General features: G+C 34.4%; 1 protein-coding gene and 1 long non-coding RNA gene across 3 annotated transcripts; both read left to right on the top strand.

Moving 5' to 3' along the window:
- The first annotated feature begins 46,664 nt into the window (after positions 1-46,664).
- LOC114272628 (uncharacterized) lies at positions 46,665-49,765 on the top strand. 2 transcript variants are annotated; one of them, XM_082909097.1, is made up of 3 exons: positions 46,665-47,714; positions 48,416-49,340; positions 49,464-49,765. In XM_082909097.1, the coding sequence occupies exons 1-3, from the start codon at positions 47,007-47,009 to the stop codon at positions 49,574-49,576; spliced, it is 1,746 nt and encodes a 581-aa protein (XP_082765223.1). In that variant the 5' UTR covers positions 46,665-47,006; the 3' UTR covers positions 49,577-49,765. The 2 variants fall into 2 exon arrangements, with proteins under 2 accessions (XP_082765223.1, XP_082765222.1); XM_082909096.1 differs by having other exon boundaries at positions 48,416-49,765.
- A 10,878-nt stretch (positions 49,766-60,643) lies between these two features.
- LOC114317609 (uncharacterized) lies at positions 60,644-61,174 on the top strand. The gene is made up of 4 exons (XR_014356802.1): positions 60,644-60,689; positions 60,811-60,834; positions 60,916-60,993; positions 61,084-61,174. It is a non-coding gene; the product is annotated as an uncharacterized LOC114317609 (long non-coding RNA).
- The last annotated feature ends 10,915 nt before the right edge of the window (positions 61,175-72,089 follow it).

The following is a 72,089-nucleotide window of genomic DNA, read 5'->3' as shown; positions in this document are numbered from 1 at the left end:
AGCTGACGCCCTGAGTAAGAAATCTGTTGGTAACATAGCTTGTATTGTCATCCGGGAATGGGAGATGTTAGGTGCTATTGGGGAGTTCAACTTGTAACTTGGCGAGTCTATTGAGTCTGCCGCTTTGTTTTCGGTGGTTGCGCAACCCACACTTGTGAACCGAGTGATAGAAGCACAGAAGGGTGACCTTGAGATAGAATCCCTCCGGGGGAAGATCTCTAATGGCAAAGTAGAAAGAGCCTTGAATGTGTATCCTGACCTGAGTGTGAGATATCGTAACCATTTATTCGTACCGAAGCCTTTCCGAGAGGAAGTATTTCGAGAGCTTCACCATTCACGCCTTGTGGTGCACTCGCAAGGCACAAAGATGTATCATGACCTTAGTCACCAGTTTTGGTGGAGGGGTATGAAGAAAGATGTGGCGGTATTTGTATCAAGGTGCCTTACTTGTCAACAAGTGAAGGCCGAACATCAAAGGCCAGTGGATTTGCTGCAACCCTTGCTTATAGCCAAGTGGAAGTGGGAGCATGTCATGATGGATTTTGTTGTGGGACTTTTGAGGACTCAATGGGGTAGTGATACCATTTGGGTGATAGTTGACCGGTTGACCAAGTCGGTGCATTTTATACCTATGCGTGTGAGTGACTCAGTAGATTTTCTTGTCGACATGTATATTCGGGACATAGTGAGGTTGCACGGGGTCCCAGTGACGATTGTTTTGGATAGAGATCCGCGTTTCATTACTTGGTTGTGGCAGAGTTTACAGGGTGCCTTGGGCATTAAGCTGACTTTTCGCATAATGTATCATCCTCAGACTGACGGGCAGTCAGAGCGTACTATTCAGATTTTAGAGGACATGCTCAGGGGTTGTGTCCTTGATTTTAAGGGTTCGTGAGAGAGACATTTTCCCTTAGTGGAGTTCGCCTATAATAATAGTTTTCAATCGAGTATTAGCATGGCGCCATTTAAGGCCTTATATGGCCGACCGTGCAAGTCCCTTGTATGTTGGGCCAAGGTGGGTAATGCACCTTTGTTAGGCCCAGAGTTGGTTTGGGAAACGATGGAGAAAGTTACAATTATCCGTAAGAGATTAGTTACGGTCAAGAGTCGCCAAAAGAGTTATGCTGACCATAGGAGGAGACCCTTGTCTTTTGAGGTGGGGGATTATGTGTTCTTGAAAATATAACCTAGGCAGGGTTTGATACGATTTAGAAAGAGTGGGAAGTTATCCCCTCCATTTATTGGGTCTTTTGAGATCCTTAAGCGGATCGGAGAGGTTGCTTACCACTTGGCGTTGCCACCGCAGCTTTTGGGGGTTCATGACATGTTTCACATTAGTATGCTTCGGATCCATCGCACATGTTGGATTGAACCAACTTAGAGGTAGATGAGGATGCCTCGTATGAAGAGAGACCGGTGAGAGTCTTGGATGGATAGACGGGACTAAGTCTTGCGAGGCAAGATGATTCCCTTAGTAAAGGTATTGTGGAAACACCACGGGGTCAAGGAAGCGACTTAGGAGCGCGAATTGAAAGTTTGAGAGAAATATCCGAACTTATTTGTTGGTGCCTGAACATATATTGAGATTTTGATTATGTTAATAAAAAGTATAAGCATTGTATATGTTTTAAATAATGAGAATATTGTATATGTTATGGGTGTTTTGAAGACATGGATTCAATATAAGCATTGTATATGTTTTAAGAATATGAAATATTTTGTATGTTATATCACTTTTGGGAGCATTGTATATGCCGTGTAAATTTTAGGAAAAGAACTTGGGTTTTGATTAAACATTGCATATGATTTGGGAAAATATGAATTGTACATCCAGTGCTGAGACATTATTTACCTTGTTGTTGGGAATGGATGACCGGTGAATGGGTCATTGTGATGGAATTGAATGGTTATCGTTGTCATAATTAGTTTTAATTGTATTTTAAAACTTGATTTGAAATTTTGGAGACAAAATTCTTTAAGGGGGAGAGGTTATAGCGATCCCGGTTTTAACCCGACACTTATGGTAGTCCGGACTAGGGCTTATGGTTTTTAAATGTTGTTCATTGTCATTTTCCCCTTAACCCTCCTTAAATTTGGTTATTGGATTGTTGTTGTGCGTTTGGAACAGGTTGGTTGCTGGTTTTTCCAAACCTTTGTTGCCCAGATTTTTACTCTTCCGCTCGAGTGGCCATTCTTGCGCTCGAGCGGGCATTGCAATTTTGCTACTCTGCTTGAGCGACACTTCTTGCACTCGAGTGGGTTTTGCGAACTCTCAGTACTTTGCAGGTCTACAAAATTACTGGGAGAGTGTTTTCTACGCTCGAGCGGCGTTTCCTACACTCGAGCGGGTTGGTGCTCAAACGGCCTTCCTTGCTCTCAAGCGTTGGTCTGTTGTCTGCAAAACTACTGAATGTGTGTTTTCTATGCTCAAGCGGCCTTTCTTGCGCTCGAGCGGTGAGCCTTTTTTTCATTGTGTCTTGGCACTCAAGCGGCTTTTCTTGCGCTCGAGCGGAATAATTTTTTGTGTCTGACGCTCGAGCGTCAACTCTTGTGCTCGAGTGGACTGTGCGTATATCAGATCGCGAAATGACTTTTTACATCACTTTTATAGATCTTTTCTTCCAAAAACCCTAAAGTGAGACACTCTCTCTCTACATTTTCTCCTAGATCCGTTGATCTCTCTGCCCTAGTGTCTTTGGAAAAAGGGTAGAGCATCTTGAGAGCTCCGTTTTGATCCGATTGGAGTTTGGTTTCGGCGTTGTTAAAGTTTCTTCCTTGCTCCATTGATCTTCTAAACTTGAGGTAGGGACTCTCTACACCTTAATATGAGTTTTAACTTGGTTATAGGTTGTTGTGTGAAAATAGTGAGATTTGGGGATGTTTTGAGCAAACCTAGGGTTTGGGTTCAAGTTTGAAAAAAGGGATTTCCATATGGGTGTTATATAAATGATTATGGGGTTTAGATATGAAGTCATCTTGTGTTAAAATAGTTGACTTCAATCATTGGGTTAATATTTGGAAAATAAGGAACTTAGCCCAAAAATGTCTTGAATAATTATTTTGTATAAATAATGAAATTGGTATGGAAAGTTTGAAATTGAGAGAATGTATGCATGAATGGTGTTGTTGGATTTGTTTCATCACTCACCTATAAAAATTTGATGATTTATCTGTTATAGAGATTATATATCTGTTTAGAAATATCTGCTTTGGGCTATCGGTGGAGGATAGTCATGATTGTTGTAGACATCGCATGTGGATTAGGCGAATTGAAACTAATTCGTTAACCATTATCATTAAATATGATTATAAATGATATACAGTATATGTATGATATTTGGGAGGAGAAAGGGAATGTACTCTATGTTTTGAGGAGAAGAAATGGGATAGACTCTATTGAACTAAGTTGGCCTACATGGGTGCCGATTCTTGCGAACGAAATTTCCGTAAAATGGCATATAAAAGTGAATATATTTGTATGATGATTTTATCTGTTGGAAACTTGTGAGGTATAACCTCTATTGGTGGGTTAAATGTAGTGGAGGTGTCTATGAACCAAAATGAATATATTGAGATGCGAGTTTGGCATAACATGGTTTTGGAAAGAATTATAAAGATTTTGTCGTAGGACGATGAACATGTGCATCGTACTTATATCTTGTTAATTCTTATATATTGTATTAGTATATTTCTACTGGATTTTGGCTCACCCTACTTGGGAACCATTTTCAGGTGTTGGAGACATGCCTCCGCCGAGGGAGACTTGGAGCAAGAGCTTCCTTTTATATTATTTATTTTATATAGCCAAGGGCTAAGTTGTAATGAGTTAGACTTTTCCTTTTGCTGTAACCAAGCAATGTCTTGGAAATATGTAAGCCCGTAGGGTATTTATTTTGTTGATTACTAATTGGTATACAAGTTATAGATTCAGGATGAACATTTATGAATGTATATTGCATGTGTTATATTTTGTAATACGAACTCTAATTGATGAAAGCATATCAATTCTATCATACTCATTTCTCTTATGAGTTGGATTAGTTGCATTTATTTTCGAGGCGTTACATACCAACCATCATCATAAAAGTGTATCACTTTTTGGTCTTCAACCTCCTCAATCACTAAAAATACCCCCAATTAGTGCAATGAGACGTGTCTATTTATCTATTTTTGGACTAGAAATGGAAAAAAAAGAAAAAGGATTTGAAGTTTCTAGGAGCCCATTCACCCTGTTTAGTTTCACTTTTTAGAGTTAATTTTCAAAATTTTGCTTTGAAAAGTGTTTTTAGAAAATGGATCATTGTTTAGTTGTTCTAATTTTTTGAATTTTGGAACAACAATTCAAAATTCCCTCCAAAATACAATGTGACAGAGATTTTGGATTTTCGGTCTAACAAGATATAACAACCAACCGTTAAGCAATAAAGAAAATAAATAAATAAAAATAATAAGTCAGAAGTCACATCAACACTGACCAAAGTGCATCTAGAAGTCACAAACAAAGAGAAGTCACATCAACATCGACCAAAGTACATCCAAAAGTCACAAACAAAGAGCATTTAGGAAATCCAGGATTTTGGATTTTTTTTTTTTTTTTTTTTTTTGGGATAACCAAATAGAAAGTCCAAATTTTTCTAAAAATTTAATTCAAAAATCAGAACCAAACAGGTAGATTAATAGTGCGTTATGCCTAAGTGCTTATTTGCGTGTGATTCTTTGAAATATTTACTACTATATTTTTTGCAGGGATACAGAGATGGTAATGAATTGTATCAAATCATTGAGAAACATTATCATGACAAAGGACATAGTCGGGGTGGAGGGGCGCATAATGTTTTCTGTAGGGGGTGGTAGCAAAGAAGAGTTTTAAAGGGCCGGGCCAACTGATGCTCCAAAGTCATCGATGCTCAGCAAAGAAGTCAAGTCTACTACGGTGGTTGGAGCCACTATCCTCAAGGATGAAGTGGATCCCAAAATCTTGCCAGACTCTGAATATCCTACTTGGCTGTCGAACATGCTTGACAAACGCCTGGCACTGAGTGAGCTAAGAAAGAATAACACAGAAACTCTCTGTTACGACCTAAACCCGCCCTATAGGTTTAGCATCGTAACCGGCTAGTAATCCTTGGATTACCAAAGGCCTCATAACATAATAAGGTATAATGAGGGGCTGCGAAAATAATTACATAAAATATACATAGTCCATCGAGCTGTAAAGACATACGTAGGACAGATAATCTTAAACTTTTATAAACATACAAGTGACGACAAAGATACAGTATTTACACGTCACTTCATGTACATAAAAACAGAGAAATTTGTTCAGGGAGCAAAAGAACAAAATCTTATACAATCATAACAACACAGCCACTAGACTTAACTTAATTTGGAACCTCCTCAAGAGGCGCAAAGGTAGGCTAACAAAAATTGAGACGTTATGTCACGACCCTAAACCGGCCCCTATAGGTTTAGCGTCGTAACTGGCCAGTAATCCGTGATTACCGAAGGCCTGCATAACAATAATGACAATAATGCAATATAAAGGGGCTGGCGAAAGCCAATCAATAACAATATACATCGTCCAATGAGCTGTGAAGACCTAAATAGAAATAAACTTTCATGTACATAGCCATATTCACAACCACTTATGTCAAAAAATGCAAATACAAGATAGGGACATAATCCCATCATCAAAAACTGTACAATCAAAAATCTTAGACATTCTTTACACTTAGCAAAATGGTGGATAGTATCACCCAAAAAGCCTTGACTCGTGCAGGTTCGGAACCTCGATGTGAGGCACAATGGCTGGCTTGACAAAACATAAGTTTGGGTCGGCGCCTCTAGCTTTGGTCCGGTACTTGGCCACCTACATATATATAATAAATTGTGAGCTATAGCCCAGTGAATAACAAATGTGTATAGAGTTTAAGAATGATGTCCTTCAATTTTTGAAACAATCGATTAGAATTAGAACACTTGCAATCAATATCATTTGTCGAGCTATCATTCGATTTTATCAATTCAATCAATCGATACTTATATAAGTCATACATGGTACATCAGATAGCAACGATACACTTGGTCTTGAAAGACCAAACAATCAATTGATGGCCATCATACAATGACAATAGTTCTAAGATTTGGAACTGGCAGAGATCTCTGTAACAATAACGATATCAATAACAATACGCTAGGGATGCCACAAATACAATTCAAAAGAGGATCATCATTCAATCGATAAAAAGTAATCGTTTAGAAACAATATAATTTATCATTCAGAAAATAAATACAATTTGAATATATCTTTACAACATTGTTACTTACAGTGGGCTCCTCAACACACGAACGGTAAGGCCATAAGCTATGGCGTCCGACCTAACAAACAAATTCAAGCACAACAGTTCAATTACATCAATGCCAGTTTCAAACACTTCAATTCCTATTCGCTTCGTTGTTATACAGTCAATTCTTATCCATTACTCACTTATTCAGTTCTAATTTCATCCATGCATTCTAATGCACACATGCGATGTAAATGATTATGAAAACCTTTAAAAACTATACAGACGGAGGCCCAAAAAAGGAAAAAATGAAGCAAAAGACAAAACTGGAACTGCCATGTTGGCCGCACGTGCGGTTGCCTTGGCCGCACGTGCGGTGGATTTAGCCGCACGAGCGGTAGAAAGCAATGTGCATCTTTGGGTTATTGAAGCTGCGCCACTCGTGCGGGGGCCCAATCCGCTCGAGCGGTCTTGGCTGAAATGGAGTTCGAAATCTGCTCTGTTGGGCAATGTATTTCCAAGCGAATTCAGTCACAATTCATGCAGTTTAAGGCCAAAATTTTCCAAGATTGCATCCTTTTAAACATAATAAGTGCTAAACAAAATTCATGGTTCCAAATTGAGGCCCAAAACCATGCAAAAAGTTTAAAACTCTTAAATTGTAATGCAACATCCAAAACCATGCGAATTGGGTCTCAATCTTTAAGTTTTCATGGAGTTCGACCCCTTCACTCCCCAACTTCATGCAAGGAACTGAATAAATGAAGAGTGTCTTGGTGAAATATATCATGCATGTAGGATGTAGAAGCTAATTCATTCCATTCTTCTAAATTAAGTCATGCATGTTTAAAACTTTTAAATATGGGAATAAATCTTTTAATTAATCTTGAAATTCATCTAATTAGAGTTTAAACCTAAAGGATGATGAGTAAGCATGTGAATTTCATGGAATTGGTGAAGGATGCTTACCTAGAATGAACAATCCATGAAGACTTAGTCTTCAAGTTCTAGTTCCTCTCCTTTTCTTTTATTTCTTTATTTCTTCTCTTGTTTCTCTATTTCTTCTTCTGATGAACTATGCTGAGCGCTCACTCTTCAAGGCTCTCCCTTTCTCTTTCTATGTGTGGTCCTCCTAGGTGAACACCAAATACTCACTCTTCCTTAGATCATTAGGTGAGTAGGGTGCTCTAATATAATAATAATAATTCATTTCATTAAATTATATTGTAGTCAAGTAATTCAAATTCATTTAATCTCATTTTCTAGTGACCTTAATTACACTAAATTAAATTATACTAAGGTGTATCAGGCTCTAATTTCCTATCTTATTATTTAATTCCAACTCGTTACAATTAGTGAATCAAAAAGGTTTAATCCATTCCTTTACATATCTGTTCACAATAACATCACCATACCAATCAATGCAAGTATATATATCATATGGCACATAATTCACATAGCACATAATTACATAATTAACAATAAACATGTAATTAATTTAATTAATTTGCTTAATTAAGGAGGCGGTTGTCACACGCTAGGTCCTCAACCCTGAGCATGATCATGTGTCTAATCACCTATATACATAATATAAATAGTGAGCGAAAGCCCAGTGAATAACAACAGAGTAAATGGATAAATGAATGATATCCCATAATTAAATCCATACATTGAACCAATTCATATTCATGTTCTCATTCAGTGCGTATACCAAATTCAGGAACCATGCTTGATCATTCATAGTTCATCCGTTAGCGCTAACAGATCATATACAGAACATCATAAATTATACTTGTCAGTTTCATAGAGGAACCTTCGGCCGGGTACAGATAACTTGCTAGTTCCATAGAGGAACCTCCGGACTGGGTATAGATAACTTGCCAGTTCTATAAAGGAACCTTCAGCAGTGTACAGATAACTTGCCAGTTCCATTAAGGAACCTCTAGACTGGGTACAAATAACTTTCCAGTTCCATAAAGAAACCTCCAGCCGAGTACAGATAATTTGCCAGTTCCATTAAGGAACCTCCGGACTGGGTACAGATAACTTGCTAGTTACATAAAGGAACCTCTAGCCGGGTACAGATAACTTGCCAGTTCCATTAAGGAACCTCCGGTCTGGGTACAGATAGCTTACTTGAATCATAGCATTAATGTCACAAATATTTGTCAAATTTCGACAATCATTCATAGTACAAAACATAGCATTTCATAGAACAGATCTTATTGCATTTGCAGAAAATAACTTAACTTGAACATAGCTCGAGACGCCCCAAATTTTTTTTTTTTCAAACGTCATAAGATTTAAATACAATAACTTGCTAGATAAAATTTTAACTACTAATTAGGAAGTTTTAAATTCTTACATAGTCAAAGTCCAACAACAAAATAAAACAACAAGTTCACACACAACGTCACAACATTGTTAAATACTATTACAAGAGATAACAGGATTTTATTTTGATAAAATCTTGACTCTAAGTTAGCCAAGGTTCGATATTAGCAGCTGCTCCAATTTCAGCCTCAGTCCCTTCTTCGACATAATCTGGCATGAAACGCTAGGGCAACAAAATATATGCCATGAGTTTTGCAACACAGTAAGAAAACATAACCAACCTACCATTCTTTTTGAGAAAAATAATGAGATTATAAACACGAGATAATAATATAATCGTAAACATAAATTACAACCATTACAATAATTCAAATAATTTTAATAACTTAGGTGACCCTTGAAATCTCACCAAAGAGGTTTAGTTTACCAACTACTAAGTCATGGCCACGGTTAATTTGGAAACCCCCCCTTGGTCAAATATTCAAGAACTACCAAAGATACCCACGCCCGGAGTTATATACCCAAGCCGTGACATCCGTGGTCTGCCCCAAGAGAACGGTCTGCCAGGGGTATGTAACTTCCCTGCGTGCCACCCGTACATCCACCCTTATTCCAAAACCAAATACCGATAAGGGTTCAAATAAGCCCCGTGCCATCTTAGGGTTTCGCGACACAATTTACTTAAAACTTATTAAAAACCAAGGCTCACCCAGAATACCCGGTAATAACCCTTTTTCAGTAACTTTATATATACCATCAATCATTTCAGTTAATTTATATATTAAACACAAATTATTCAATTCTCAATCACCAATAATGTTATACCAACTAAAAGAAAACTCCTAACATAAAACATTATGCATGTCACACAATAATAATTAAATGTACAAAATTTAATAGACAATTAATTTAAGCCATGGTATGAACATAATAACTTAGATACAAGAAATAAACCATGATTATACACATGTACAAATTTTTGATTTACAAAATTAAACTAGCACAATATTAAATAAATCACAACACACCCATACATGGATTACTAATTTATAATAGTTGATGGATTAGACCCACACAATATTGAAGTGATGATTTTATCATGTCCAGAAAATTTCAGATTGTAACTTAGGTATTAAAAATTATAAATAAATTATCTACACAATTCTAAAATTCGTGCAATTGAACAAAATACTCAATAGGGATGTTTAGGTCACTTTTCAGAAAGAATTTCAAAAAAAGAAGGTGTAGATAATCCTGTAAAATTTCCAGCAATTTTTATGACACAGATTCGTCACATTTCCTCACATTAATTCCATGCTTAAATTTATAGACCAAATCCATAATCTAAAAATTTATCATGAAACTAGACTTCTCAAATTTCGTATTTTAGTTAGAAATTACCAGATTTGGCTTAGTATAGAATTTTAAATAAATTTTCAAATACATAGTAAAATCTGTCTCACAGTTTTGGATTTAGTTAAAAATTTGTATAAATTTGTAGAAAGCTCAAAAATTGTTTCCAAAATTTCTGGATGAATTAGACATCATGATCAACAACTTTGTAGAAGAAATCATCTCAAAATTTTGAGTATAAAATTGTCTAAAAATTCGGACAACATTGTAGCAGATTCAAAACAGATTATTTTCTACACAGTTTCAGATTTAGTTAAAATTTTGTATAAATTCGTAGAAAGCTCAAAAATTGTTGCCAAAATTCCTGGATGAACTAGACATCATTATCAACAACGTTGCAGAAGAAATCATCTCAAAATTTTGAGTATAAAATTGTCTAAAAATTCAGGCAACGTTCTGGCAGATTCAAAATAGATTACTTTCAACACAGTTTCACATTTAGTTAAAGTTTTGTATAAATTCGTAGAAAGCTCAAAAATTGTTGCCAAAATTCCTGGATGAACTAGACATCATTATCAACAACTTTGTAGAAGAAATCATCTCAAAAGTTTGAGTATAAAATTATCTAAAAATTCGGGCAACATTCTGGCAGATTCAAAACAAATTAATTATTTTCAATCTTCTCTTTAAATGTATAAACTACACATGCAAGCTTATTTCTTTACAACAATAAGATGATTTTAATACTATCAACATCTTCAAACACTTGATATACACATCACAAAATTCCTACACATATATATAAAATTTTTGTTTGAGTAGTCATTTTAATCACAAGGACATAATCTGAAAACTTCACTAATAAAAACAAATGAGAGGGTTGAGAGGGTTTTCTTACTTAATAGTAGAATTCTAATGGGTGATGAAATGGTAGAAAAATTTTGCTTCCTTAACCTTCCTCTCTTCTTTTCCTTCTACTAATTTTTTTTTTGTTAGACTCTCCTCACCCATCAAAGGCATGCATGTGTATCTATAGAAATCCTGTTGAGCCTTCATGTGTTTATATAGTAATCCTGTTGAGCCTTTTCCCCTCTCACTCCCTCTCTCTTTTTCTCTTTCTCATTATGCTATCCACTACAATTCTCCCTAACCCAAGAATCATGATGTGCTGAAATTTACCAAGCTTACATGCAAGTTAGCATGTGGCACATCCTGCCACCAAATCTGATTCTCTCTTCTTCTTTTTTATTTTTTATTTTTTTTACCAATAATTTATAACAATAATTATTGAACATCAATACATTATTATTCTTAATAAGGTCTTTGTTAGTGATAGAATTGGATTAATTTAAAACTTTTTTTTTTTTTACACTATTATATATTTTAGGTAGATTCTGAATAACATTAATTAATTAATTAATTTATTTATTTATTTATTTATTTTCTTTTAAGAATAATTTAAATATGAGTTTTCACAATCTACCCTCCTAAAAAAAAAATTTCGTCCTCGAAATTAATTCGTACCTTTAGACACGAAAAGTTGAGGGTAATTGGCACGCATCATATCTTCTCGCTCCCATGTTGACTCTTCCGTCCCACGATATCTCCAGAGAACTCGAACCAACGGTATTGTTTTACCTCGTAATTTCTTCTCGCGACGATCTAAAATTTTGACAAGCTTTCCTTCAAATGTCACATCTTCATCAAGGTTAATTTCCTCCCAATTGATGATGTGTGAAGAGTGTGGCTCGTATTTCCGTAGTATAGAGACGTGGAAAACATTATGTACTCCAGCCAGTTGAGGTGGTAGAGCCAAACGGTATGCCACTTCTCCTATTTTGTCCAAGATTTCGAAAGGCCCAATGAACCGAGGTGACAACTTTCCCCTCTTTCCGAAACGAACAACTCCTCGGCGAGGTTATATTTTCAGAAACACATAATCTCTAACTTTAAATGCTAAAGGGCTTCTCCTTTGATCTGCATAGCTTTTCTGCCTACTCTAAGCGGTCTCAAGTCTTTGCCTAATTAGTTTCACCTTCTCGGTAGTTTCTTGAACTAACTCTGGCCCTAAAAGAGGTGTTTCTCAGACTTCTATCCAACATTCTGGTGACCGGCAAGGTCATCCGTACAAAACTTCATACGGTGCCATACCAATACTTGCTTGAAAACTGTTATTGTAAGAGAATTCGACTAGTGGTAAGTGTTTCTCCCAACTACCCTTAAAGTCCATCACACAAGCTCGAAGCATGTCTTCTAAAGTCTGAATTGTTCTTTCTGATTGACCATCAGTTTGAGGGTGAAAAGCTGTACTAAAACATATCAGTGGATCCTGCTAAAGTAGAAGCAGTAATGGGGTGGAAACAACCTAAGAATACGTTTGAGATTCGTAGTTTCTTGGGATTAGCAAGTTATTATAGGAGATTCATTCAAGATTTCTCCAAATTAGCCAAGCCGATGACACGCCTAACGCAAAAAGGAGTAAAGTTTGAATGGAACGAAACGTGTGAGCAGTCATTTCAAGAACTCAAGAAGAGACTAACAAGCGCTCCTATATTAATCATACCTAAACGTGACGTTGGGTACACTGTTTATTGTGATGCCTCTAAAGAAGGGTTAGGTAGTGTGTTAATGCAAAACGGGAAGACAGTAGCTTATGGATCAAGACGATTGAAGAATCATAAGAAAAATTATCCTACTCATGATCTGGAGTTGGTGGCTGTGGTCTATGCACTTAAGACTTGGCTACATTACCTTTATGACAAAAAATTTGAGATATTTACCGATCACAAAAGCTTAAAGTACTTGTTCACACAAAGAGATTTGAACATGAGGCAGCGACGCTGGATAGAGTACCTTGAAGATTACCAATTCACCTTGTCTTATCATCCCGAGAAGGCTAATGTTGTAGCAGATGCACTAAGTCGAAAGACAAGAGAGATTGTAGCCAACATATCAATCAAAGAATGGGAAATGGTAAGCACTGTGAATGGGTTTAAGTTACAACCAGAGACTCAGAATGAGAAGGGTAAGTTATTTACAATAGTTACAACACCCCAACTTCTTACCAAAGTGTTGGAAGCCCAAAGATTTGATCAGGAGGCGGACTTTATCAAGGCTCGATTAGTGTCCGGGGAATCTTTACCGGATTGGACGCTCCATCAAGATGGTAGTTTAAGGTATTTAGGTAGAATTTTTGTGCCAAACATCAAACAATTAAGAGGGGAAGTACTTAAAGAATTTCACCATTCGGTTTTTGCGGTTCATCCGGGAGGAAACAAGATGTACCAGGATCTTGAGCGATAGTATTGGTGGAGTGGAATGAAGAAGGACGTTGCTCAATTCGTATCTAAGTGCTTGACGTGTCAGCAAGTGAATGCAGAACATCAAAAGCCGGCAGGGAAACTCCAACCTTTACCAATACCTAAGTAAAAATGGGAACACATAACAATAGATTTTGTAACGGGATTACCCCGGTCGCCGCAAGGCCATGATGCCATTTGGGTGGTGGTTGATCGATTAACTAAGACGGCACATTTCCTACCAATAGGGCCAGCAGGCACACTCGAGTCTTTAAGTCGATTATTTATTCGAGAAATCATTAGATTGCACGGAGTATCAGTCTTGATAGTGTCAGATCATGATTCTCGTTTTACGTCACAATTCTGGCAAAGCCTGCATGTAACAACCCAGATTTTTAATTATTCTGTAGAATTTATACTAATATTATTTAATTATAGTTGGAAAAATATATGATTTATTTTGTATTATTATGTGTAATTTTGTGAAATAATATAATTATTATGAATTTAATACTCAAAGTATAAATAAATAATAATAATAGGTGTGGTAGTAAAATAAATAATTAATTTTATATTAATATATGATAAAGTGTAATTTAATTAGGAATTAATTCATATATATAATTATATTAAAAGTTGGGTCAAAATGTAATTATATTAAATATTTATATAAGATAAGAGCGAATCTATATAATTAATTATCGAATCTGTGATTGAATCTAGTGAGGGATACGGCCTGGCCACGTGTTGGCCAGGTGATGGTTTCACCTCCCTATATAAGAGCATCTCTAACCACATCCTCTTCTCAAGAGGATGAAAATAATATTTTTTATTCAAAAAGTAAATATAGAGGAGGTCACTATTCATTCAAATTCCAACCACAAACCTTCATTTCATTCATTCAAACTTCAATCAAAAAGTAATTTTTATTCATTAATAAATATTTAATTTTAAAATTTTTGTAAAACATATTTAATATTATACTCATTTTAAAGGTATGATTTCATACTTTTTATTGATGTCATTTTTATAAAAATTAAATTTATACATTAAAAGTTATTTCGAATATAATTAAGAAATATAGAGTGAATAGTATTTTAGAGTCTCCTCCATTTTTTCATCCTCCCTCTATATTTGGAGGATCAATTCATCCTCCTCCCAAAATGAGGAGGATATAGAGGATGGGTTGGAGTTGTTTTTGGGAGAGAATCCTCCATATCTAGATATGGGGGATGGGTTGGAGATACTCTAAGGAGGAGGTGCCCGGAAAGAAGGAAAGAAAGAAAGAAGAAAGAAAAGAAAAGAAGAAAGAAAGGAAAGAAAGAAAAGAGATGAGAGGATGGAAAAAATGATGGAAGTTAAAAAGGTCTTTGATAGTAGAAAAAAAAGAGTAAAGTATTAAAGTTAAGGTGAGTTATATTATACCTTGAGTTATCAAAATGTATTTTACATATGTTTTGACTTATCAAAATCTGTTTTACACAAGTTATGTTTTATTAGTATATTAATAAAAGTTATATTTTATAAATGTTTCTGTTACGTGGTTTTTTTTCTGAACCTTATTTGCTTAAAAAGAAACTCATAGATATATTTGTTTATATTTTAAAGAATGTTTGCTTATATTGATAATAAAAATAGTACCTTTTGTTTATAAGGTTATAGTCAAATATTCTTTAAAATATAAGCAAACATATCCATGGGTTTCCTTTTAAGCAAATAAGGTTCAGAAAAAAAACCACGCAACAGAAACCTTTATAAAACATAACTTTTATTAATATACTAATAAAACATAACTTGTGTAAAACAGATTTTGATAAGTTAAAACATACGTAAAATACATTTTAATAACTCAAGATATAATATAACTCACCTTAATTTTAATACTTTACTCTTTTTTTCTACTATCAAAAATCCTTTTAGCATCCACCATTTTCCTCTCTCCTTTTCTTTCTTTCCTTTTCTTTTCTTTCTTTCCTCTTTTCCTTTCTTTCTTCCCAGGCACCTCCTCCTTATATAGAGAGGTGAAACCATCACCTGGCCAACACGTGGCCAGGCCGAATCTCTCGCCAGATTCAATCACAGATTCAATAATTAATTATTCCTTCTTATCTCATATAAATATTTAAGATGATTACATTTTGATCTAATATTTTAATATAATTATATAAATTAATTAATTATTAATTAAATATATATAATTAAGATGATTATATTTTGATTTAATATTTTAATATAATTATATAAATTAATTAATTTTTAATTAAATTACACTTTATCTTATATTAACAGAAAATTAATTATTTATTTTAGTACCACACCTATTATTATTATTATTTATTTATACTTTAACCCTTAAATTCATAATAATTATATTATTTTACAAAATTATACATAATAATATATAATAAATTATATATTTTCCGAACTAAGATTAAATAATATTAGTATAAATTCTACAGAATAATTAAAAATCTGAGTTGTTACAATCTTCCCTCCTTTTAAAATTTCATCCTCGAAATTTTTCATATGTAAGCTATCCGCTGGGCACTCTGATAAATACATATTAGATGATTAATCTGATAAAAAATAGTACCTAAAAAAAAATTTACCAAAAATAACTCACTGTTAAGTTGTCAAAAATTATTTTGGGCCACAATAAGGAATAAGGAGCGACTTTAAAAACTTTTCACTCATTTTGTTTACGATAAAAATAGATAAAAATGAGAACACAATGACAGAATTATATACAAGAATTGAAAAATTTGAGATGAACTTTTCATTGATGGGAAATAGTTTCAAAATTAGTATCTTTATAATTGGAACCCACTATAAAAAACATCAAAATAAATTATTTTTTTTTAATATTGAACTGAAAATTAAATGTATTTAATTATATTATAATTTTGGTGGGTGTTAGAGCCCGACATCTTTCTTTTCTTGTCCTCCTTTTGCCATAACAAATATAAATTATAGCGAATATCCTTCACAAATTAGGCACACTAAAAAAAAATTATTATTATATATATAATCATATAAAATTATAATATAATTAAATCGATAAACAAAATATAATAATTCGGTATTAATTACCCGCTATCCTGCTTCTTAAACATGCATGTGTCCTATGCTCCAATGATTTTTTATTTTTTTATTTTTTAAAAGAAACCATTGCTCTGATACCATTTGTCACGACTCACTCCCCGTACTCAAGGGTTAAGCATCGTGATGGCCTGTAACTGAAATTACCTCCGGCTAATTCATAAACAAATCAATAAATGCGAGCGGAAGTAATATTTAAATAAGGGTACCAAAATAATCATCGGAGTTTCTATTTTTATTACAAAATTTACTGACCAAAAAGGTCGATATTTACATAGAAAAATATCAATAAAAGTGTTGTGTGTGTCTATTCCGCAGCCCCGCGTCTAACACTTTCCAAAAGTTATTTCTAAATTGCATGTTTCCTGAAAATTGGTAAACAACTATAAGCACATGGCAGAGTGAGAAATATTATACTAAGAGTATAATGGACACGAAATAACCATGGATAGTTATTTAGGCCAAAACATTTACAGATAACTTAGGCAAAACTGAGATTATTTTCATAAATCATTTAAATGACAGAACTGAAATACAGAAACTATGTAAATATATCACCATAACCACGGTACTGAACAGAACAGAACAGAGGTCATAGAAGTGACTGTCAGTACAGAGGTACGGATTCAAGAAGTGGCTCGTACGGATTCTAGAGGTGGCTCCCACAATAGTGTAGCACTTAGCTCCGCATAGCACTTTGGTCCGCACAGAACAGAGATACAGATTCAAGAGATGGCTCGTACGGATTCTAGAGGTGGCTCCCACAATAGTGTAGCACTTAGTTCCGCACAGAACAGAGGTCAACGGATCAGAGGGCCACAAAGTGGTCAAACAGAGGCCAATAGTTATTTAAGTCCCCCAAGACGTAGGACTCCCGTGGTGGTACTTACAAAACATAATTATTTATAAAGTTATAATCAAATATTCTTTAAAATATAAGCAAACATATCCATAGATTTCCTTTTAAGCAAATACGGTTCAGAAAAAAAACCACGTAACAGAAACCTTTATAAAACATAACTTTTATTAATATACTAATAAAACATAACTTGTGTAAAATAGATTTTGGTAAGTCAAAATATATGTAAAATACATTTTAATAATTCAAGGTCTAATATAACTCACCTTAACTTTAATACCTTACTCTTTCTCTCCACTACCAAAAACATTTTTAACTTCCAACATTCTTTCCTTCTTCCTCTCTTTTCTTTCTTTCCTTTCTCTCTTCCTTTTCTTTTCTTTCTTCCTTTCTTTTTTTCCTTCCAGCCGAATAACCTCCTATTTATAAGGAGGTGAAACCATTGCTTGGCCAACACGTGGCCCGTCCCTTTCTCCCAAATTCGATAATAATTATAAAAATTTATTCTTATCTTTAAGAGATATTTAAGATAATTACCTTTTGATCTAATATTTTAATATAATTATATAAATAATTTAATTTTTAATTAAATTACACTTTATCAGATATCAATAGAAAAATAATTATTTATTTTAGTACCACACCTATTATTATTATTATTTATATTATCTATATTATTATTATTTATATTTCGACCCTAAACTTTTAATGATTATATTATTTTACAAAATTATGTATAATAATATATAATAAATTATATATTTTCTGAATTGAGATTAAATAATATTAGTATAAATTCTACAGAATAATTAAAAATTTGAGTTGTTACAATCTTCCCTCCTTTTAAAATTTCGTCTTCGAAATTTTTCATATGTAAGCTATCCGCTGCGCACTCTGATAAATATATGTTAGGTGATTAATCTGATAAAAAATATTACCTCAAAAAAATTTTTACCAAAAATAACTCACTGTCTACTTGTCAAAAATTGATTTGGGCCAAAATGAGAAATAATGGGCGACTTTAAAAATTTTTCACTCGTTTTGTTTACAATAAGAATAAATAAAAATGAGAACAAAATAACAAAATTATATTTAAGAATTGAAAATTTTGAAATGAACTTTTCATTGATGGGATATAGTTTCAAAATTAGTATCTTTGTAATCGGAACTCACTTTTGAAAAAAACATCAAAATAATTTTTTTTTTTTAATATTGAACTGAAAATCATATGTATTTAATTATATTATAATTTTGGTGAGTGCTTGAACCCGATATCCTTCTTTTCTTGTCCTTCTTTTACTATAACAAATATAAATTATATCTAATATCCTTCACAAATTAGGCACACTAAAAAAAAAATTATTATATATATATAATCATATAAAATTATAATATAATTAAATCGATTAGCAAAATATAATATTTAGGTACTAATTACCCGCTATCCTACTTCTTAAATGTGCGTGTGTCTTATGCTCCAATGATGATTTTTTTTTTTTTTTAAAAAAAAGAAACCATTGCTCTGATACCATTTATCACGACCCGCTCCCCGTACCCAAGGGTTAAGCATCGTGATGGCCAGTAACTGAAGTTACCTCCGGCCAATTCATAAACAAATCAATAAATGAGAGCGGAAGTAATATTTAAATAAGGGTACCAAAATAATTATCGGAGCTTCTATTTTTATTACAAAATTTACTGACCAAAAAGATCAATATTTACATAGAAAAATATCAATAAAAGTGCTATGTGTGTCTATTTCGCAGCCCCGCGTCTAACACTTTCCAAAAGTTATTTCTGAATTGCATGTTTCCTGAAAATTGGTAAACAACTATAAGCATATGGCAGAGTGAGAAATATTATACTAAGAGTATAAGGGACACGAAATAATCATGGATAGTTATTTAGGCAAAAATATTTACAGATAACTGAGTTGGAACAAATAATCATTTAAGTAGCAAAACTGAGATTATTTTCATAAATCATTTAAATGACAGAAACTAAAATACAGAAACTATGTAAATGTATCACCATAACCACGGTACTAAATAGAACAGAACAGAAGTCATAGAAGTGACAGTCAGAACAGAAGTACGAATTCAATAGGTGACTCGTACGAATTCTAGAGGTGACTCCCACAATAGTATAGCACTTAGCTTCGCACAGCACTTTGGTCCACACAGAACAGAGATACGGATTCAAGAGGTGGCTCATACGGATTCTAGAGGTGGCTCCCACAATAGTGTAGCACATAGCTCCGCACAGCACTTTGGTCTGCACAAAACAGAGATCAATGGATCAGAGGGCCACAAAGTGATCAAACAGAGGCCAATAGTTATTTAAATCCCCCAAAGCGTGGAACTCCCGTGGTGACACTTACAAAACATAATTGTATATAAGATCATAGCCAAATATTCTTTAAAATATAAACAAACATATCCATGAATTTCCTTTAAGCAAATAGGGTTCAAAAATAGAACCACGTAACAGAAATCTTTATAAAACATAACTTTTATTAATATACTAATAAAACATAACTTGTATAAAACAAATTTTGATAAGTCAAACTATATGTAAAATACATTTTAGTGACTCAAAATATAATATAACTCACCTTAACTTTAATACCTTATTCTTTATTTCTACTAACAAAAACTCTTTTAGCTTCCGCCATTCTTTCTTCTTCCTCTCTTTTCTTTCTTTCCTTTCTCTTTTTCTTTTCTTTTCTTTCTTCCTTTCTTTTTTTCCTTCCAGCCGAATCACCTCCTATTTATCAGGAGGTGAGACCATTGCCAACACGTGGCCGGACTGTCCCTTTCTCCCAAATTCGATAATAATTATAACGATTTATCCTTATCTTTAATAGATATTTAAAATAATTACTTTTTGATCCAATATTTTAATATAATTATATAAATAATTTAATTTTTAATTAAATTACACTTTATCAGATATTAATAGAAAAATAATTATTTATTTTAATACCACACCCATTATTATTGTTATTTATATTATCTATATTATTATTATTTATATTTTGACCCTAAACTTTTAATAATTATATTAATTTATAAAATTACGCATAATAATATATAATAAATTATATATTTTTCGATCCGCTCCCCGTACTAAAGGGTCAAGTATCGTGATGGCCAGTAATTAAGGTTACTTCCGGCTAATTCATAAACAAATTAATAAACGCTAGCGGAAGAAATATTTAAGTAAAGGTACCAAAATAATCATCGGAACTTCTATATTTATTATTACAAAATGTATTGACCAAGAAGACCAATATTTACATAGAAAAATATCAAAAAGTGTTGTGTGTGTCTATTCCGCAGCCCCGCATCTAAGACTTTCCAAAGACTATTTCCTGAAAATTGGTAAACAACTATAAGCACATGGCAGAGTGAGAAATATTATACCAAGAGTATAAGGGACACGAAATAACCATGGATAGTTAGTTAGGCCAAAACATTTAAGATTACTTAGTCGGAACAAATAATCATTTAAGTAGCAGGACTGAGATTATGTAAATAAACAACCACGGTACAGAACAGAACAGAACAGAACAGAGGTCACAAAAGTGACAGTCATAACAGAGGTACGGATTCAAGAGGTGACTCGTACGGATTCTAGAGGTGGCTCCCACAATAGTGTAGCACTTAACTCCACACAACACTTTGGTCCGTACAGAACAGAGGTACGGATTCAAGAGGTGGCTCGTACGGATTCTAGAGGTGGCTCCCACAATAGTGTAGCACTTAGCTCCGCACAACAATTTGATCCGCACAGAACAGAGGTCAATGGATCCATGACAGACAGAGGACCACAAAGTGGTTAAACAGAGGCCAATGGTTATTTAAGTCCCCCAAGGCACGGGACTCCCGTGGTGGTACTTACAAAACATAATTGTTCATAAGGTTATAGTCAAATATTTTTTAAAATATAAACAAACATATCCATGAGTTTTCTTTTAAGCAAATAAGGTTCAGAAATAAAATCACGTAACTGAAACCTTTATAAAACATAACTTTTATTAATATACTAATAAAACATAATTTGCGTAAAACAGATTTTGGTAAGTCAAAACATACGTAAAATACATTTTGATAACTCAAGATATAATATAACTCACCTTAACTTTAATACCTTAACCTTTTTTTCCACTATCAAAAACTCTTTCGACTTCCATCATTTTTTCCTTGTTCCTCTCTCTTTTCTTTCTTTTCTTTCCTTCCCTCTTTCTTTCTTCTTTCTTTTCTTTCCTTTCTTTGTCTTCTCAGGTTGATCACTCTCCCTATGCCATAATATATAAAATAATTACATTTTAATCCAATATTTTAATATAATTATATAAATTAATTAATTCTTAATTAAATTACACTTTATCTTATACTAACAGAAAATTAATTATTTATTTTAGTACCACACCTATTATTATTATTATTTATTTATACTTTAATCCCTAAATTCATAATAATTATATTATTTTACAAAATTATACATAATAATATATAATAAATTATATATTTTCCGAACTGAGATTAAATAATATTAGTATAAATTCTACAGAATAATTAAAAATCTGGGTTATTACAATCTTCCCTCCTTTTAAAATTTCGTCCTCGAAATTTATCATATGTGTAAGCTATCCGCTGTGCACTCTGATAAATATGTATATTAGATGATTAATCTGATAGAAAATAATACCTCAAAAATTTTTTTACCAAAAATAACTCACTGTCTAGTTGTCAAAAATTGTTTTGGGCCAAAATAAGAAATAAGGAGCGACTTTAAAAACTTTTCACTCGTTTTGTTTATGATAAAAATAAATAAAAATGAGAACACAATGACATAATTATATGCAAGAATTGAAAATTTTGAGATGAACTTTTCATTGATGAGAAATAGTTTCAAAATAAGTATCTTTATAATTTGAACCCACTTTTAAAAAAATACATCAAAATAAATTTTTTTTTGAATACTGAACTGAAAATTATATGTATTTAATTATATTATAATTTTAGTGGGTACTTGAGCCCGGCATCCTTATTTTCTTGTCTTTCTTTTACTATAACAAATATAAATTATATCTAATATCCTTCACAAATTAGGCACACTAAAAAAAAAAAATTATTATATATATATATAATCATATAAAATTATAATATAATTAAATCGATTAGCAAAATATAATATTTAGGTACTAATTACCCGCTATCCTACTTCTTAAATGTGCGTGTGTCTTATGCTCCAATGATGATTTTTTTTTTTTTTTTTAAAAAAAGGAAACCATTGCTTTGATACCATTTGTCACGACCCACTCCCTGTACCCAAGGGTTAAGCATCGTGATGGCCAGTAACTGAAGATACCTCCGGCCAATTCATAAACAAATCAATAAATGCGAGTGAAAGTAATATTTAAATAAGGATACCAAAATAATCATCGGAGCTTATATTTTTATTACAAAATTTACTGACCAAAAAGGTCGATATTTACATAGAAAAATATCAATAAAAGTGCTGTGCGTGTCTATTCCGCAGCCCCGCATCTAACACTTTCCAAAAGTTATTTCTGAATTGCATGTTTCCTGAAAATTGGTAAACAACTATAAGCACATGGCAGAGTGAGAAATATTATACCAAGAGTACAAGGGACACGAAATAGCCATGGATAGTTAATTAGGCCAAACCATTTATATAACTCAGTTTGGTACATAAATCATTTGAGTAGCAGAAACTGAAATATAGAAATTATGTGAGTATATATAGCCACAACCACGGTACTGAACAGAACGGAACAGAACAAAGGTCACAGCAGTGACAGTCAGAACAGAGGTACGGATTCAAGAGGTGGCACGCACAGATTCTAGAGGTGGCTCCCACAATAGTGTAGTACTTAGTTCCGTACAGCACTTTGGTCCGCACAAAATAGAGGTACGGACTCAAGAGGTGGCTCGTACGGATTCTAGAGGTAACTCCCACAATAATGTAGCACTTACCTCCGCACAACACTTTGGTTCGCACAGAACAGAGGTCAATGGATGAGAGGGCCACAAAGTAACCAAACAGAGGCCAATAATTATTTAAGTTCCCCAAGGCATGGGACTCCCGTAGCGGTACTTACAAAACATAATTGTTTATAAGGTTATAGTCAAATATTCTTTAAAATATAAACAAATATATCCATGGGTTTCACTTTAGCAAATAGGGTTTAGAATTTAAACCACGTAACAGAAATTTTTATAAAACATAATTTTTATTAATATACTAATAAAACATAATTTGTGTAAAACAGATTTTGGTAAGTCAAAACATACGTAAAATACATTTTAGTGACTCAAGATATAATATAACTCACCTTAACTTTAATACCTTACTCTTTATTTTCACTATCAAAAATCCTTTTAGCTTCCACCATTTTCCTCTCTCCTTTTCTTTCTTTCCTCTTTTCCTTTCTTTCTTCCCAGGCACCTCCTCCTTATATAGAGAGGTGAAACTATCACCTGGCCAACACGTGGCCAGGCCGAATCCCTCGCCAGATTCAATCACAGATTCAATTTTTTTAATTATTTTGTAGAATTTATATTAATATTATTTAATTATAATTGAAAAAATATATAATTTATTTTATATTATTATATGTAATTTTGTGAAATAATATAATTATTATAAATTTAAGACTCAAAGTATAAATAAATAATAATAATTAGTGTGGTAGTAAAATAAATAATTAATTTTATATTAATATATGACAAAATATAATTTAATTAAGAATTAATTTATATATATAATTATATTAAAAATTAGGTAAAAATATAATTATATTAAATATTTATATAAGATAAGAGCGAATCAATATAATTAATTATCCAATCTGTGATTGAATCTGGTGAGGAATACGGCCTGGCCACGTGTTGGCCAGGTGATGGTTTCACCTCCCTATATAAGGAGGAGGTGCCTGGAAAGAAAGAAAGAAAGAAAAGTAAAGAAAAGAAAAGAAGAAAGAAAGGAAAGAAAGAAAAGAGAGGAGAGAAAAGGAAAAAATGGTGGGAATTAAAAAGGTCTTTGATAGTGGAAAAAAAAAGTAAAGTATTAAAGTTAAGGTGAATTATATTATATCTTAAGTTACTAAAATGTATTTTACATATGTTTTGACTTACCAAAATCTGTTTTACACAAGTTATGTTTTATTAGTATATTAATAAAAGTTATGTTTTATAAAGGTTTCTGTTACGTGGTTTTTTTCTGAACCTTATTTGCTTGAAAGGAAAACTATGGATATGTTTGTTTATATTTTAAAGAATATTTGACTCTAACCTTACAAGCAATTATGTTTTGTAAGTACCACCACGGGAGTCCTACGCCTTGGGGGACTTAAATAACTATTGACCTCTGTTTGACCACTTTGTGGCCCTCTGATCCATTGACCTCTGTTCTGTGCGGACCAAAGTGCTGTGCAGAGTTAAGTACTGCACTATTATGGGAGCCACTTCTAGAATCCGTACGAGCCACCTCTTGAATTCGTATCTCTGTTCTGTGCGGACCAAAGTGTTGTACGGAGTTAACTGCTACACTATTGTGGAAGCCACCTCTAGAATCCGTACGAGCCACCTCTTGAATCCGTACCTTTGTTCTGACTGTCACTTCTGTGACCTCTGTTTTATTCTGTTCAGTACTGTGGTTATGGTGATATATTTACATAGTTTCTGTATTTCAGTTTCTGTCATTTAAATGATTCATGAAAATAATCTCAGTTTTGCTACTTAAAGGATTATTTGTTCCGACTAAGTTATCTGTAAATGTTTTGGCCTAAATAACTATCCATGGTTATTTCGTGTCCCTTATACTCTTGGTATAATATTTCTCACTCTGCCATGTGCTTATAGTTGTTTACCAATTTTCAGGAAACATACAATTCATAAATAACTTTTGGAAAGTGTTAGACGTGGGGCTGCGGAATAGACACACATAACACTTTTATTGATATTTTTCTATGTAAATATTGACATTTTTGGTCAGTAAATTTTGTAATAAAAATAGAAGCTCCGATGATTATTTTGGTACCCTTATTTAAATATTACTTCCGCTCGCATTTATTGATTTGTTTATGAATTGGCCGAAGGTAACTTCAGTTACTGGCCATCACGATGCTTAACCCTTGGGTGCGGGGAGCGGGTCGTGACACTGCAAAAAGCCTTGGGTACAGAGTTGTTCCTGATTCAGACACAACATGACCTAAGAATTTTACTTCCTTCAACCAAAATTCACATTTGCTAGCTTTAGCATACAATTGGTTCTCTCTTAGAATTTGCAAAAAGGTTCTCAGATGTTGCTCGTGGTCTTCCTCCGATCGTGAGTATATCAAAATATCGTCAATGAATACTACCACAAATTGGTCCAAATAGGGTGTAAAAATTTTGTTCATTAAACTCATGAATACCCCAGGCGCATTCGTAGAGCGAAATGGCATTACCACAAACTCATAGTGGCCATAACGGGTTCGAAACGTAGTTTTGGGTATATCTTCTCCTTTGACACAAAGTTGGTTGTAATAACCCGACCCTCGTATGTGATTCCGATATATTGTCAGTCTCTTACTCTGTGTTTTCAAATGCTTACTGAGAAATTTTATGAGGAACTAAGGTTAATTGAGTGAAACCTATGATTATGGATACATATCTGTGTAATAAGAATAGTATCTGTCACGATTAGAATGTTTGAATCAGAAATTGAGGGCCTTAGAGACTTGATAATCCGAAATTGATTTTATATTTGAAATCAGCGTAATTTTTAAGTATTAATAAGCATTGCTATGAAATTTCAATTTAGGATGATTAAACGATTGATTTTTATCCTATTCAACTTTGTTTTTCTTTTATATTATGTATATGTATGCTTCCTTGATCATGGACATGGAAACAACCTAAGTATCTCTTGATTGGAATTTGGAAGGGGAGAGTTAGAGAGGTAGAAGGGAAATCTAGCAAGAGTAGAAGATTGGGTGAATTAAGAGGATCTATTGAGATTTTAAACTCAAGGTATGTATTCTTTATTTTGCTAAGCCTCTTGGCAATTGATTGAGGAGTTCTCTACAATATTCAAGCTGAGAGGATAATGGAAATCAAGAGTATGTATGTATGTTCTTGTCTAATTGTGGTTGTGGTTGTAGTGGTAGACCCAAACTTGTGATATTGTTCCTCCCCTCTTGATTTTATTTGTTGTGTAGGGTTATTTACACACCTAGATGATGATCTATATGTCTAAGTGGGTAATGGAGATCAAGTATGATTTAATTATGAAAAGAATGGGCTGGGCATGTGTAATTAAAAATGGTGATCTTGATTACATTTTTGATGCATAACACACTAAATTAGCTTAGTTTGAACCTTATCATAAGCATATCAAGTGAGGGTTTGTGCAGAATTTCGGGCAAAATTTTGCAGAATCGCCGCATGTGCGGGAGTCACGGCCACACGTACGGGAAATGGTGCAATTTTGTGCTGAGGCTACTGTCTAAAAAGCACGTGCGGGGCTCACAGCTGCACGTGCAGCCCATGCTAAAAAAAACAATTTGCTCCGTTTTGCGTGCTTAACCCTCGGATATTTTTAGAATTTGTATTTTATGCCTACTGATGTTTGAAAAATTCATTTGAAGTGAAATGATTTAGGAAATAATTCAACAAGGAGAAATGAACTAATTTGCAAGTATGAATGTGTGCAGGACACACTCCGGGAGGAACTAACACGTCGTCACAACACTGTGAGTAGTAGTACTGGCATAGCACACTTTATTTACAGCTAATGATTACCATTAGCATTCTGTTATTGCATGTTAATTATGTAACTATGTGAATGATACAAAGAATGTGTATGAATAATGGAAAGGATACGAATACTTTCATATGACTCTGGAACTTTGTAAGATTCTGAAACTAGCCTGCTCTGATGTTATCTGGGCCTATTGCCAATCTGTATTCACTGGTATGAAACAAAGTGTTGCGCGGAACTAAGTACTACAATGTGAGTCACCTCTAGAATCCGTGCGAGATGCCGCTTGAGTTCATACATGCATGAGAAAGGCTCAATGCCATTCTGTTAAAGGGCTTAATGCCAATCCGTTCAAGGGCTTAAAGCCATTATGTTTAAAAGCTGGTCCTAAGGCCGTTCCGAAATTAGTACAGAATCAGATTAACCCCATGATCGCTGCATTTACGTACGCATTGATATGTATTACAATTTGAATTGAGCATCGACTTGTTTTTAAGTACTATTATTCACTGAGCTTGGCTCACTCTGTGTTATGTCTGTTTCTGTAGCTAACCAACCGGGAGGTCAATCCTAACCCATGACGCCCGTTCTCTTTTGTCAACCTCTGTATATCCAAGCCCTAGATGAAGCCACTTATATTTTTGTGAAATTTGTTAAGATATTGGCTCGTACTTTAATTTTCTGTCCAAGGTTGAATGTATGTAACTTCCTTAGCTCCAATGTTTTTGCTGTACGCCCAATCATAGGGCTGGGTCTGTATATGTGTGTGTATATAACTGAGGCTCAGGAGCATGTTTCTGTATATTAATTACCTATTATGATGTTTGAGATCCTGGTATAATAGTGATAGCTCAATGGAGATTGTTTTCTGTTATTTTATTGTATTTGATGCTTCCGTTCAAGCCCCGTATGTTATATATATATATCAGGTTAATGTCCGTTTCTGAATAGGTCACGTCCAAACTTTTGGGGGCGAGTTTGGGGCGTGACATTGGTGATATCCCGACCTAAGGTCAATTTTGGAGAAACATTTTGAACCTCTTAATTGATCAAACAAGTCATCAATTCTGGGTAGGGGATATCGATTTTTAATGGTGACTCGATTTAGTTGGCGATAATCGATGCACAATCTTAAGGTTCCATCCTTTTTCTTCACGAATAATGCTGGCGCTCCCCAAGGAGACATACTTGGTCTGATGAACTTTTTATTCAATAGTTCTTGCAACTGCTCCTTCAATTGTCGAAGTTCAGCAGACGCCATACGATGTGGTGCTATTGAAATCGGTGAAGTCCCAGGTTGAAGCTCAATCGTGAAATCTACGTCTCGTTTTGGGGGTAATCCCGAATTCATCAGGAAAAACGTCAGCGTACTCGCACACCACATGGGGTAATCCCGGATCCTTTCGATTTTCGTCTTCCAAAATTAAGCTTGCCAACCATCCAGTTAGTTGATCATGCCATCGTGACTTGCGATACGTTGGAGTCAGAGAATCTTGTCTATCTCTTTTAAATCGAACTTTCATGGCGTTAAGGGAGGATGCTGTCACTGTCTTATGGTAACAATCAATAATGGCTCGATGAACTGACAACCAGTCCATTCCTAGGATGACGTCAAAATCAGACATACCCATAACTCTTAGATCACAGATCAAATATGAACCAGAGATTACTAGCTCACAAGATTTACATACTAGATTTACTCGGGTTTGGCCTCCTAAGGGTGAAGCGACACTCATAGCTATCTCTAGCGTCTCTGGCTCTAAACCCAAACTTGTCACACATGCAGTGGATATAAAAGAATGCGAAGCTCCAGAATCAAACAATACTTTAACCCAAGAATTCATAAGGACTAACATACCTTGAATTACTGATGGGTTATCAACATCTTCTTCTTCTTGGAGAGCATACATTCTCCCTACTGCCTGTTGGTTAGTCCCTTCTGGTTTATTTCCATTTCCAGCTCCTTGTGGTTGTGCTCTTGGTCGGCTTGCATTCCTAGAGGCTTGTGGCTGCCCCTTGTTGGTCTAAGTATTTTGAGTAGGCTTAGAAACTTGCCCTGGTTGGCATTTGTTGTATTGTTATGCCCCTCGCTGATCCATAAAATACTCTCCACCTTACGGACACTCACTTCGACGATGCCCCTGTTGACCACATCTGAAACATCTTCCTTTCCACTCATTTACAAAGTTTCCTCCTTGCTGGTTTTCTCGATTTTGCCTTTGTTGCTGCTGCATCCCTCCAGCATAAGGTGCTGGTGCATGATGGTTTCTGGTGTCGCGGACTGGACCTCCTCCGCGTGGTTGGTTGTTGTTCCTTGATCGTTGATTTCGAGTGCATTCGGAATCTGCTAATTCTCGCTCCACAATTAAAGCTCGATCCATCATTTGAGCATAGGTGGAAAGTTGCACTGCGATCAATCTTCCTCTAATGTCTGTGTCCAAACCTCATTCAAATCGCCTAACCTTATCCTCTTCATTTGCTACTATGGTTGAAGCGTACCGTGAGAGAGCTTCAAAACGGTTCGCATATTGAGCGACTGACATCTTTCCTTGTTTCTGTTAGAGGAACTCTTGAATCATTTCTTGTCTTAGCGAGTTAGGAAAATACTTTTCCATGAACAGATCTTCGAACTGTCTCCAAGTTAATGTCTCTACTTGTCGAGTACTTTTGATCATTTCTCACCAATGATCTGATTCCCCTTCTATTTGAAATGCCGCCATGGTCACTCTATCTTGTTCATTTCAGATGTCGGAAGTTTCTAGCAACTTCTTAATTTGTCTTAACCAAGCTTCAGCTTCATGGCGGTTTGATCCACCAAGGAATTTGTGGGGACATAGCTTTTCAAATTTTGCTATCATTTCCGATTTGTTTTTATCTTGGTTTCGGGGTGGTATATTGCCTACTCTATCAGCAATCGCACGTATAATTCAAGCGACATCGCCATCAGACACTCCATCACCATTACCGTTGTTATTATTTCTTATTCATCCAGCCATTCTGCATGATGGGATTTTTTTTTTTTAGTAATTCGTGATCTGTTCATTTATTTATTATCATTATTTTTATTATTATATTTATGTGCAAGGATAGTTAAAAAGAAAGGAAACTTCATTAATTAGATTAGGTAAGCTACAATTAGCAAAATACAAGTAACACAAAGGAAAAGATTAAATAACATACTACGGGCAAAAGATAGCCCCTTAACTCCTACACTCACAATTCTAAACTAGGCAATTTTACATGTAAGCATACAAAACAATCGGCTAGCCTAGTTTATAATTCCCTTAAGGCCTCTTAAAATAGCCAAGGAAAGTCTCTCCACACAAGGGCTTCCGGCTCCCATGTGGCTTGGAAAAGCCCCATGACTTGCCACAACACCCTCACGAAGATAGCAGTTTCGCACACACAATGCCCTAGCAGTTGCACCGGCTCCTCCCGATAGGTCCTCCAGTCTCTGAAGTCCACTAACCCATCTCTCCTCACAATTCTGCTTGGGTCGGGCATAATATACTGAAGGCTCCAAAAGACAAAAAGGTCGCCCACCCTATCGGTGAAACCATCCGGGAAGGGGCCTAATTGATATACCTAGGGAGTCTCTTGTCTTAGAATCTAGACAGGTCCGATATAGGTACCCACCCAACTCTCAGCTTTCCAAGCACAACCTCCTAGGGGATAAAGTCTAACATATACAAAAGAGCCAATCTGCAACCCGTTTCGCACATCCCAACCCTCAAACGTGGCTCCTACATCTTTAGTGCTATCCTCGGTATTGCCTTCTATAGACTCATCTTCAGTGTCTGACTCAATCACAATAAGCTCCAGGGGGTTGTATATTGGTACAACTTCTTTAGACTCAGGTTCAAGCTCAAGTTCAGGATCAGGGTCAAGCTCAGGCTCAGGGTCAAGCTCAGGCTCAGATTCATAGTCTTCCATAGGCATCTCCACTTCTTCACTTGGGTCAGACTCTATGTCATAGTTTTCTACCAAATTTTCCTCGTTAGAGTTAATGTCTAATGACCCTGGCATCCTACAATTAAAAGGTTCTAACTTAGTTAAGTCACCGAAAATTACAAATTAACGTAAAGTTTTCTTAAATGTAAAAATAATGAATTACTACCCATGGCCCAAAGGTTCAAACCTAGGCTCTGATACCAAACTGAGACGCCCCAATTTTTTTTTTTTTTGAAACTTCATAAGATTTAAATAACAATAACTTGCTAGATAAAATTTTAACTACTAATTAGGAAGTTTTAAATTCTTACATAGTCAAAGTCCAACAACAAAATAAAACTACAAGTTCACACACAACGTCACAATATTGTTAAATACTATTACAAGAGATAACAGGATTTTATTTTGATAAAATCTTGACTCTAAGTTAACCAAGGTTCGATATTAGCAGGTGCTCTAATTTCAGCCTCAGTCCCTCTTTCGACATAATCTGGCATGAAACGCCAAGGCAACAAAATATATGTCACGAGTTTTGCAACACAGTAAGAAAACATAACCAACCTACCATTCTTTTTGAGAAAAATAATGAGATTATAAACACGAGATAATAATATAATCATAAACATAAATTACAACAATTAAAATAATTCAAATAATTTTAATAACTTAGGTGACCCTTGAAATCTCACCAAAGAGGTTTAGCTTACCAACCACTAAGTCATGGCCACGGTTAATTTGGAAACCCCCCCCCTTGGTCAAATATTCAAGAACTACCAAAGATGCCCACGCCCGAAGTTATATACCCAAGCTGTGACATCCGTGGTCTGCCCCAAGGGAACGGTTTGCCAGGGGTACGTAACTTCCCTGCGTGCCACCCGCACATCTACCCTTATTCCAAAACCAAATACCGATAAGGGTTCAAATAAGCCCCGTGCCATCTTAGGGTTTCGCGACACAATTTACTTAAAACTTATTAAAAACCAGGGCTCACCCTGTATACCCGGTAATAACCCTTTTTCAGTAACTTTATATATACCATCAATCATTTCAGTTAATTTATATATTAAACACAAATTATTTAATTCTCAATCACCAATAATGTTATACCAACTAAAAAAAAACTTCCAACATAAAACATTATGCATGTCACACAATAATAATTAAATGTACAAAATTTAATAGACAATTAATTTAAGCCATTGTATGAACATAATAACTTAGACACAAGAAATAAACCATAATTATACACATGCACAAATTTTTGATTTACAAAATTAGACTAGCACAATATTAAATAAATCAAAACACACCCATACATGGATTACTAATTTATAATAGTTGATGGATTAGATCCACACAATATTGAAGTGATGAATTTATCATGTCCAGAAAATTTCAGATTGTAACTTAGGTATTAAATATTATAAATAAATTATTTACACAATTCTAAAATTCGTGCAATTGAACAGAATAGTCAATAGGGATGTTTAGGTCACTTTTCAGAAAGAATTTCAGAAAAAGAAGGTGTAAATAATCCTGTAAAATTTCCAGCAATTTTTATGACACAGATTCGTCACATTTCCTTACATTAATTCCATGTTTAAATTTATAGATCAAATCCATAATCTAAAAATTTATCATGAAACTAGACTTCTCAAATTTCATATTTTAGTTAGAAATTACCAGATTTGGCTTAGTATAGAATTTTAAATAAATTTTCAAATACATAGTAAAATCTGTCTCACAGTTTCGGATTTAGTTAAAAATTTGTATAAATTCATATAAAGCTCAAATATTGTTTCCAAAATTCCTGGATAAATTAGACATCATTATCAACAACTTTGTAGAAGAAATTATCTTGAAATTCTGAGTATAAAAGTTTCTAAAAATTCGGGCAACATTCTGGCAGATTCAAAACAGATTATTTTCAACACAGTTTCAGATTTAGTTAAAATTTTTTATAAATTTGTATAAAGCCCAAAAATTGTTACCAAAATTCTTGGATGAACTAGACATCATTATCAACAACTTTGTAGAAGAAATCATCTCGAAATTTTGAGTATAAAATTGTCTAAAAACTCGGGCAACATTCTGGCAGATTCATAACAGAATATTTTCAGCACAGTTTCAGATTTAGTTAAAATTTTGTATAAATTCGTAGAAAGCTCAAAAATTGTTTCCAAAATTCCTGGATAAACTAGATATCATTATCAACAACTTCGTAGAAGAAATTATCTCGAAATTTTAAGTATAAAATTGTCAAAAATTCGGGCAACATTCTGACAGATTCAAAACAAATTAATTATTTTCAATCTTCTCTTTAAATGTATAAACTACACATGCAAGCTTATTTCTTTACAATAATAAGATGATTTTAAGACTATCAACATCTTCAAACACTTGATATACACATCACAAAATTCCTACACATATATATAAAATTTCTATTTGAGTAGTCATTTTAATCACAAGGACATAATCTGAAAACTTCACTAATAAAAAGAAATGAGAGGGTTGAGAGGGTTTTCTTACTTAATAGTAGGATTCAAATGGGTGACGAAATAGTAAAAAAATTTTGCTTCCTTAACCTTCCTCTCTTCTTTTCCTTCTACTAATTTTTTTTTTTTTTTTTGCTAGACTCTCCTCACCCGTCAAAGGCATGCATGTGTATCTATAGAAATCCTGTTGAGCCTTCATGTGCTTATATAGTAATCCTGTTGAGCCTTTTCCCCTCTCACTCCCTCTCTCTTTTTCTTTTTCTCATTATGCTATCCACTACAATTCTCTCTAACCCAAGAATCATGATGTGCTGAAATTTACCAAGCTTACATGCAAATTAGCATGTGGCACATCCTGCTACCGAATCTGATTCTCTCTTCTTCTTTTTTTTTTTAATTTTTTTTTACTAATAATTTATAACAATAATTATTGAACATCAATACCTTATTATTCTTAATAAGGTATTTGTTAGTGATAGAATTGGGTTAGTTTAAAACTAATTTTTTTTTTTACACTATTATATATTTTAGGTAGATTCTGAATAACATTAATTAATTAATTAATTTATTTATTTTCTTTTAAGAATAATTTAAATATGGGTTTTCACATAGCTTTACTAAGTTATTACTCACAAATAACCGGTGGCTCCAAATAGACGAGTAGAGTAGGAAATTCACTTAACTTGAGGAACGTGACCTATATAACATGATAGACACATACATTGGAACACACGCTCGGATTGTACATAACTTATTTCATTTATTCTTAATATGTTTCTAGCCTTTGTCCTCATCATAGTGTCTTGATCTTTGCCTAGGAATGCCTATGATGGAATAAGGATGCAAAAATGTACTTGAAAACATTTTTCAAAACTTACTGTAAGCAGGGTCTACCCTCAAGCGTGGCTTTCCTTGCTCGAGCGTACATATAAAATGTGAGGGTCCATTCGAGCACAATTTCCTTCGCTTGAGTGGTCTGCAAACTTTGAAAAAGTACTGGTTGCTTGGTTTTTAAGCTCAACGGACGCTCAATCCCTGCTCGAGCGTAAAACTCAGACTTTCGCTCAAGCGTGACTTTTGTCACTCGAGTGATCTATAAAAACACATGAACTTCTGAGAGCATGCATTTCACGCTCGAGCTGACTTCTGGTTGCTCGAGCGGAAGTGCAAAATCTAGAATTTCCAGATTGCACTCCCAACTCTAAGCCCAAATTCTATATCCCAAAACTCATCTTCTTGGGCCAAAATTCTGGAGAACATCTAGGAACTTGTAAAATATTATGGTTTGAAGGTTATTTCATGAAATCAAGGCCCAAAAGTATGTCAAACATGCAACAATTCAACTTGAAATGTACAAACATGGTATGAACATGACATGTACGTGTTCACTTGAGTTTATGGCTTCTAAAACATGATCAAATGTGATCCATCGATGAGAAATGTTATGAATTCTTCAACTTATGCTAGAATTACAACATGCATGGAGAAAATCTTTGAAAACAACTTCAAAATGCTATAAATATGCATGCATGTATGGGATGACTTATCTTTCATCAATTCTAGTTCAATCCTTACATGAATTCATCTAATCCACTTGAATTCTTGTAAAATCTAACTCAATTACACAACTAAGAGTTTGATTCCTTACCTAGAATCCACAAATCCCTTAGATTCTAGCTAGGCTCAACAAATTATCACTAATCCCTTCCAATTCTTGATCACTCTTAGCAAATCTCTCTTTTCCTCCTTGAATTGAGCTCAAGTTTCCTCTTCTCCTCTCTCACCCATTGGTTGCTCAAGATGATGGTAGGAAATCAGTTCTCTCAATTATGAGCGGTCTATTTATATGTTTGATTAGCTAGGCTAATTAAGTGGGCATTGATTTAATCTAATTTAATCGTTCCAAATCGAATCTTGATTAAACCTACCATAATATTCTAAAAATTCCAAATAGCACATAAATCAAATCAATTTCTGAATTGGATGCCGATAAGACCTTCAATTCACAAACCGAATAAAAACATAAACAGATCTTTTTACGTTAAACAGATATAAACACAAAATAATACAATGCACATATAATTAACTCAGGATTTCTTCTTAATTACTTGTTAGGCATACTTAAGCATGAATTAGCACCAGTCGTGGGTCGGGGTTATTACAGTCTTCCTCCCTTAAAGAGTTTGGTCCTCCAAACTCAAATTACCTTCATTCTGGAAGAACATTGAATTCAAGGGAAATAACTCTGGGTATCTTCTTATCATGTCTTCTTCTACCTCCCAAGTTGCATAAGTTCCTCCATGATTTTGCCAATCAACCTTCACTAACGGAATTTCCTTGTTTCTCAATCTTTTGATTCGACGGTTCACAATTTGCATCGGCCTCTTCTCGTATGTATAATCATCTTTTAGAAGTACATGAGTCGGCTCAATCACATGTAACGGATCTCTTAAATAATCCCGAAGCATAAAGATATGAAAGACATTGTGCATGTTTTCTATCACCGGAGGTAAGGCTACATGGTATGTTACTGAATTAATCTTCTCGAGAATCTCATATGACCCGACATATCTTGGCACCAACTTGCCCATAATGCCAAACCGGGTTTGCTCTTTCATAGGAGTCACTTTTACGAACACATGATCACCAACTTCATACTTCCTATCTCTTCTCCGGACATTTGCATAACTCTTTTGTCAGCTCTGTGCAGTTCTTATGCATTGTTGAATCAGTTTCACTTTCTTAGTTGTTTCTTGTACCAGTTTTGGTCCCAATAATGGTCTGTCACCTACCTCAGCCCAACAGATAGGAGAACGACATTTCCTTCCATATAGGGCTTCATATGGAGCCATCCCAATACTAAAATGATAGCTATTGTTATACACAAATTTGGCGAGAGGAAGGTAAGTTTGCCAATTACCTTGAAAGTCTAACACTCACATCCGTAACATGTCCTTTATTGTTTGAATGGTTCGTTCCGATTAGGCATCTGTCTGTGGGTGATAAGCATTGCTTAGTCTTAGCTCAGTCCCCAAAGCTTGTTGCAAACTCTGCCAGAATCTCGAAGTAAACTTGGGATCTCTGTTAGATACTATGGACACTAGAACTCCATGTAATTTCACAATCTCATTAATATACAAATTAGCCAACTTATCTGCATTATACAAAGATTTGACAGGTAAAAAGTGAGCAGATTTAGTTAAACGATCAACAATGACCTAAATAGAATCCATACCTCAAGAAAGACAAAGCAGATCGACAACGAAATCCATAGTAATATGTTCCCACTTCCATTCCGGCATTGGAAGTGGTTGAAGTAATCCAGCGGGTCGTTGATGTTCAACTTTAACTTGTTAGCAGTGCAAACATTTAGCTACAAAGTTGACAATGCTTTTCTTCATTCCAAGCCACCAGAAGTTCTGTCTCAAGTCATGATACATCTTTGTGTTCCCCAGATGCATGGCAAATTTGGAGCTGTGAGCTTCAAGCATAACACGCTTTCTTAAATCAGAGGAATCTGGTACACATAGTCTATTCTGAAATTTCAACACATTATTTTCAAACACAAACCCCGGCCTCGGCTTTGAGTCAAATTCTTCGACAATCTTTTTCAAGAACTCATCTTCAAGTTGTTTCTCTCTAATTTCTTCTATGATTGCAGGTTGTGCAGAAATAGCAGCTAAGATTCCGCTTTGTTCTCATATCACAATCTCAATTTCATTCTTTTCCAGGTCACATAACCATTCCTTCTGTTCAGTGGTGGACATTCTATATGGAGTTTTAGAAATTGACTGTGTCTTGGGTACAACATCAATGGTGAACTCAATTTCCCTATTGATTAACTCCCCAGGTAAGTCATCAGGAAATACGTCAGGAAAATCATAAACCACAGGAATAGGGTCCGCACTAGTACTATCCGAAGACTCAGTCAACACACTACACAAGTAGCCCTGACAACCTTTTCTCAACAATTTTCTAGTTTTCATAAATGAAATCAAGTATGGTGGAGAAACTACTCTACTCCCAATGAACACAAACTCAGGCATACCAGGTGGTTTAAACTTGACAGTTGTATTCACACAATCAATAGTGGCACAATATTTCGACAACCAATCCATACCCAATATGCAATCAAAGTGATCAGTGTTGAAGGGTAGTAGATCAACATATAATATCATATCACCAATCATAATATCACATGCTAGATATGCATACACACACATCATAGAACTTCCAGATGGTGTAGACACAGATAGCATGCAATTCAAAGGTTCTAATGGTTGAGTTAATTTCCGAGAAAAAACGCACGATACAAACGAATGTGTAGAACTAGAATCAATTAGTACATAGGCGTTCTGAGCACAGATAGGGATTATACCTGACACCACTGGCTTAGTATTCTACATCCCTAGGCACTAGTGCAAATACCCTTCCTTGCCTTAGCGTTTCATTCCCGGTATTACCCTTGGCATTTGTCCTTGTATTGGTTCTTGTTACAGAAGCAAATTCGGTTGAACTTGTTGTTGGATGATTTGCATTATCGAACCTCATTGGGTAGTCTCTCATCATATGACTGGTCTTGCCACATCAAAAACATGCGCCCTACGCACGATGGCACACGTCTGTATGCTTCCTTCCACATTCTATACAGGTTGGCTTAGACCCACTACTTTGGCTTAAATTGCTTGAAGATCCAGTATTTTGCTTTTTGTTCGTAAAGAACGAACGACCCTTCTAAAAAGTGGATTCAGATCTTTCGCTTCGCCATTCAGTTGTTGGTGTCTTAGTTTGCCTTTTTACTACCAAAATGGCTTCTGCCATTAATGTCTTATCGAGCACATTCACGTACGTGGGTGGGTTGAGAACTCCCACCCCATCTAGTATCTCCAAATCCAAACCGCCTTCAAATTTTCGTGCCTTCTTGTAGTCAGTATCCACTATGTGTGGAGCAAATCGAGCCAATTCGGTAAATCTGGCCTCATACTCATCCACTGACATCCTGCCTTGTTTAAGTTCTTGAAATTCAGACACTTTCTGATCTCTGAAGCATTGGGGAAAATACTTGTTATAAAAGATCTCGTTAAACTGTGCCCGTGTCATGCTCCCATTATTAGTTCGGATCAGTAGCTACCATCTCCAGGCTTCATTTTTCAATGTATAAGTGGCCAAGAGAAATTTTTGCACTTCGGAGCATTGAAATTCCTCAAACAATTCTTCCATTTCAAGTAGCCATGTTTCTGCCTTCAACAGTTCAATACCACCCACGAAAGTTGGCGGCTTCATCTTCATGAATTTTTGAGTTAAGTTGATTATATCACTATTGTCTAGATCGTGATCTAAAACCTAACCATTGCCATCTCTCTCTCACGGTGTTAGCTTTCCCCGAATGGTACAAAATTTGCAAGTCATAGTCTTTTATCAATTCTAGCCATCTCCGTTGTCTCATGTTCAACTCTTTCTGTGTAAAGAAATATTTCAAGCTCTTGTGATCTGTATACACCTCACATGTTGCCCCATATAAGTAGTGGCGCCAAATTTTCAATGCAAATACCACTGCGGCAAGTTCCAAGTCATGAGTTGGGTAATTCTTTTCGTGTGGCCTCAGTTGTCGAGAAGCATATGCAATAACTTTACCATTCTGCATTAATACACATCCCAAACCCTTATAAGAACCATCACTAAAAATAGTAAATCCATCCGTACCTGAGGGTAGGTTGAGAATCGGTGCAGTTACTAATCTGGTTTTCAATTCTTGAAAGGCTTATTCGCGCTGACTATTCTAATCAAATTGTACATTCTTCTGTGTTAATTGTGTTAGTGGCATTTCAAGCTTTGAGAAGTCTTTCACAAATCTTCTATAATAACCAGCCAATCCCAGAAAACTTCTAACCTCTATTACATTTGTCGGTCTAGGCCAGTCCACAATAGCTTCGATTTTCTAAGGGTCAATAGAGACACCATCCTTGTTGATTACATGCCCCAAAAAGGCTACGCTGTCAAGCCAGAACTCTCACTTGAACAATTTAGCATATAATTTCTTTTCTCTCAGGATCTGCAAGGTAGTTCTCAGATGATTCTCGTGTTCTTCCCTGTCTTCAGAATAAATCAAAATGTCATCAATAAACACAACGATAAACTCATCAAGATATTGTTTGAAGACTTTATTCATTAGATCCTTAAAAGCTGCTGGTGCATTTGTTACCCCAAAAGGCATTACCAAAAATTCATAGTGTCCATATCTAGTTCTGAATGCAGTTTTCTCTACATTTTCTGCTTTGACCTTTAACTGATGGTACCTAGACCTAAGATCAATTTTAGAGAACACTTGGGCTCCTTGGAGCTGGTCAAACAAATCGTCTATTCGGGGCAATGGTATTTGTTCTTAATGGTCACCTTGTTCAATTCCCGATAGTCAATACATAGTCTCAAAGATCCGTCTTCTTTTTGACAAATAACACTAGAGCACCCCAAGGTGAGGTACTTAGGCGAATGAATTTCTTGTTTAAGAGTTCTTGTAGTTGGACTTTTAATTCTTTCAATTCAGAAGTCAACATCCTATATGGAGTCTTGGAGATGGGTTGTGTTCCAGGTATTACATCAATGGTAAACTCTATCTCTCTATCGATCAAGTCCCTAGGTAGATCATTAGGAAACACATCAGGAAAATCGCAAACCACGGGAACAGTTTCCACACTAGCACTATCCGAAGATACAGTCAACACACTACACAAATAACCCTGACACCTAGGGGTGTTCGCGGATCGGTTTTGTGCGGTTTGCGGTTCGGTTTTGACCCGCCCGCATCTATACGGTTTGGGAAAAAGTCAACCCGCAACCGCCCGCAGTGCGGTTTGCGGTTTGTGCGGATAGGATTTGCAAATGTGCGGGCGGTTGCGGGCGGTTTGCGGTTTACACTTTTTTCTTTAAAAATTAATTTTCGAGTTTTTTTTTTTTCCAGCGAATTTAGGCATCAGATTCTTTTTATATATTTGTGATAACAATTTTTTGATGAGTTTACAAATAAAAATTGAATATCAATGCATTAAATTAAAGTACCCAAAACAAAGAGACCCTACACTAGCATTTTCGCTATGAAAAAAATGTATATCAATGCATTAAAGGTTGTACTCAATTAGAATTGCCAGTTCAGTAATCAATAATCAAACTATAAGTTCTATCGACCATTAGAAGAAAAATTTTATTAGGAAAAAGTAGATGAATCACCAATGAAAATCATATAAGAAACCAAGTTTAGGACTTGATAATTCTACGGCATTAAGAAAGTTGAGAAATACTTAAAAATAAGGATCCTAGTGTCATAGAGAATATAATGGTGCTCCTGTAAAAGCTACAAAGTTGGTATATAAAAAAAAAATAATAATAATAATTAAAGTGCGGGCGGTTTTTGCGGTTTGCGGGTTTAAACTGCGACCCGCCCGCAACCCGCAAATTTGTCATATTTCAAACCGCATCCGCCCGCGTTATGTTTGCGAAACCGCCCACTTATATGCGGGTTGGGCGGATTGGGCGGTTTGAGCGGTTCGGATAAACCGTTGCCCACCCCTACTGACACCCCTTTCTTAACAGGTTTCTGGCTTTCATAAACGAAATCAAGTATGGTGGTGGAACTACCCCATTTCCAGTGAAAGTAAGCTCAGGCATACCGGGTGGACGAGATACAACAAATTTATTCACACAATCAATGGTGGCACAATACGTAAGCTCAGGCATGTCGATGTTCAAGGGTAATAAATCAACATACAACGTCATTTCTCCAATTATAAATCACATGCCGGATAAACATGAGCACACATCATAGGGCCCCCAGACGGTGTAGTTACAGATAACACACAGTTCATAGGTTCTAATGGTCTAGTTAATTTTCGAGAAAAAGCATGCGATACAAATGAATGTGTAGAACCGAAGTCAATCAGCACATATGCATTTTGAGTACAGATAGAAATGATACCTGACACTACTGACTCGATGTTTTGCACATCTCCAGGCACTAAGGCGAATACTCTCCCTTGTCTTAACGCTTCATTCCCGTTGTTGCCCCTAGCATTAGTTCTGAAGTTTGATTTGGCCACTGAAACAGACCCTGCTGAACTGGCTGTGGGGTAACTGGTATTCCCGGATCCCAACGAACAATCTTTCATCATATGGCCAACCTTGCCACACTGGTAACAGGCACCAGATGCACGTTGGCATACTCCCCTATGTCTGTTGCCACATTCCGGACAGTTTGGTATGGACCCATTACTCTGACTAGGATTACTGGAGGATCCTGTGTTTTGTTTCTTCAAAAACGATAAGCTCTTCTGGAAATGAAACCCAACCCTTTTGCCTTTCCATTCAATTAATGGAACTGTAGTTTGTTTTTTTGCTGCCAGAATGGCCTCTGCCATCAGTGCTCTATCCAAAACATTCACATACGTGGGTAGGTTCAGAACTCCCACCTGATCCAGTATATCTAAATCCAGTCCGCCCTCAAATTTGCGGGCCTTCTTGTACTCTGTGTCCACCATGTGAGGAGCAAACCTGGCTAACTCGGTAAACTTAGCTTATACTCAGCTACAGACATTCTGCCTTGTTTGAGTTCCTGAAATTCTGAAACCTTCCGGTTTCAGAAGCACTGGGAAAAGTACTTGTCATAGAAAATTGTATTGAATTGAGCCCATGTCATATTCTCATTGCCATTCCAAACTAGTAACCACCATCTTCGAGCTTCATCTTTCAGAGTGTAGGTGGCTAATAAAACTTTATGAATCTCGGTACAGGGGAACACTTCAAATAGTTTTTCCATCTCCAGTAGCCAAGTTTCTGCCTTTAGTGGTTCAATGCCACCCAAGAAAGTTGGCGACTTCATCTTTATGAATTTCTGAGTCATGTTAATTATGTCGCTGTTGCCCATTTCAACTTGAGCTGGTGGGGGTAAAGGTGGTAAAGGTTGTTGCCTCTGTTGTTGCGTTACTACTTCAGTTAAAGTGGCAAGCATCTGTTCCATTCTGTTCATTCGGACATCTGAGAACCCCGCTGTATCATCACTTTTTGCATTGTCCATTTGCTATAGGTAAACAAAACTTTATAAACACAGGCAGATAGTCCTTGCTACTTTATTCAAATTCACATGATTATACTTGGATTTATGCTTTCACTTTCAAACAACACACTTAGACATACAGATGAAATGCCCCTACTTCTTACTAGGACATCCTAAGCTCATATGGACTTGTGCGTGCGGTATGACTCGTGCTCTGATACCACTCTGTCACGACCCAAACCCGCCCCCATAGGTTTAGCATCGTAACCGGCCAGTAATCCTTGGATTACCAAAGGCCTCTTGGCATAATAGTACATAGCAGGGGCTGCGGAAGCAAATAATTAAGACATGCATAATCCATAGAGCTGTGCAGACATAGATGGAACGGTTAACTTAAAACTTTTTATAACAGTGATATAAACTTCACACATCACTTCCCAACATACATTGCCAAACATCTTGGCCAAACACAACATAGTATAAACATAGCTTATCGTGATTACACAAATAGCTATGAAACTTGACTTCAACGGAACCTCCTCGGGAGGCACAATGGTTGGCTGACAAAACTGAAACTTAGGCCGTCAATTCTAGGCCTGGTGGCGAACTTGCTCACCTACATACATAATATAAACAGTGGGCGACAGCCCAGTGAATAATAACAAAGTAAAGGCTTTAATGAATTATATCCATAACTTGTCTCATAACAAATCAGGATCATAAACAGATAGTGAAATAGAATCATAGTCTTGTCCTTATTCAATCATTTGTGGTACTTCCATTTACTTAAACATGTCTTTTTGGTCAAGCATATCAAGTTCCATAAAGGAACCTCCGGTACTGGGTAACTTATCTCATACATCGGTCATGGTATTATTTCCCCCGGGCGAGGGCCTCATGACCATAAGCCACAGTATTATGTCCGTTGGGCGAGGGCCTCTGCTAAGGATACAACAATTATGTTTCAACAAAAATTGGACAATCATTCATTCATACAAACATAGCATTTCAGAAACTCATCACCTCATATCATCAGAAAATAATTAAAGTTAAACATAACTTTACAGAGTTATTACTCATAGGTAATTGGTAGCTCCAATTAGGTGACAAAGTGGGCAATTCACTTATCTCAAGGCGCGTGACCTACATAACATGATAGATACATATGTTGAATTCCCACACTCGGACTAAACGTTACTTAATTCATGGCTCTTAGTGTGTTTCTAGCCTTTAACCTCATTATAGAGTCTTAATCATGACCTAAGAATGCCTAGGATGGAATGAGGATGCAAAAATGTATTTGAAACACTTAGCCAAAATTTACTGAAACAGGGGTCTCGCTCGAGCGTGGCTTTCTTCGCTCAAGCGGGCATGACAAATGTGTGTGGTCGTTTGATGCTTGCTCGATGCTCGCTCGAGCGTGAGACATAGCTCCTTGCTCGAGTGTAGGTCTCGTCGCTCGAGCATGCGTCTGCACACGCAGAAACCTGAGAGCTTGCAATTTACGCTAGAGCCAGCGTTCCGTCACTCGAGCGAAAGTCTGAAAACAAAGGTGGTCGCTCGAGCGAGGGAGCTAAATTCTAGGTTTTCTGGATTTGCTCCTAAGCTTCAAACCATGCATCAAACATGCCAAAACTCATCCTTTTGGGCCAGATTTCTGGAAAACGTTTAGAAACTCACAACACAACGTGTTTTAAAGATCATTTCATAAAATTCAAGCCCAAAAGTGTGCCAATTGAACCAAATTCCAATTAAAACTTTATGAACTTTACAAGAACATGTCATGCATGAGTTCTCATGAACTCCAAAACTCCAAAGCATGATCAAAAGCAAGATTGAATTAAAAAACATGATGAATTCTAGAGTACAACCATAATATGGGCATGCATGTAAGAATTTCATGAAAACAACTTCAAAATTCCATGATATGGACATGCATGCATGAATTGATTCTCAATTCTACTCTTTAGGCTATTTCTTGACTTTAGTCTCCAATTTTTCCATGAACCATGCATGAAACAACTTAATTTCACAATTAAGAGGGTGAATTCTTACCTTAAGTCTTGAATTTTCAAGCGTGGAAGCCTAATCTTCCAAATCCTCTTCAATTACTTCTAAATTCAAGCAATTCTCTTGTTGAATTCACTTTTCTTCCAACTCTCTCTCTCTCTCTCTCTCTCTCTCTCTCTCTCTCTCTCTCTCTCTCTCTCTCTCTCTCTCTCTCTCTCTCTCTCTCTCTCTGTCTGTTTGTCCAAGAAGATAGAGGCCAAGGTTGTCAAACATATGTGAAATAGGAACAAAACAATGATCTAGAGGGAGCCCACTCAATGGCAAAAGTGTAAATAACCTAGATTCAATTCATTTAACATTATTCATTCTAATTTAATCATTCCAAATTGCATTTTAATTAAACCTACCATGAAATTCTATAATTAGTAATTAGCATAAAAATCAAATCAATTTTTGAATCGGTCGCCGATAAGGCTTTCAATTCGCAAATTAAAAAAAAAATCAAAACACGAACAGATTTTCCCATATCGAATAGATAAGAATGCAATTAAAATAACATACTTATGTAATCAATTTAGGATTTCATCTTAATCAATTACTTATCATGCTTAATCATGAATTAACGCTAATCAGAGATGGGGGTTGTCACACATCCCTCCCTCTCTTTCTCTCTTGATCTACGTTGTTTGTTGCCGTCGCGATCGCAACAACGTTGTTCTCTGGCGTTGAAATCCTAGCCATCGGCGGCGGTTAATAAATTAATAAAATAATATGTAATGAATTAATAAATTAAACAAAATTAACAAAAAGAAAGAAAATAAGAAAAAAAAATGAAGAAAAAGAAAAAATCAACAATTTTTATATTGGTATTAATTATAAATAAACTAATATTGTATATGTTTGTAATGAATTAATTATTAGTTGATACTAATTAATAACAATTGTTGATTATTAATATTAATTGATACTAATAAAAATTAATTATTAATATTAATTGATACTAATTAATAATTTTAGTATTAATTGAGACTAATTAAGCATTAATTGATACTAATTAATAATTTTATTATTAATTAATACTAATTAAGTAATTAATTGATACTAATTAATTTATAATGGAATTTTTTTTTTACAATAATACTTCTATTACATTTTTATCAAATGTATCAATTTTTATATTAATTGATACTAATTAATACTAATTATATTAAATTTTATTAATGAAATAATTTTTTTAAATTAAAACTGAAAAAAATGACAATTATATAGTAAAAAGCTATTTTACCGCATATCAACCAAATACTACTCTGCTACTTAAATTCATAATTCCACAACTGCACCAAACAGATTAATAACTTATGTTCATAACTATAAATTATAATCTGTTAAATTATAACTTATAATTATTTTCTAACAGTTCAATCAAACGGGCCTTTATTTTCTTTCAAACCAAACAGGCAAATTCTAAACATCGTATGTTAATTGGGTCACTAACAATAATAAAGCGTAACTAACAAATCCATTGGATTATCTAAAGGCACTCTGGCTTCATCTTTAGCCCCCTATAATTACTCCAACATCGACGCAGTAAAACCCTTCCCTCTGGTTCAGCTTTGCCACCTCTCTCTCTCTCTCTCTCTTTCTCTCTCTTCTAGCATGTGCTCTTGATATCTCTACATCTTTAACTGGACTTTCACAGCTCAAAAAGCAAACCCTCCTCCTGCATTGTCTTTTATGTCTTGTTATATTCTTTGGAACAGTTGAATTTTGTCCCGACTAATATTAGAGATACCAAATTTTTTGGTAAATAAATAATTAAAAGGTATGAATCTCACAAAAATGTAGACCACACATTCATATATTCATTTATTTGATAAAGAATTTAAAGTTTATAACATTTTCTTTTGTCATTGCGAACATATTTTCCACTCATTTCTAACTTTTCCTTGTACTAAGGCATCTTCCCCATGCTTCCTGTGATTAATGATGGCTTCATACCTCTCTCTCTCTCTCTCTCTCTCTCTCTCATATCATATACTTGAATGATACTACTATTACTTATTCCTCTAATCCTCTCTGTGTTCTTGGCATCATCACTAGTGGATTCTCTTTGTTTCGCAAGCTTTTAAAGGTGTTCATAATCTCTCCAAAAAGGTATTTCTTCTTTTTCTTTACTTAAGATTCTCACAAATCCTGATTTTTCTTGTCCCTCCTTTTTTTCCTCGGAAAACTTGTTTCTGAACTGATTAGGGTTGTGATTATACTTCTGTCAGTAATAATGCTTTTGTGTGCTTTACCCTTAAATTAATTGCCTCAAATCATGGATTTTAGCTGGGTACTTTTCTTGTTGCAATTGTCCATATTGCCTTAGGGTTTGGATTCAGAACCAATTCAAAGTAATTGAGTTGAATTGTATCTGAAAAGGGTTAGGATTAACTTGGCCAAAAACATCAGTGGTGGTGTTTATAATTGTATTAGGCTGATCTCAAGTTTCAATTGCCAATGTCTCTTTCATACTTTCCTCTCCGGTGGGAAAACACTGGGGACCAATGGTGGTTTGCTTCCCCACTTGATTGGGTAGCTGCTAATGGCCACTATGACTTGGTCCGGGAGCTCATTCGCCTAGACGCCAATCACCTTATCAAACTCACCTCTCTCAGGCGAATTCACCGCCTTGAGACTGTCTGGGACGACGAAGAACAGTTTGATGATGTTGCCAAGTGTCGTTCTCGGGTTGCCCAGAAGCTCTTTTTCGAGTGTGAAAGCAAGAGAGGGAAAAATTCCCTCATCCGAGCTGGGCACGGTGGCTGGCTTCTCTACACTGCTGTCTCAGCTGGAGACTTGGGCTTTGCCCGAGACCTGCTTGAAAAAAACCCTCTACTAGTTTTTGGGAAAGGAGAGTATGGTGTGACTGATATACTTTATGCTGCTGCCAGAAGTAAGAATTGTGAGGTTTTCAAGCTTCTTTTTGATTTTGCAGCGTCACCGAGGTTTTTGGCAGGCGATGGGGGAGAGTTGGAGGAGCATATTGGGGAGATCCCTTGTGATTATAAATGGGATATGGTGAATAGAGCTATTCATGCTACTGCAAGAGGAGGCAATTTGAAGATTTTGAAAGTGCTTCTTGGTGATTGCTTTGATGTTTCAGCTTATAGAGATACTCGGGGTTCAACTGTCTTACGTGTCGCAGCTAGCAGAGGTCAGGTTGAGGTGAGGATCTTGCTATTTAGCTTCGAATTTCAATTTCTTAGTTTTTGTTTGGATGGTCAAATCACTAAGTTTTAGCCTACAATGATTTATGCCAGCTGGTTGTATGCATTGTATACCCAATAGCCGGCACTATGAAATTGTAGATAGGAATGGAAAATAAAAAGTCATGATCTTTCATCCAATTTTAGTTTTTTCTTATCTATTTCTTTTCTTAAATTTTGCTATGATTACGCTTCCATGTTTTCCGAGTGAAAAGATTTTGGTCTACTCTACTGCATGTAGTAGTATTGGAAAAAGCCAATTACAGTAAATATCCAACTGTTGATTTGCCTTTCTAGCTACAATTTTATTTTGCACGATGGCATCTACCAAGTGTTCTGTTTGACATCATATATGTGCTAATTGTTAGTCGAGTTGGAGTTGTGAAAATGCATGAATTCTTCATATGAAATGGTTCTTGAAACGATCCTAGGAGCCACAAATTGTTTGCAACTGTAGTTGTACTAGGATCAGCCAACGTACATATAGCATTGATACCTATAGACTTGCACAATTTTGTAAGATTGTACACTAAAAATTAAGGAACAGATAGGCTACTCATTGGTAATTCTACTGGAGGAAGAAGAATAATACATCACAATTTCAATGGTTTGCAGTAGCTTGGTTTTAGAACTTCATAGCCAACCTTGTTATTTGTTCAGGTACTGAAAGATCTTATAGCATCCTTCGATATCATCAACTCCATGGACAAGTTTGGCAACACAGCATTGCTTATAGCTTCCTACAGAGGCCAATTAGCCGTGGTTGAAGCTCTAATTCTTGCATCTCCCTCATCCATCTATATAACAAACAAAGACGAAGAAACTTTTCTACATATGGCGGTGTCTGGTTTTCAAACTCCTAGTTTCAGAAGATTGGATCGACAAATTGAACTCATGAAGCAGTTAGTATGTGGAAAATTGTTCGACACCGAAGACATCATAAATGCCAAAAACAATGATGGTAGAACTGCTCTTCATCTGGCCATCATTGGGAACATTCATTCTGATTTAATCGAGCAAATAATGAGTGTCCATTCAATTGATGTGAACGATTGCGATTCAAATGGCATGACCCCACTTGATCTCCTCCGGAAGCATCCACGTTCTGCATCATCTGACATACTAACTCGACAATTAATTTCAGCTGGAGGAATCTCCTATGGTCAGGACTATACAGCAAGTAGAACCATTGCTTCCCACTTAAGGATGAGAAGTATGGGGAGTCCTGGAACTTCTTTCAGAATCTTCGATTCAAAAATATTCTTGTACACAGGGATTGAGAATGCATCAGACACCAGTGACTTAACCATAGAAGACTGTAATGAATCAAATTCAAATTACAAAAAACTAGCTTCTATAAATTACGCAGCAGAACGTTTGAAACGCCTGCTCCATTGGCCCAGGATGAAAGAAAGAAAGAACAAGATGCCCAAGAAAATGGTAGATGGAAATTCAGATGAAAATCCAATCCCACTCCGACAAAAATTCGCATCCCTTCCTAACAACAAGCGAACGGTTTCTTTAAGAAGCAACCTTCCTAGTCCAAACGCAAAGAAGAAATTTGCTTCAGGAATATTAGTGCAGGGTGTTATGCCAGATCTTGCTATTCCATGTCTTTTGTTTTCTAGTTCATTCCCTAAATCATCAATATCCTCACCTGAATGCTCGGATAAACAAAAATGTGACTACGTTCGGAGTGATATTGCAGGGCCATCTTGTTCAAATCAAATATCTGATAAGAGATTGATGAACCAATACCTTCGTTTTGGCGTATCAGCACCGAAGGAAGGACTAAGTAACCTCTCTAATTCTGTAAGTTAGTGAGTTTTATAGCTGCTTTCCAGACTTTCTCTTTACTATATGGCTGTTGATTGTTTATAGTCTGTTAATTATGTACCTGTAAGTTATTGACTCCCCGTCTGAATTTCAATATTCATTTTCAAACAAGAGAGATGTAATATTTTGCAAGATTTTACTGATATTTTAATGAATTCCAAAAATTATTTCTAATTGTATTTGATCTTACCCGATTCTGATAGAAAAGGTTGAGAGAGCTTTGATAGAGATAGGTCAAAACTGTCAGGGCTAAGAGTGAAGTATGAAATTGTACCACTAAACTAATTGAGTCTACAATTAAGAAACGGCACACAAAACCCGAAAAAACCCAACCCGTTGCCATCCCAGACAATATAAAATACTCACTAGGGCCTAAAAGACAAACTACCATAGAAAAATAGACAAGATTTCCAAAAAAACTAGGACTCGGGAATACATGTGGATTTAACCCCTCTGGAAGATCTTTCACACGGGAAGCCAATACATGTTATGGAGTAAACCACTCACACAATAGCTATCAATAGCAAGAAGAATCATTCATAAACAAGAAAAACTTGACAATCAAATTTACGTGGTTCTGCAGTCTTGTCTATATCATTGCTCACACCAGTTTGACTACTATGTTACATGGACTCGGGTACAGGTGACTGGTGCGGGTATGTATCTGTAGGTCAGACTCATTAAATCTTAAATTTAAGAGTACGCGGACTCGGAAAAAAAATCATATTTTTATATTTTTAATCTAATATGTGAGATAAAATAGTACTATATCTTACAGTGTCAAAATGACATTTATAGCAATTATACAATAATATGCACATATAATAATTGTGTTATATACAATTATATAAGAAGTATCCGTTGAAAAGTATCCGACACATATCCCATATCCTTATCCGAGTGTCGGGTATCCGACACGGGTATTTGATCTATTTTAAAGAGTCCGTGTAACATAGTTTGACTGTACTAAAAGAAGATAAGAAATACAATGCGGCTGCTTATACAGATAACAATATATGCCAGAAAGAAACTTCTGTACAAGTCCTTCTCTTCTGTATTTCAAAACATTGAACTTAAATTTTGTGTAACCTCATTAGCATTGTCTTGGAAAATGGCACATATATTTCTATGTCCCTACCTACTATAACCTTTAAACGGTACAATTCCTCCCTGCCTCTATAGTAGTTTTTTATTTGGGTAAATTACAAACACATCCTGAAATTTACTTAAATTATAAATTATTTCTTGTAATTTTAGAAATTACATTATGTCCCCAAATGTTTCTAATTTCATAACAAATAGGTCATTTTATTAATAAATCATCAAGTTAATTAACATTTTTAATAATGTTAAAATTTTATTTCAATTAATAATTCAGATAATTTTATTATTGTATAGGTGATCAGTTAGAAATTAAATAAAAAATTCTGACAGGAAGGTATTTGTAATTTTTCAAACCACAAGAAGCAATTCATATTTTAAGCAAATCTCAAGGGGTGTATTTATAATTTACCCTTCTTATTTCTTTTCTTTAAAAAAATAGTAAGAAAAAAAAAACCTAAGGTTGTATTTGGTGAAACTCTAGAAATGTAATTTCAGTCCTGATTTGAACGCTATGTTTGATTTAAGCTCAAAAATATAGTTACACACCTATTTTTAAAAACACGGAACCGGTCATAAAATCTCTAAACTAACTTATTTTTATTTATTTATAATTTTTAAACCATATGTTTGGTTTGTTTTTTAAAAAATTCTCTACAAATAAATTTTCAAGAGTAATCAAACTAAACAAATTTTTTTCAAAAAAAAAATTTAAGGCCTTGTTTGGTTTGTGTTTCTCAAAAAATTTTGGGAAAAATTCTCTACAAATAAGTTTTTAAAAGTAATCAAACCAAACAAAATTTTCCAAATTTTTTTTCCAAAACTTGTTTGGTTTACAAGTTTTCTAAACAAATCTCTCTCTCATACACATCAAATCAATCATTTTTTCCAAAACTCTCTCTCTCAATATAATTTTTCAAAACATCTTTTGAAAAAAAATCAAACCAAATAAATTTTCGTACTTTTTATCTCAAAACATGTTTCTCAAATACAAACCAAACAAGTCCTAAAATTTTGTTTGGTTACCTACTTTTCAAAATCAAACTCTCTCTCATACATATCAAATCAATCATTTTTTTTAAAAACTCTCTCTAAAATAATTTTCCAAAATCATTTTTAAAAAAAGACAAATCAAACAAATTTTTGTACTTTTTATCTCAAAAATTACTCTATAAATACAAACTAAACACACCCAAAATCTCAATGTTTGTAGCTGTCATGCATATATATATATATATATATCAACAATGCTGGAGGGCCACAATTTTTGTGGCCACAATGGCTCAAAACTGTCAAAACGACGTCGTTTTGACAGTTTTGAGCCATTATAATCACAAAAATTGTGACCCTCAAACATTTTTCATATATATATATATATATATATGACATATATATATATATATGTCATAGAGCACATCATGGTGACCTTAGCATGGTTGGACCAAGTAAAACTTTCACACCAATCATGTCATTAGTTTTAGAAACCATTAAAATCAAATTTTATATATGCTATGAATTGTCAAACACACATCTTTTTCAGGTTTGGGTTTGAATAAGAAACCCATAAAAATACCATCCGAGCTAATCAAAATTTTCCACCTAAACATTTGGAACTTATTTGGTTTGTATTTCAAAATATAATTTTTTTTTTTTAAAAAAATCATAATCATTTTTTCTTTCCTACACATCAATCACTTTTTTCTCTCTCATCTTTTCTTCTCAATCACTTTTTCTCTCGCACACATTTTTCAACTATAATAAAATATTAAATCATTCCAAACTCTCAAACTCCAAAATTATTTTTAAAATATACTACCAAACAAACTAAAAAAAATTCTAAACTCTCTCTCCAAAATATCAAATCATTCAAGTACCATATTTTTCAACATTAATTTTCTATGGATTCAGTTAAGGACATTTTGAAGAAAAAAAAATTGTACCTCTTTGAGCATTAGTCTCAATAGATAATTATATTTTCTTGGATAGGTTATTAGACAGAAGTCTTTGAGCGGTTTCGATTATATGCAGTTTTTGTGATGTTTTAAATGAATGGGGACCAATTCTACTATGTAGCAGTTAATTGCTAGTTGAGTATCAACTATTTTGGAAGTAGTGATTATCTTTCACAATTAATAATAATAATAATAATAATAAAACAAGGATATGACCGGCGAGTATAAAAAAATAAAAATAAAATCAAGCTTCTCACATCAATTGAGTGGATCATGAAAAGTTTAGGTTGCATGGTGCTCTGATTTAATAGGTGGTGTTGGCTTGATTGATCTTGATCAATTGGGCGTGAGCATAGATCAATTCTATTTATTCTAACTTTTGTATTTCATTTTGGTTGACAATAACAGGTATATAGAGGAATGTTTTGGAAAATTGATAAAAAATTAATTTTTTTGATTTTTTTTAGTTTATTTTATCATTTTGTGAGTAAGTTATGTGAGAAGTGATGTGATCCAAAATGAATAAAAAATTATAAACTGACTTTTTACCAGCTTTTCAAAAGACTCCATAGAACAATGGCGTTTCAAGATTATTTAGGGATTGTTTGAGGTGTCCTAAATAAGTGCACTTTTTGTCTTTTTAGACTAAAAAATTGAGAAAAAAAATATGAATGTTTGGGTTAACTTTTTGACTTTTTGCGAAAAAATGTGTATTAAAAAATTGTAAAAATTAATTTGTAGGAAAAAATCTATATAATAAGTCACAAAGGTTTTTGAAAAATGTATCAAAATGTATGTAAGATACATTTTGATCCAATGGCTGAGATTAATCCCAAGTATATATCAATGGTTTAGATCAATGGTTTATATCAAAATGTATCAAAGGTTTCCCACCCAACACATTTCTGTGTCTCCCCCATACCCTCTGCCTCCCCCATACCCTCTGTCTTCTTCCCATACCCTCTATCTACCTTCCCATTCCTACTCTCTGATGAGATGTGAAGCTTGGCTTGGCTATACCATTTTGGACAGACAAATACTGCTGCAGAGTTGAGAAGCAGATAGTGAGGTGTGTATTGAGAGAAGCAGATGCAAAATTGATTTGAGAAGGTTGGAGAGAAGCACATGTCAACATTTTAACTCACAGACTGCACTTTTAACTGCTGGGTTGAATTCAAATTCAAAAGTTATTGAATTCATATATGCTGGGTTCTTAACTGCACAGTTATGTTTCGGGTTCCTTTCCTTTCCTCTCTTATATGCTGGGTCCGAATTGAATTCATATATGCTGGGTTCCTTCATATATGCACAGTTATGGGTTCAATAGAGTATTCTTATTATTTAGTGTTGAAAACATGACTTTATTTAGTATTCTCTCATTTTTATTCTCTCATTTTTGTTCTTCTTCTTGATTTTTTTTTTCCCTCAGCTTTTGCCTTCATCAGAGCTTCATGTGAAACAGGATCTTGAAACAGAGAACTCGGCTGCTCGGTAATGTGAAACAAAATGACTACTCCAAATTTTCTTCTTATTACTGTAAATACTACTGTAAATGTTTTAGTGATTTTGATGATTTCTTCTTATTTCCATGTGGTGTAGATTGTGATGGTTTTGAAATATATATTTATGTGACTCAACTGCTTAATAACATCAATTTTATAAATATGACTCAATTTGAGAGTGTAGATTATGCTGGTGTCGAATATGTTATTTGGGTTCAGTTGAGTCACATAAATATATCAATTTTATGTGGTGTAGATTGTGCTGGTTTTGAATATATATACCCTCTGTCTTTTTTGTATAATATTTTCTAGACTTACATGACCGAACTGAACCCAGCTAATGAGAAGCTTGGCTTCAAAAAATGATGATGAGTCTAGATGATATATGAGTCATTAAATATACTATGTATACTATGTTATTGCATGTTAAAAAAAATGATGCGTTATTATTGAGTCTAGATGATATATGAGTCATTAAATATATTAAATTTATGCTTAGTTATATTTATGAGTTATATTGAGTCTACTCAGTAAAATATATTAAATTCACTCTGGATGATATTTATACTTAATGATTAAGAATAGCATTTTAAGAAAATATGATTAAGAAAATATTTATACCAGCATATATTTTCTTAGTTGATGATTAAGAAAATATTCACATATATTTTCTTATCATCAATGTAAAATATTCACATTACCAGCATATATCATCAATGTAAAATATTTATACTTAATGACTACCAGCATATATCATCCAGAGTGAAGTTCCCCTTGCACCCAATGACTACTCAGTAAAATATTTATACTTAATGACTACTCAGTAAAATATACTTATGGTAGAAATATATTAAATTCTTATAATATATTTTTAATGAGTAAAAATGTATGTTATTTTAAGTATGAATGTTCATTTATTTTATTTAATGCCATTCACTTAGTTTCACATGGCTCCATGTATCCCCTTGCACCCAACAATATCACTTATTTTTTAATTGAAATCAGGAACTTCAACTTGAAACAAGAACTTTGCTCGGCTGCTCGGTTAGTTAATTAGGAACTTGGAGCTAGAAAAAATAAAAAGCTCGACTGCTCGGTTAGTTTATTGCTTTGGTAACGTTTGGCTGCAGCTTCTGTTATTGCTTTGCTTTGATATTGTGTCAACTATGTTTTCAAAGAATTATGCTCAATGTGTTTACTGAGAAGAATTTTAATTGTTCACTATTTTCAAAGAATTCTGCTCAATGTGTTTTCAAAGCAGAATTTCTTATCACCAAAGAGTAGTTGCAAAGGACTACCAAAATCACCACATTCTGCTCAATGTGTTTACTGTCAACTGTTTATCACCAAAATCATAAATTTTGGTTCAGAAAATTGGTTTGGTGTTATACGCTAGAAAATTGGTTTCAAAAAAGGTTATTGACACATATTTGAAGACATGTTATTGAACTACTTGATATTATTGAAGACATTTTTGAAGACATTTTTCTAATTATTGAACTACTTGATATTTGAAGACATTTTTTAAATTAGTTATATGGGTAATTTTGCCCTAAATTTATTATTATTATTTCTTTTTTTGGAAAATATATTAACTTTTGATTTTTTAATTTTTTTTTAAGTTATGCCCTAAGTTATGCCCTAAATTTATTTTTTAAAATTATGCCCTAAGTTTTATATTTTAAGTTATATGGGTAATTTGCTATTTTATTTTCTAAAACAAAATACCTATATATACACATATTGAATATGTTATCACTTCTAATATATATATATACACTATATGGGATTCTTTTTAACTTGATATCCTAAATAAGTACAAAAGTTTCCTACCCCTTTAAATCACCACTGCAATGCTGGACACAAGAGATCCCACAACAATAAAATTGAATGAAACTATTGTGACAACCATGCCACTCATATATCTATATTTATTACACAAAAAAAATTAAAAAATTGTATATAAAATTAGGTAGGAAATTAATGAAGTGGTGCAGCACGAGAGAGCATACTTCAGTGGTTTGACCTTTTGCTTGGTTTAGTTCAGCCTCTTGAATGTGTTCAACACTCCAAAAAGAAAGAAAGAAAAAAAAAAAAAAAAAAAAAAAAGGTGTTGTGGAGAATCCAAGCCCCCTTTTGGCTTTAGAGATGATTTTTTTATGACTCAAAATTATTGGTTTGAGATATCATATTCAAAAGAAACTTGATGATATATTTTACTAAGTGCTTTGATTTTTGTATGTTTGTTATTTAAAATGAAATTCAATGCTCTTAAAAAAATAGATGATCTTGACAAATCATGTGAATCTGTGAATTTGAGTGCCTTGGATTTTTTAATATTAGGTGTATTATATAAAAAGATTCTGTATATACAAATTGTGCGTAAATTCAATTTTAAAAAATTTGGTTTGTTTGTTTACTTAATCATCAACTAAGAAAATATCAGGTGTATTTTTTTTCTTTTTATTATAGATTTAGTATACAATAACTTTAGTTTCTGTCAGTGTTTATAATTTTTTTTTTTACTTGCTCTTATATTTTGATTTGCAATATTGGTGAACATTAAAAACTTTATATGTTTATTTCTTAATTTGCATTAACATTAGGGAGAGTTGTTATTTATTTGAGTTTTGTAGAGCATGTAATACAAGCAAAAATGTTACAAGTTATTTAAGAAAAAAAAAATTTAATATATTTACATCGTGCCTTCTGTCAATTTTGATTAAACATTGAGCAGAATTATTGTAAACCAAATTTCTCTCATAACTATTAAACATTGAGGAAATATGTCTCTCATCACCAAATTTCTATCAATTTTTAATCAGAATTATTGTCAATTTTTTTAATGAAAAAAACATTAAGCAGAAATTGGTTTGCTGTTCAAAAAAAAAAAAAAAAGGTTATACACATTGTGTTTATTGTCAACTGTGTATAATAGTTGGTCTGTCAATTATTGCCAATTATTTGAACTATGAAGCAGAAATTATTTGAACTAAATTTCATCAAAGAATTTTAAAAAACATTATGTGAACCAAATTTCTGTCAATTTTGATTGGAGTATTCATATCAGATCAAGCTTTTAATCAAATTTTCACTCAAATTTGATGAACAGAGAGAGAGAGAGAGAGAGAGAGAGTAAGTTAAGTAATTTACTAATCATAACCATCATGGTTTGGTTGTCCTGACTCCTTTACTTAGTGAGGCATAGTCGGGTTGCTTCATCGTAGTTATGTGATGATATCTTTTGATGTAATATGAGCTTCTATTCTCTCTTTTATTTATTTATTCTTTCCAAAATAAAAACCTAGGCTTAGGCGCCCATAGGATTGTTTGACAAAAAGGCATTATTCATTTCTATTCAACTTACTAAACCATCAAGCGCATCACTAATCACTGGAATGCTCAGTTGAAGAACTTTGCATGCTCAATTTTGTTTTTCAAAAATAGATGCAATCGACCATGATTTAGTCACCCTTTTAATGAAAGAACATTTCATTTAGTGGGTCACACATGTATGCAAGATATAGAGAGAGACATCACTATGATATGCCTTTACACAAAAATTGTACCATTCAAACGTAGTATATTTGTTGTGTGATTCTAAAAAGAAAAGGACTATTTTTTTCATTTAATTTTTTTTTTTGAATATCTACAGTTCCTAATTAAAAGAAAAATTTGAAAGGCTTGGCATTTTAACATTTATGTGTAATATGGCAAGAGAGTTTATGTTTTTTTTTTTTTTTTTGTACAGATGATAAATATTTTTATCAATTTTTTTTGAATATTTTTTTATAAATATTTTAGTTCTCTGTGTTGTACAGATGATAAATATTTTTTATAATTTTTATTTTAATATCTAGAGTTCCTAATTAAAAGAAAAATTTCAAAGACTTGGCATTTTAACATTTATGTGTAATATGGCAAGAGAGTTTATGTTTTCTTTTTTCTTTTTTTGGCACCTTTTTAAAGGATTATAGTATTCTATGTTGTATTTCAAAAAAATCTGGTGAATGTATATATGTGTATATTACTTTAGTTGTCTTTATGAAAAAAAATGTATTAAACTAACAAGTATTTAACTTAACCCAAGTATTTAACATAATCCGTTTTGCTTTGAATCAAATTTACCAAGTATTTAACTTAACCCACAAAAATGTATTCAACATTTTATTATAAAAAAAAAAATTATACCATTCAAATGTAATATATTTGTTGTGTGATTCTAAAAAGAAATGGACTGTTTTTTTTCAATTTTTTCATTTTTTTGAATATCTAGAGTTCCTAATTGAAAGAAAAATTTGAAACACTTGGCATTTTAACACTTATGTGTAATATGGCAAGAGAGTTTATGTTTTTTTTTTTTTTTTTTTTTTGCACCTTTTTAAGGGAGTATAGTATTCTATGTTGTATTTCAAAAAATTCTGGTCAATGTACATATGTGTGTATTACTTTAGTTGTCTTCATGAAAAAAAAATGTATTAAACTTACAAGTATTTAACTTAACACAAGTATTTAACATAATCCGTTATAGATATCCAACAAGTATTTAACTTCACCAAGTATTTAACTTAACCCAAAAAAATGTATTTAACATTTTGTTATAAAAAAAAAAATTGTACCATTCAAATGTAGTATATTTGTTGTGTGATTCTAAAAAGAAAGTGACTTTTTTTTTCATTTAATTTTTTTTTGAAAGACTTGGCATTTTAACATTTATGTGTAATATGGCAAGAGATTTATGTTCCTTTTTTTCCCCACATTTTTAAGGGAGTATAATATTCTATGTTGCATTTCAAAAATTTTGGTCAATGCATATGTGTGTATTACTTTAGTTGCTTGATAAAATAATTATTCATTATTGCTTATAAAATGGCTTTCTTATGTGGTGATTTTTTTTTTTTTTTTGCATATATTTATGTTTGGACTTTCCAAGTCATAAATGGTGAACTTCAAAATATTTATGATTATAATAGGTTTTAATTTTGGTTTTAATTTCATCTCTATAAAATTGAAGTTGGTTAAGAAAGAGAAAAGTTCAAATTCGGACAATTATTGTGCTCGAGTTTTAATTTATCATTTTAATGTGATTGTTAAAAAACGTCTATTCTAAATGCTGGGTTGACTCAAAAAATGTGAGTTTGATTATGGGTTTCTCAAAGAATGTAGGGAGAGAGAGAGAGAGAGAGATATATAGAGATAGGTTATTTGGGACTTGGTTTGTGATTAGTGCTTTGTATTGTACAAATTAGTTTGATAGGGAAGGAACTATTTGTTTGGAGCTATTTAAAAAGAAATTAAGGGTGATTTATTTAGTTGATCTTCCTGCAACACAAAATTAAACTCACACTCAAAAAAAATTATTTAACATTTTATTTGCTGTGTAATATATTTATTTAGTTGTACCATTCAAATGTAATATATTTGTTGTGTGATTTTGGTTTTAATTTCATCTTTATAAAATTGAAGTCAGTTAACAAAGAGAAAGGTTCAAATTTAGACAATTTTATTGTGCTCCAGTTTTAATTTATCATTTTAATGTAACTGTTAAAAAACATCTATTCTAAATGCTGGTTTGATTCAGAAAATGTGAGTTTGATTATGGGTTTCGCAAAGAATGTAGAGAGAGAGAGAGAGAGGGAGAGAGAGGAAAGGAATTGTTTGTTTGGAGCTATTTAAAAAGAAAGTAAGGGTGATTTATTTAGTTGATCTTCCCGCAACAAAAAAATTAAACTGACACTCAGAAAAATTTATTTAACATTTTATTTACTGTGTAATATATTTATTTAGTTGTACCATTCAAATATAATATTTATTTGCTGTGTGATTCTAATGTACAGATGATAAATATTTTTCATTTAATTATTTTGTGAATATCTAGAGTTCCTAATTAAAAGAAAGTTTGAAAGACTTGGCATTTTAACATTTATGTGTAATATGGCAAGAGAGTTTATTTATTTTTATTTTTTTGCACCTTTTTAAGGGAATATAATATTCTATGTTGTATTTCAAAAATTCTGGTCAATCCTTATGTGTGTGCGTGTTACTTTAGTTGTCTTCATGAAAAAAAAAAAATGTATTAAACTTACAAGTATTTAATTTAACGCAAGTATTTAACATAATCCGTTTTGTTTTGAATCAAATTCACTGAGTATTTAACTTAACCCCAAAAAATGTATTTAACATTTTGTTATAAAAAATTTAAAAAAAAAATGTACCATTCTAAACAGAGAAGGCACGTGCCTCTGGTATCTGTTGACCTTTTTCTTTTTCTTAGAAGTTTATATTTTTATTTATTTCTTTTCCTCTTGATTGTAACCCGTTAAGTATTTTCTATTCATGGTAGTTATTTATTTAAATAAAATTTTGAATTTTATTATTCGATTTGGTAGCAACATATTTGGAAATAACATTTCATTGCCAATGAAATCCATGTTAACTTTTATTATTGCTAATTTTTTTGTTTCTTTGTGTCTAAAATTATATAACCAAACATTTTTAGGTTGAAGTACAACAGTTATGAACAATATCACTATTTTTGGTCAAGTAAGTTTTTTTTCTTCTTTTTTCTCTTCATATAAATTTAAATACCTCTCTTATAAATTTAAGTACAACAGTTATGGACAATATCACTATTCTAATTATTTTTTTACCTCATACTTTATAGGTGGATGGGGACTTACACCGAACCGTAATATCACCACCCTTTATTAATTTTCTTATTTATGTGTATAAAGTTTTATTTATCACTCTAAAATTTTTGTATGTATAGGTTCGATTTCTTCAAGAAAGAAATGTTAATGTTGTTATTCGCGATGAGCGTGACCTTAATACTATTTGCATTCATGAGGTAAGCCTAAAAGTCGCTTGAACATTGGACATGTATTTTCTTATCATTTTAAAAATAATTTATAAATATATTCTACTTATTTTTTTATAGGCAAAGGCAAAGGAAAAAGACAAGGCAATATCAAAGAAAACAAAAAAAGCTATTCCTTATGGCAAAGGAAAGGAAAATGCACATCCCATGGTATGGTTTCTCAACAATTTTTAAAAGTTTTTTTTTCGAATATTATATAAATTTTTTTAGGAATTGCGTAGTGTCATATACTATCTTTTATGTACATTTTTCAAAAGTTTCTTTTTCAAAAATTTATTCAATTCTGTTTATTGAATGTGAAATGTTTTTCTGAAGCATGTTAAAGTAAGCATTTGTACAACATGCTAATGCATTTGTATGAACATTAATTTGAATTTTTAATATGTTTGTCTATTTATATGATAAAAATATGTTGCATTTGTACAATATGTTGCATCTACAATGTAGCATAATAAAAATAAATTAGAAGAAAACGAAAAAGGAAAATAAGAAGAAAGAACAATTATGTGATGAAAAGGAAACTACATAATATAATTTATTTTTATTTTTATTTTTCTTATAAGAAGTTCTTAAGGAAAGAAGAAAAAGACAAAAATGCATTTTAATATAACAGAAACAACAAGAAGAGAGAAAAGGAAAGTACAACACATTACACGCTAATATTCACATTTTATGTACCCAATGATTTAATATTTACCTTTTCAACGTATATTTTGTAAAGAGATGGGTAGTGTCTTAAAACCAATAAGTGCGTGCATAGTGAGTTTGCTATTTTGTGTTTTCAAATTATTTTTCCCTTCCTTTTTAAATTTTATAAATACATGCATTGGTTCTTATATGACTAACAACTTAACCGAGTGAAGAGGAAAAGTTAGTTAAAAGGAAGAAAAAATACATGATGAAAGGGAAGCAAGTTAGTTAATCTTCACATTTTATGCACATTCTTATATAATATTCTCATTTTAGGTACACAATGATAATGTGTTATCAAAAGCTGCATTGGCCCAACGTGCACGGCGAGAATGTGAAAAAAATCAAAAGCCATGTTCTGCAAACCAATTAGGACAACGCCTATGATGAGAAAGAGAAAAATCGAAGGAATGTATTAACCCAAGACAACCTTCTTTAACACCAAATTGGTAAAAAGAAAAAGAATTTTTTACCCAAGACAATCTTGAATTTTTTACTCTTACTATTACCACTTTATTATATAGATTTTAATTTGTTCACAATCTATTTCTGTAGGCCTCCTCCTACAACTCCATGTAGAAATGTTGGTGTGGTCATCCGTGATGACCACGACCTTAATGTTATCTGTGTTCGTGCGGTAAGTACAAAATCAAGTCAAACATTGTATGTATTTTATTTATATAAGATTATATAAGATTTTTTTAATCTTTTCAATATTTTATTTATATTTGTTAGGCAAAAGATAAAGAAAAGGTCAATCCAATGTCTAAAGGAAAAGAAAAGATGGCTCCTTCCGGCAAGAGAATGACAAATGCATGTCAAGTGGTATATATTCTTTTTTAAAAATATGATGCAAAACTAATCAAAATTTTGAATAGTTAAAATATATGAGTGTGTAAAATGAATTTATTGTTTTATGTTGTTTTTGTAGAATGATTGTAATGTGTTTTCCTGTAACTTGCTATTATTTGTATGTGTTTTTCAATTTTATTTATTCTTATTTTGCATGGATACATGTGCATTTATAATTGTAACAACTCTCATACTGTTTACTGATTAATGACTGATTAACTGCTAATTACTGTTAATCGAGACTGATTATGACTGATGATTGAACTGAATAAACTACGGAACTGGCTGACTGAAATTGGAAACCGAATTGATTGAGTATATGTTAGTTAAATTGCATTCTATCTGTTTGACTGTATGATTATCTGTTCATGCTTATATGTTTAGACTGTAAGTTGAAGGCCTTATCGGCGGCCGAATCCAAAATTGATTGGTGTTTTATGATCAACATAATTTATGTAATTTTATGGTATATTCATTGAAAAAATGATTTGGTATGATTAAATTAGATTAAAATAAGCTAATTGGCCAAGTTGGACTTATTTACCAAGCTAGCCTTGTAGTGGCCCACTACCTCAAACCTTTTGAGCCTTATTACACTTAATGCATTTGATTAAAACAACATTTCATCAGCCTTTGTGTTGCCTCAACCGACCAAAGAAGAGAGTTAGAGAGAGAGAGAATTGTTCTTGTTGATTTAGCTTGAGATCTTGAAGAATTGAAGGAGTTTTGTACAATTGAGCTTCCCTATCCTAAATACAAGACTTAGGTAAGAGAATTCAACCTTTATTGATGTATTTGAGCTTGATTCTTGCATGGTTTATGTCAAAATTGAAAGTTGAGCCATGAATTAGTTCTAGCATGTTGAAATAGAGCATAATTCATGCATGCATGTTAGTATTGTTGCATTTTGAGGTTGATTACATGGACATTAGTACATGCATGCTCATATTGTTGTTATAGACCATGTTTTCATCTGGTTTTGAAAAGAAATGAGCTCATTTGAACAAGCTTTGGAGCTTTAACTTGGTTTAAAACTCATGCATGACATGTTTGAATGTTGTTCTTGAAGAATGGTTGGAAATTGGGTTTGAATTAAACACCCTTGGGCTTTGATTTCCTAAATTGAGTTTTGAAACATGTTATTCTATGTGTTTAAAAGAGTTTTCTAGAAAATTGGCCCAAGGGGATCGAATTTTATGCATCTAAGCTTGGTTTTGAACCTGGAGCTCGAATCTGGGATTTCCAGATTTCAGTCGTCCGCTCGAGCGGGGGAAGTGACGCTCGAGCGGGAAAATCGAGCTTCCAGCATCTTGCACTGTAGAACAGTCCGCTCGAGTTGAGTATTAGGCGCTCGAGCGGAGGACTGGGTGACACGCTCGAGCGGGCGTCGAACGGGGATTTCCCCTATCCAGTACTTTTTGGTCCGCTCGAGCAGTATAATGGACGCTCGAGCGGGGACCTTTGTTTGCCTGTACGCTCGAGCGGGTAAACCTGTGCTCGAGCGGGACTCTATTTTTCTAAAACTTCTGAAAATGCTTTTAAAAGTGCATTTTTGCATCCTTATCCCATCCTAGGCATTCTTAGGTCTAGTTTAAGGCATCTTAATGAGGATATAGATATAGAACACACCAAGGAAAATTAGGGATTAAGTTATGATATTTCCCAACTGTGTAGCTTAGTGTGTGTTCAACCTGTGAACTGTGTAGGGTTGGCGACTGGGGAGACATGCTCTAGCATACTGTAGCCCAAACTCTGTGAGTAACAATTGTGTAAAGATATGTTCAACTGAGAATGTTTTCTGACTGTTTAACGAAACTGTTTTCTGAAGTAATTATTGTTAATTGTTTGAATGTATGTCCTATATTCTGAAATGTATTGTGGCATCCTTAGCAACTGTTGTATACTGTTACTGCTACTGTTACAGAGATCTCTGTCGGTTCCCTCGCGGAACCACTACTGTTTACTGATTGATGGCCATCATTACTGTTCAGTCTTTAAGACCTACTGTTTACTGCGATGCTAATGGATGTACCATATATGACTGAATAACTGTTCTGACTGAAAGACTGAAGTATTGTTTAATGAACTGCTTTCATTACTGTAAGGACATTTCATTCTTAACCTCTTTACGCATTATGTCATTCACTGGGCTTTAGCTCACTATTTATATATATATATATATATATATATGTAGGTGCTCAGCCACCAGATCGGAGCTAGGAGCGTGGGTTAGACTCCAGTTTTGTCAAGCCAGCCTTTGTGCCTCACTGCGAGGTTCTGAGTTGCCATGCTATGGCTTGGGGGTGTTTTGTTTTTTTTTTTCCCGTCTGTCTCCACACTGTTTGGATTACTGTATAGACTGTCAGCTACTAACTGTACTGTTATCAAGGGAATAGGTCCCTGTACTGTGTGACTGTAAAATTTGTATAGACTGTATTGTTTGTATGTATGAATGCATGAAAAATCTTTTTGGCATACAGGCTGTCACAACTCAATGGACATTATTTATTTACTGTATTGGCTTCCGCCGGGCCCTGAACTCTGTTTTACTGTACTACTGTTAAGCAGGCCTTCGGTAATCTCGGATTACTGGCCGGTTACGGTGCTAAACCCATAGGGCCGGGTTTGGGTCGTGACAATAATGTACCATCCATAAGTTGCTACTTATATAAAGAGAATGGGAAAAAAGAAACGAAGAAATAAAGAAAAAATATATAAAGAAAGGAGAAACTAAATAAGATAGGTTTTTAATTCTTATTTAATATATAAAATAGAAAACAAAGAAAGGGAAAGGGAAAGGGAAGAAATAAGAAGATAGAAAGGGAAGAAATAAGAAATAAAGAAATAAAGATAACACTATTAAAAGTATAAAACAAATAAAATATAAAACAAAATTAAGAGAAAGGGAAGAAATAAGAAGATAGTTTCATTTTAAGCACAAAATATTCACATATTTTTCTTCAATGATAAAATATTTTCTTTTTGGGCACAAAATGATAATGTAATATCAAAAGCTGCATTGGCCCAACGGGCACGGCGAGAGCGTGAAAAAATTGAATTTCAATGCTTGCAACGAGAGCAAGAGGGATTAGAAAAATGTGTTCAAATAAGACAACGTTCTTTAACACCAATTCGTCATGATCGCACTCACTTGGAGTGGGAAACAATAACTGAAGATTCTCAGTCGGCACAAAAACGAACAATGGTTACCTATCATTCTACATGTTTGCTTTCTATGCCAAGCACATCTTCAAATTCACAAAGGAATCGGTAAACTACTATGTCTAATCTTGAAATACATACTTCTACTCATACCGTTTTGTTTTACAGAATTTTATTTATACACAAATATTTGTAGGTCTACTCCTATAAATCGATTTGTATGTATTGATGATGAATTAGAAGATCTGCCTACGAGTATATCAATTGGCGCCCGGGCACACAAAGATTCTTGCCGCCATTATCTTGGCAAGATGGATGTATTATGTCCTTATTGTTCAGCCTTACATTGGATAGATGAAAAATTGACAAAATCATCTATAAAGTGTCCCTTATTCGGAACTTGCTGTTTGGAAGGGAAGATTAGGCTACCTTTACTTATTACACCCCTCCACCACTTCAGGCATTGTATGATGGGAATAATGATCAATCAAAATCCTTTTGAAGTTATACTCGAGTGTACAATGCAGCCAATGCTTTTACGAGTCTTGGTGCTACATTGGATCCTAGAGTACTCAGTGGAAGGGGCCCTACATCATTCACAATTCATGGGGAATTGCGACATCGAACAGGATCACTACAACCACAACCAGGGCAGGATGCAAGTTATGCTCAGCTATATATTTATGACCCTTATTCAGCTTTAGAAATTCGTAATCGTAGAAATCCTAACTTGAGAAGGGATGTTCTCAAAACTATTCAGGATAGTTTGTTGCAAGTTAATGCATTTGTAGATAAATATCGCCAGGCTCATTCCATTTTACATCAATTAGACTCGGCAGGACACAATCTACCTGCTCATCTTCATTACAGTTCAACAACTGATCGACGTCGGTATAACCTACTAACTACAGATGAGATTGCAATTGTAATACTAGGTGATGGAACAGAGGTAAACGGAATGAGAGATATTATTTTACATTTCCGAGGAAATAATGAGTTGATGCAAATTAATGAATGTCACCCAACATACTTGCCATTACATTATGTTCTATTATTTCCATATGGTGAGCTTGGATGGGAACCTGAGTTGAAATTGTGGAATGTTCAGTATGATCGACCTTCAACTAATCGACTTACTCAAATGAATTTTTATAGTTATCGTTTGTTTGAACGACCCATAGAGTATTCAACAATTTTGAGAGGTGGGAAACTATTTCAAGAGTTTTTGGTAGATGCTTGGGCTGCAACTGAGCAAAATCGATTGACATACTACAAGCTTAATCAAGGGAAACTTCGGGCTGAGCTTTACCAAGAGTTGTCAGATATGGATCCAGATTATGTGCGACCTGGACAAATTGGTCAAAGGTTTGTTTTGCCATCGTCATTTACTGGTAGTCCTAGACATATGTTTGAAATCTTTCAAGATTCAATGGCTATCACTCGATACAACCAACACCCAGATATTTTTCTTACCATGACTGCAAATCCCAATTGGCCAGAAATTACTTCAGCATTATTACCATATCAAAAACCTATTGATCGTCCTGATTTAATTGCCCGTGTTTTTGAGTTGAAGAGAAAATGTTTGATGGAGGAGATAGAAACAAATAAAGTGTTTGGAAATAAAGTTGCACATATTTTTACAATTGAATTTCAAAAGCGAGGCCTCCCTCATATGCATGCACTTTTATTTCTCAAGGGTCCAGACAAAATTCGGACATGTGCTCAAGTAGACAAATTGGTTTGTGCAGAATTTCCAGACCTAAAAGATGATCCTATACTATTTGAAACTATCAAATGTTGTATGGTACATGGACCATGTGGTGCTCGAAATCCGCAAGCACCATGTATGGAAAATGGTAGATGCACTAAGAGATACCCTCGAGCTTTCACAGAAACAACAACTATGGATCAAAATGGATACCCTATCTATTGTCGTCGCAATAATGGTCAAGTACATACTGTGAGAGGGCAAGAAGTTGACCATTATTGCGACGACGATAGATAGGGTATCCATTTTGATCCATAGTTGTTGTTTCTGTGAAAGCTCGAGGGTATCCATTTTGATCCAAGTCTTTCAAATTTTTCTTTTAATTAGGAACTGTAGATATTCAAAAAAAAAAATTAAATGAAAAAAATAGTCCCTTTCTTTTTAGAATCACACAACAAATATACTACGTTTGAATGGTACAATTTTTGTGTAAAGGCATATCGTAGTGATGTCTCTCTCTATAGCTTGCATACATGTGTGTCCCACTAAATGAAATGTTCTTTCATTAAAAGGGTGACTAAATCATGGTCGATTGCATCTATTTTTGAAAAACAAAATTGAGCATGTAAAGTTCTTCAACTGAGCATTCCAGTGATTAGTGATGCACTTGATGGTTTAATAAGTTGAATAGAAATGAATAATGCCTTTTTGTCAAACAATCCTATGGGCGCCTAAGCCTAGGTTTTTATTTTGGAAAGAATAAATAAATAAAAGAGAGAATAGAAGCTCATATTACATCAAAAGATATCATCACATTTATAGTATTATTTACAGTAATAAGAAGAAATTTTGGAGTAGTCATTTTGTTTCACATTACCGAGCAAAGTTCCTGTTTCACATTACCGAGCAGCCGAGTTCTCTGTTTCAAGATCCTGTTTCACATGAAGCTCTGATGAAGGCAAAAGCTGAGGAAAAAAAAAATTCAAGAAGAAGAACAAAAATGAGAGAATAAAAATGAGAGAATACTAAATAAAGTCATGTTTTCAACACTAAATAATAAGAATACTCTATTGAACCCATAACTGTGCATATATGAAGGAACCCAGCATATATGAATTCAATTCGGACCCAGCATATAAGAGAGGAAAGGAAAGGAACCCGAAACATTACTGTGCAGTTAAGAACCCAGCATATATGAATTCAATAACTTTTGAATTTGAATTCAACCCAGCAGTTAAGAGTGCAGTCTGTGAGCTAAAATGTTGACATGTGCTTCTCTCCAACCTTCTCAAATCAATTTCGCATCTGCTTCTCTCAATACACACCTCACTATCTGCTTCTCAACTCTGCAGCAGTATTTGTCTGTCCAAAATGGTATAACCAAGCCAAGCTTCACATCTCATCAGAGAGTAGGAATGGGAAGGTAGATAGAGGGTATGGGGGAGACAGAGGGTATGGGGGAGACACAGAAATGTGTTGGGCGGGAAACCTTTGATACATTTTGATATAAACCATTGATATATACTTGGGATTAATCTCAGTCATTGGATCAAAATGTATCTCACATAAATTTTGATACATTTTTCAAAAACCTTTGTGACTTATTATATAGATATTTTATAAAACAGACTTTTTAGTTTGAGATCATATATATCAATCATTTCATAAAACAAAACATAATTAGTTGGTGTATGTATTGATATTTAATCAAATTAATTTTTCGTATATGTATTCTTCTCTTCAAGGCCTATGAGATGAATGGTTCGAATCTTATGGGTCTCGTGAGACTCACAAAGTGGAGTCTTGAGAGATATGAAGAAGATGTAATCTTGAAAGGAGCTGCTCTCGAAATGATATTATATGGTTAAGATTTATTCAAATATAACTCATATTATACTCAAGATGAGTTTTAGTTTCCAACCATGATACAGACCCCCACTATCCCCCACTCCCACTACCCCCACATAAACGTGGGGGTTAGTGATTGGAGAGAGAAAAAAAAATATTCTGGCCAATGACCGCCCACTGGGGTCCTGGGGTTCTCCCCATTGCCGGTCCCACGCATTACGTTAGTTTTATTGATGGCCTTGTTTGAGATATTAACTATTTTAGTTAATTTTTTGACTATTTTATCCTGACTAAAAAACTTGTGTTTAGAAAGATAATTAACTTTTTTTGTAATTAATTTGATGATTATGAGAAGAAAAAAAATTATAAATTAAATATAATATTTTGTCTTATTAATTATTTTAATTTATTTTATCTTTATTAACTATTTCAACACAAATAACCCTTCCCAAACAGGGATGTATTTTCCGTGTTTGTGTTATGATTATTATTGTATTTGAGAGGGTAATTTATATTTATAAATTGGGCCGAGCTGGGTAATGGGCCGCTATGGGCCACAGTACAAAGGGCCGAGTAAAAAAGGCCACAAAGTTACTCCGGTCCAAAAGAGGCTTGAAGTTACTCTAGTCCAAAAGAGGCCTTGAAGATTAGTCCAGTCCCAGAGCCTTGAAGTTAGTCCGGTTCCAAACGGCCCTGAAGTTAATCCGGTCCACAGAGAGCCTATTGTTATCTCGGTCCGGAAGAGTACTACGGGTAGCTCGGTCGCCAAGATGCCACACACAGAGTTAGTCCGGTCACGGTATAGCGCTACTAGCTCTATCGGACCTAGCTAATGGTTAGCACGGTCTAAGCAGTACTATGGTCAACGCTGGGAAAACCGTGGTAGGAGCAGTGAATGGAAGAACCGAGGTAGAGTTATATCGGTCTAGTCTGCGGCTTAGCATAGCCATGCTTACCTCTGTTATGTTGGAGTCTGGCCATGGTAAAACCATCTCACTTGGTTTAAGCAGAGAGGGGGGGCTGAAGGATAAGCATTATCTTTCAGGAGTATGAATCCTAGGAGGACTCTACATGGAGGAGTAAGAGGCCTATTAGGATTATGCCACGAGGAACCTATAAAAGCTCACAACATCACCTATGGAGAGGTAAAACACAACTTTGATTCTCGAATACGCAGAGCTTTTTGTCTATTTGTCTATTTTGCTGACTTAGGCATCTGACAGGTATCCGGTACACACCCGCCGGCTAGCTCACGTTTGTGTATTCAAGGAATAAAGTGGTGACGTACGGAGGAGCGCAATCTTGATCAACAGGATTATACGAGAAGGTTTATTTCTTTCCCGTACAATTGGCGCCGTCTGTGGGAAAAAATAGAACAAACGAAACCTCTTGATCAAGCTTTACCTCTTTAGAAGCAATGGTGCACAATGAAGATTTACCGCAGTCCGCCATCGACGGACAAACACCAGATGGAGGTGCAAGGCGTGAAGGCTTACCTTCTGTCCCTCCTATGGCGGACTTGGAGCCACAGCGACAGAATCCCAGGAGGGATGCAAAGGGGAGAAGGCGGACTAACAGCCCCCGTCACTCTCGTTCACAAAGTCCTGACAGGCAAAGGCAGAGGATTGATCCTCAAGTTCTGAAGGACTGCGTGAAGGAGCAAGACGAGTTGATACGACGGATGGCGGCGGACATAGAGATTATGATGCGCCAAATGAAGGGAAAAGAAGTGGTGACAGGAGAGGGGCGCAAAAGCAAGACGCCCCCTTGCCACTCAAAAGACCATGGTAGGCATACCACACCATTACAAGCAGAAAGTAGAAGCCTTAGGACAGGCGATAGTCAATCCAGAACCTCCAAGACTCGTTGCTCTAAGTCTGCGAGAACGAGGACGGAGAGGTCGTATACTGAGGGAAGCACCTATCGACCCTCGCGCACGCACCAGACATCATCCAGGCAGTCGGAGATGCCTAGATCGTCCGACTTGCGAACTATGCTAGAAGAAAGGGCACGATGGAAGGAGGACACCAGGGCGCGCGACCCTCGCAGAGTTTCTGCCCTTCAATGGTTGGCTCCTCGGACGCATGGAAGCGTCGAGGTTGGAATGCCATTACCACGTCCTGCCTACGAACCATCAAACAAAGCATTAGCAAGGCTGCAGGCCTCGTCGTTCGTTCCGGCAATTGAAAACACTCCCTTACCTTCAGGCTTCCTTCAGCCCAAATTCACCACGTACGAGGGGAAGACGGACCCCTACATTCACCTAAGCCATTTCCGCCAGGTTATGGCGGTATATCGGCGAAACGAGGCTTTAATGTGCATCCTCTTCCCGTCAAGCCTTGGCGATCTAGGCTTGACTTGGTTCAAAAAACTTCCAGAAGGCAGCATAGCCTCCTGGGCACAATTGGCGGAGGCGTTCGTCACAAGGTTCAGAACAAACACCAAAACCCCGGTGGAGATTGACCAGCTACTCTCCATTGACATGGGCGAAAATGAGACATTAAGATCCTACAATAGTCGCTACTGGAAGACATTCAACCAGATTGGAGACTGCCCCACCAATCTCGCCATTGCCCAATACAAAAGAGGCCTTCCAGTCGGGAACAAACTAAGGGATTCAATCACCATGACACCGCCCCTCACCATGGAGGCCTTGATGGAAAGAGTGCATCAGCACATCAGGGTGGAAGAGGATGGCGTCCGTGCCAAAACAAAATCTGGCACCACCGCAGTACTATAGAAAAAGGCCTCGACAAAGGTCAATGAGGTAGACTGTCCGAGCAGAAACGGACGAGGCAGGCGA

This window comes from Camellia sinensis, chromosome 15 (assembly GCF_055761805.1).
Source record: "Camellia sinensis isolate YWXY chromosome 15, ASM5576180v1, whole genome shotgun sequence".
NCBI classification, from domain to species: Eukaryota; Viridiplantae; Streptophyta; class Magnoliopsida; order Ericales; family Theaceae; genus Camellia; species Camellia sinensis.
Note: the sequence above shows the minus strand (reverse complement) of the source record. Positions and strands in the feature narration are given on the sequence as shown.

Excerpts from the sequence above, each read along its gene's own strand:
- LOC114272628 (XM_082909096.1), top strand. The coding sequence starts at position 47,007 with ATGTCTCTTTCATACTTTCCTCTCCGGTGGGAAAACACTGGGGACCAA. Across the intron at positions 47,715-48,415 it reads CTAGCAGAGGTCAGGTTGAG|GTACTGAAAGATCTTATAGC; the intron begins GTGAGGATCTTG and ends TTATTTGTTCAG.